This window comes from Adiantum capillus-veneris, chromosome 15, assembly GCF_014529385.1.
Source record: "Adiantum capillus-veneris isolate H3 chromosome 15, ASM1452938v2, whole genome shotgun sequence".
Taxonomy (NCBI): domain Eukaryota; kingdom Viridiplantae; phylum Streptophyta; class Polypodiopsida; order Polypodiales; family Pteridaceae; genus Adiantum; species Adiantum capillus-veneris.
This window is the reverse complement of record NC_140945.1, coordinates 110,963,960-111,036,048: the sequence shown is the minus strand read 5'-3', so window position 1 is coordinate 111,036,048 and position 72,089 is coordinate 110,963,960. Positions and strand designations below refer to the sequence as shown.

The 72,089-nt window shown below is 42.1% G+C and overlaps 1 protein-coding gene across 1 annotated transcript; it reads right to left on the bottom strand.

The window, feature by feature from the left end:
* Nucleotides 1–30,770: 30,770 nt before the first annotated feature.
* Nucleotides 30,771–58,255, bottom strand: LOC147441271 (delta(7)-sterol-C5(6)-desaturase-like). Its single transcript, XM_086482953.1, has 4 exons — nt 58,160–58,255; nt 57,678–58,026; nt 57,212–57,517; nt 30,771–31,245 (listed from the first exon to the last, which is right to left on the bottom strand). The coding sequence occupies exons 1-4, from the start codon at nt 58,253–58,255 to the stop codon at nt 30,950–30,952; spliced, it is 1,047 nt and encodes a 348-aa protein (XP_086339079.1). The 3' UTR covers nt 30,771–30,949.
* Between the last annotated feature and the right edge of the window lie 13,834 nt (nt 58,256–72,089).

The window sequence follows — 72,089 nt, the reverse complement described above, 5'->3', positions numbered from 1 at the left end:
AGTGCGAGAAGAAGAGCACGACGATATGGTGAACTCGCTCTACTGTAATGTGTAGAGCATAGTGAGTTCTTATTAAGTTTTTACAAAAGAATATGTGTACATACCTGGCGGCCCGCCCACTTACCTAGGCGACCACATTGGGCTTTATACCCCAACAACCTCCCACTTAAAGTCCAATGTGGTACTTTAAGTGTGAGAGAAGCTACTATACAAGCTAATATACAAGAGATGTAGAGAAGTGATGTACTACACTACACCTAACTGCTTGCGAAAATGTGCAAAGCTCTCTGAGGGAAGTCCTTTTGTAAGTAGATCAGCAGGATTTTCTGTGGTGTGAACTTTGACAAGCTGAAGTTGCTTATCCTCGAGCATTTCCCTGATGAAATGATACTTCACATCCACATGCTTTGTCTTTGAGTGATAAACTGGATTGCGAGCCAATTGTATAGCACTTTGACTATCACAATTTAACACAAGCATCTCTTCTTTGATTCCCAAATCTGTTACTAGTCGATTAAGCCAAATTGATTCTTTGCATGCCTCTGATCCTGCAACATATTCAGCCTTTGTAGTAGACTGAGTAACACAATCTTGTAATCTAGAACGCCATGATACTGCTCCACCAGCCAATGTAAAGACATACCCTGAGGTACACCTTCGGTTGTCTAAGTCACCTGCATAATTTGAGTCTGTAAAACCCTTTACACTTAGCTCCTAACTCCCATAGCATATACACATACTCTTTGTAGCTTTCAGGTATCTCAATATTCCTTTCACTGCCTCCCAATGTTTCTTGCCTGGGTTTGACATGTATCGACTTACTACTCCCACTGCAAATGCAATGTCTGGGCGAGTAGCAATCATTGCATACATCAAACTACCCACTGCAGACGCATATGGAATCTTATCCATTTCAGCCTGTTCTTCCTCAGACACAGGACAATCTTGTTTGCTAAGTTTCACATATGGTGGCAATGGAACACTCAGTGCCTTTCCCTTCTCCATATTGAAACGTTGCAAAACCTTGTCAATATACTCTGTTTGAGATAACCAAATCAACTTCTTTGATCTATCTCTCTCAATGCGCATACCAAGTATATGACTTGCCTCACCCATGTCTTTCATGTCAAACGATTTTGCCATCTTTGACTTCAAAGCTGAAATTTCTTCCAAGTGCTTGCCAGCAATCAACATGTCATCCACATACAAAATAAGGATCAGCCAACTACCATCCTTAGCCTTCTTTGTATATAGACAGTGATCGAACTCACTACGTTTGTAGCCTTGAGAAAGCATAAACTTGTGGAATTTATGGTACCATGCCCTCGGTGATTGTTTTAAGCCATAAAGACTCTTTAACAACTGGCATACCCAATCTTCCTTGCCTTTCTCAACAAACCCTTCTGGCTGCTGCATGTAAATTTCCACATCTAAATCACCATGCAAGAACGCTGTCTTGACATCCATTTGGTGCAACACCAAATCTAATATGGCAACCAATGCAAGAAAGCATCTCAATGTAGTCATCTTGACCACGGAGAGAAGACTTCATCAAAGTCAATGCCTTGTTCTTGCTTAAAGCCCTTGGCAACAAGCCTTGCTTTGTACTTTGGCTGACTATCATGAGCGGTGATCTTATACCTGTAAACCCATTTACAAGGTAGAGCCTTTTTGCCCTGTGGTAATTTAACTAGCTTCCATGTCTTGTTTTTATGCAGAGCTGTCATCTCTGACTGCATGGCCAATTGCCAATTCCCGGAGTCCTTCATTTTCACTGCCTCCTTGTAACATGAAGGCTCATTGCAATCAGTCAACATGACATAGTTCATAGATGGAACAAACCTATCAGGAGGTCGTGTGACACATCCAGATCTATGCACAATAGGTGGCTCAAGCTCAGTCACAACCTGTGGTTCCACTCTATCCTGTCCTTGCTCCTCTTGAGCCCTCACATTTTGTCTTGCACGTGCAGGTCCATCTTCTTGGAAGACAGCTCTTCTAATCTCCTCAACCCACTCAAGTTTAGAATGATATTTGGATTCATTAAAGTGAACATCATTGCTGCGGACAACCTTTCTGGATTCAGGATCCCAAAGTCTGTACCCCATCTCACCAGAATTACCATAGCCTAGAAAGATGCACTTTCTACTTTTTGGCTCAAGTTTGTTCCTAAATTCCTTTGGAACGTGAGTATATGCCTCATAGCCAAAGACTCTGAGATGCTTGTATGAGGGCATTTTGCCTGACCATACCATCTCTGGCACTGAATCCTTCTGCAAAACCTTGCTAGGAGATCTATTTACAAGATGAACAGTTGTTGATACAGCTTCAGCCCAAAACCCATTTGGCTGCTGTGCATTAGACAACATACTTCTGACCTTCTCTTGCATGGTCCTATTCATCCTCTCAGCAACACCATTTTGAGGAGGATTGTAAGGAGCAGTAAGTTCACGTTTTATACCTTTTGACTCACAAAAGTCCTGAAAGGCCTTTGAAACATACTCTCCACCATTGTCAGTGCGTAAGCATTTAAGCTTCTTGCCACTCTGATTCTCCACAAGTGTCACAAACGTTTTGAAAACACTAAACGCTTCATCCTTGTGCTTGAGAAAGTAAACCCATACTTTCCTCGAGTAATCATCTATAAATGTCATAAAGTAAGAAGCTCCCCCTAGAGATAGGTTAGGCATAGGTCCACACAAATCACTATGAACAAGTGCCAACTGTGTATCTCTTCTACTGCTTCTATGCTTATGTGGCTGCTGTGTTTGCTTACCATACAGACAATGTTCACAGAATTCAAAATCATTAAATGAAAAGCCAGGCAAATAACCAGAACGAGACAAGATTTCCATTCCCTTCTTGGACATATGTCCTAACCGGCTATGCCACAAAGAAACGTTCGGCTGCTCGGTTACATTGATTACATTTTTAGAGACATTTGATACATAAATCATGTAAAGTCCTCCAGACTTTACTCCATGTGCTACTGTCATAGAACCCTTGGATATCTTCCACATGTTCTGTCCAAAAGTGGTGACGTAGCCAGCATCATCAAGTAAACCTGTGCTGATCAAGCTCTTTGTAATTGCGGGAACATGTCTCACATTCTTCAGCGTGAAAGAAGAGCCATTCTGAAACTTCAATTGAACATCTCCAACACCTAAGATCTCACATGTCTGCCCATTGCCTAGCCGAACATGATCTTTAGTGGTCACATAAGAGGTAAACCACTCCTTGTTTGGAGACACATGAAGTGATGCCCCTGAGTCTATAATCCAGTCACTCAGTGCATTTCCATCAGATGCTGTAAGAAGAGCTGAGTCCATTGTATTCTTCAAGAAGTAGATGTCTCCTGACACTAGACTGTCATCCTCTGCAACAGTGTTTGTCACATTTATTTCTTGAATCTTCACTGAGGACTTGTTCTTCTCACCATGGTCTTCAGCTTTCTCTTTGCCTTTTTCTGCTTTCCATTCTCTGCAGTCTCTTTTCATGTGACCCTTCTTGCCACAATGGTAGCATTCTATGTCACTCTTGCCTTTAGCACTGCGGGACTTGCTACGAGACTGATTCCTCTTTCCACCTTTGTACTTTTCTTTGGTCCTTCCCCTGACAACTAAGGCTGTTCCTTTGCCTTTGTCCATTGTCTTTCTATTGGTTTCTTCAGTAAGCAGACTTCCTTCTACACCTGCTATGTTCAAACCATCTGGAGGTGCAGAATTACTCAAAGCTGTGCGAAAAGTGTCCCAACTTTTCGGCAATGTGATCAACAGGAACATAGCTCTAACAGGTTCATCAAACTTGACACCTTGAGCTGACAACTGGCTGTAGATTGTGTTGAATTCATTCAGATGATTGGACATAGGTGTCCCTTCTTTCATCTTCAAGTCAACAAGCTTCTTAAGCCAGTATACCTGTGAAGCTGCACTCTGCTTCTCATAAAGATCACTCGGCTTTAACCATGCTTGATAAGCCGATATCTCGTCTGCTACATTGAAGTAAACGCTTTCTGCCAAAGTCAGCATAATGGTAGAAAGTGCCAATTCATCCATTTTGCTCCATTCATCTTCGTCCATATCTTATGGTTTTATCCCCTTGAGCTTTATAGGTTTTATCTGCTTCTTTTGTACCAACACGTGCCAAATCTGCTGCTTCCACAATGGGAAATTGGTTCCATCCAGCTTCTTGATATTGTAAAGAGAAGTGTCCTATGATCCAGCCATAGCTACGCTTCACAGTAGTTTACTTTCCTGGGAAAAATTCGGCAGAGTTTCCCCCGTAAATTGACCTCTGAACCAATATCAACCTGTCAAATGAACCAAGAAAGCTTCAGATTCTGCATAAATTTTGGCAGAGTCTCCTTTGTAAAATGGCTCTGGTGTACTCAAAAAACAGACCAAAAAATAGCTCAAAAAAACACTGTCTCTCTTACACTGTAAGCTGCGGGTAAACCTGTCCTGCACCTGTATTGTCTCTCACTGTCCTGTCACTGTCCTGTAAGCATAGACTGCGACAATGCCTCAACAGCAGTAAAGCAAAGATGCAATCCCAACTGTCTAACTCACAGTCAATACATCCTAGCTGCCTATCTAAGGGTGCTCGAGGGATCGCTCCAAGACCTGTATCACCGAAAGGATCTCAACATTCGAGAATCCCCCAGCTCAATAAAACCTCACTCGACCCTCAACAAAGGCTACAGTAAATCTGACAATATATAGACTTCCCACAAAGTCATACATCCACAAATTTCCCATTGTATGCTCTAACCGCTGTGGCGGTTGTTTGCTGCGTGACTCACAGCCAGCAAACCCTCAACAGACATACATCATCTCCGACAATACATCCCATGTGGAAGTACCTGCAATGTCAGAAAGAAATCTGGAATATCAAGCAGCAAACACAAGCTACCTGATGAACTAGTGGATGTCGCCTACAGTCTGTGTGTAGATGCGCCCGTGTCGTATGTGACACGCCTCCAAGAACTGTGAGCCGTCCTTCGATGTGTAGACAACCACAAATCAGCACTCTGGGAGTGTCGATATCCTCAACACCTGCAGTCGTAGGCCGAAAACCCCAAATTTGCAGAGTCGGATATGCACCCGTCGAGACCACGTAGTCGAAAATGGCCTTCGCAGACCTTTGTCGAAGCTGAACGGTGACCGTGTCTTCGCCTGTCAAATTTCACTCCAATCTGAGCTGGTGACTCTAGCCTCCTGCAGTGCTGCCCCGAGCCTCGATCTGAGCTCTGATACCAGTTGAAGGAGTACGAGCGGAAGTGCGACACGAGAGAGAGTGCGAGAAGAAGAGCACGACGATATGGTGAACTCGCTCTACTGTAATGTGTAGAGCATAGTGAGTTCTTATTAGGTTTTTACAAAAGAATATGTGTACATACCTGGCGGCCCGCCCACTTACCTGGGCGACCACATTGGGCTTTATACCCCAACACTTGGAAGGATTCTTCTCCACACGTCGTAGAAGAGAGGAATGTGTGTGTGTGTGTGTGTGTGTGTGTGTGTGTGTGTGTGTGTGTGTGTGTGTGTGTGTGTGTGTGTGTGTGTGTGTGTGTGTGTGTGTGTGTGTGTGTGTGTGCGCACGCGCGCATGTGCCTGTGTGTGCATATATGTCTATATATATACAAATATATGTAAAAATGTTACATGTATATACATATGTGTAGGGAGATATATGTTTTATTGTTTTCATTTAGATATATGTTAATTGTAGATATATAACTATTTTTGTGCAAAATTCTCAAAATGTTCTTCGTTTTATATGTAAATTTTGAGAAAAATGTGATTTCATGCTTTCAAGAGTTTTTGTTTATTCCTAAAATTGAGCTTGTACATACTACTTAGTGCATTTATTGTGACACTTGCTAGGTCATGGTCCTTGGGTTCCTCATCTAGCTTGTTAAAATTTTCTACATATAAAATCTGTCCAGCCTTCTTAAGAAGCTACTCGAAGACTCAGAATGACAAACTCCCAAGGCATTCCTGCTTCTTGACCATACACCATCTTAAACAGTGTTCAATTAATAGCCACTTTATAAGCAGTACAATAAGCCCATAGAGCTGATGTAAGCTTCAAGTCTCAATCTATACAATGAGCCTCTATCATCTTAGTCAAGATAGAAATAGAGTCTTGTTGGTACTCTGAGCTTGGCCATTTGCTTGTGGACAATAAGGTGTAGACTTATGGTGGGACATCGTGAAATCTGATGTGAGTTCTTTTATCGCTTATAAAATGAGTACCATTGTCACTCACAATCTCAAAGGGACATCCAAAAAGTGCAATAATGTTTTCAAAGAGAAACTTAGTTGTTTTCCTTGCATTGACCTTGCGTGTAGCTTTAGCTTCATCCCATTTTTTCACATAGTCATTGGCAACAATGATATACTGAGATTGAGAATTACAAGTTGCCGTAAAAAATATTGGACCTACAAAGTCTAAGCCCCACTTTTCAAATGGTTGGATCACGTGAATAGGATGTGGAGGCATCTTGTCTTTTCTTTGTGATTTTGAATAACGTTGGCATTCATCTCATCCTTTTGTAAAGAGTGATGCATCTTTAAATAAAGTGGGCCACCACTAGACAAAATTGTGATACCTTTCTAGTAGTCAATTCTCTTAAAAAGTGACCACCAGCTACACCCATGTGTGCTTCTTGCAAAATGTACAAACTTCACCTTCATTTGGCACAAATTCTAGATACTGTGATTGGTTGCCCTTATAGATAATTTTGTAAATCAAGCAATAAGGTTCGCATTCCTTAATTAAATTTTGAGCTAAATCGTTTCGAAGCTTTTTGGGGAGAAAATCATTAGCTAAATGGTTGACAATATTTTCACTCCATTCGGACATTGTCTCGACTATGAATAGGCAAGTGTCGGGCAATTCATCATCAACTCTAGTGGGGCTTCACCACTAGGTATGCAAGATAAATGATCGCCCGATAACATGTTTTTTGCAAGGTCTTACAACAACAGTGAATAAAACTTGAGGCAAATTAATAACGATCACGTAATTCTTCCCATGGAACATGGTTTGTTTACTAGATACAACAATGCTTGATGATCAACATAAAACAAAAACTTGATAGCAAGAAATGCGGTGTTTATTAATCATTGGAATGTAGTAGGGGCATTTGTCAAGCCAAAGGCCATAACACAAAATGCAAACACTTGAACTATGTTATAAAAGTAGTTTTAGCTTGGTCCTCTAGTGCAATTGTGATTTGATTGTAACTAGATTACCCATCTAAAAAGCTATAAGCTTCCTTGCCTGCAACTCTTTCAAGCACTTGTTTTGGATATGGCAAGGGATAATGATCTCTCCTAGTGGGTGCATTAATCTTCTTGAGGTCCATGCATACTCTAAGTTTGCTATTCTTTTTTGGCACAATGACTATCGAAAAAACCCATTTTAAGTGCTCAATAGGTTACATGAATGTGGATAAGTTTTTTGATGTCCTCTTGAACAATATTTGCATACTTAGGATTCATTGGGTAGGGTCGCTGCTAGACTGGTTTAGCAATGCCAATCATGGGAATTGTATGTTACATCATAAAAGGTGGAATGCCCTTCATATCATGATATGTTAAAGAAAATATATCCTTGAATTCTTTGAGAATCTCTTTAAGTACAATCTCTTCAGTCTCAGTAAGGTCTTGAGCAATAAAAACTGGTTTAGACTCCTCACTTAGTTCTACTAATTCTATCTCTCTAACTATCATTGGAACATTGTAGACTTCAATACTTCCATCGGTAGGCATTCATTGGGCTCTGGCATACACAAATTTTTGCTCCCCTGTTATGTAAGATTTAAAATGTTCAAGTGCAGGATGTAAGTCTACGGGTTGTTCTTGTGCTAGGTCTTTACTTAAATTTTTGCTTCCTTTTGTTGTTGAGCTAATTCTTGGTTTTTATGTCTTCTTACGACTCATTTTTTGCCTCTCAATAAGCTCCAATAGTGCAAGGTCAAGGGGTCATGGACTGCACCACATGACACTCTAGAGATATTCACCCCAATCGTCTACCAACTTTCAATGAGCATCACATGCCCCCACATAACTTAGCCATTTTGTGGTGGATCTCTTTTCTTTTATCGTAGCACGTACATTCACTTGATATCATACCTCTAATATCTCTTACTTCTCTTATGTAGTTTTTTATTTGGGTTCCTTCTGGTGTAGAATCACTGGATTCGTCGTCATTTGTGTCCTCTTCACTCTAGGATACATATTTATAGAATGTGGCACTTGTCCTTGAGGGTTTTGTTTCCCAAATTGAGCTAATATGCAAGTCAGGTTTCCTTTCAAGCTCAGAATCAATTTTTGTCAGTGATTCAATCTCTAAGTCAGATTGGTCACAATCTTTCTAGGCACTAGTAGCTTGGATGTCATTCAGGTCTTCACCCTTTGTATTCTTAAAAGGTATATGCATTGCACTTAACATATTCATTGGTGCGACCTGCAGTATTGTGTCCCCCTCAGGTGTTACCCAAGTTGTTCCTCTATTGCCCCTAGTTTCTATGGTTGTTGTGAGGTGTACCCAATCAACTCTGTCCCACTCACCCATTCTACGTAGGACATCCATATAAGGAGAGTCTTCCCAAATATTTGTGTTCTTTTTACATGTGTAACAATACTTCAATGAAGTTGAGTGAATTGTGGTGTTTTTACATGTTCCCTAAAGTACGGGCTCGAATGCTTACAAGATCAACTCAAATGGTGGAGTCTTGCAACAATAAGTAGACATGGTTTCTAGACCATTCATGCACAATTTTTACTTCCCTCATGAAAGGTTACCCTAAAATCGTCTTAAATGACATAGGATGCTTGGAAAAATCCATAACAATGAAGGTATGCCTTACCTTATGTCCAAGGACCTTGATCTTGAGATCTTATAGCATTCCAATAGGCATAATGATAGATCCATTGGCCATTTATACCAATAAATTTGTGACTTCAAGTTGAGGCCTTTCCATAGATTCCCAACAGCTTTTTGTTACAATGCTAACTCATGCACCAGCGTCAAGGATTCCCTTCACATTTAATCCTAGTAGCGATTGGTGAGTGTGTTTTATTTGCGAGCTTTCGATTTCGAGCTTTGGCAATCAAAACCAATTTTGCGAGCTTTTTGATTTTAGATTCAAAGCCTTTTCTAATGACACAAAAAATTCATTCCAAAACAAAGACATCAAAATATTATACACAACAAAAAACATATATCATCTTGCAACAATTTGGTTAGTGATTTTGAGTCTCTTTTAACCTTACACACCAAAAACATGTACAAGTTTTCAAAAGCGCTAGTTTTGAGCTTGTACAATTGTCTAGATAGATACCACAAAGCATGCTTCTCTTACAAAAAGGAATTCAAATAAAGTATCATGTGTCTAGAAAAGCTAATCCACATCTAATACATAAGAGAAATCTCCTTCACTGCATACCTCTACATGACATTCTCCAAGATTTAGGTTCAGTACACCACAGGCTTTATCTTGCGGATTTGCACTAACAAATGCAAGGTCTGTGGGAGTTAGTGCAGGTTGATGAATGACCATGTGCTCTTTGGTTGAAGCCATAGAATATGCTTACATGCCAAAAATGCTTTATGTGTAGATTCTCTCTTTTGAAAATCGGGACAGGTGCAATTAGGCTCTACCTTAATGTGTACATCATAACAACTCTCTGTCAATACAATAAAAAACTATGTGTTGTTTTCTTTCTAGTTTCTCGTCCAAGAACGTTGCAACCATACTTGCAGCTCACTCCAATCTCTTTTGTGCTTATTTTGAAATACCATGTCTCCACTTATGCTTCATGCTATTGGAGCCTCCTTGTGTAAGAGCAGCATTTGTGTTGTTCATGCATCGTAGTGGTGTTTCAAATTTTGTACCAAGCCGTCACTCTCTTCCTTTGATAAGCTGGTTCCAATATCCACTTGCCAGAAAGTAGGAACTACAGGCAAGAATTTAACTAGCCTCTGTAATTTTTGTGTGTGGCCTATTTCATAATTGCATAACCATATCCACTGTGCAATTTTCTTGTCTTTAAAAAGTTTTCGCAGACCAAAAACAGGGAGCAACCATTCCCACTTGACGGGTCTGTAATTTGTTACCACAACTTTTCTTCCCTACCATTCCAAAACATTTCCTCATGCAATTGGATGGAATCCTTCGTAAAGCCCACTCTTTGCAGGCAGCTTTGACCTCTTGAATACACCTTACTGAATTCTCCTCAAGCTTCACTGGAATGTTCTCTCCTGCTTCACTGTCAATGACAACATATACTTCTTCATTATCCTCTCTATCAAAATGTATACTCTGTGGTCTTCCTCTGGTTTTGCATTGAATTCCATTACATATCTAGGTTTATGTGAGCTCCTACCGACTGCACTAGTTTTCTTCTTCCATTGTACTATCTCTTTGTCACATTTCATCACAAGCTCCTCATACAAAGGACTACCCGCAACCAAGTCTTTTAATGTACTCGCAAATTGAGTTGGATTTGGATATTCTCTACGTTTGGAGTTGGCCATCATTGCTTCTATGGAAGGTCCCGTTCCGATGTATATGCATGTGGTGTATCCCAATCTTTTTGCATATTGAATATATGCATTCAAAATTTCACTGACACACGCATCATAAAGTGATATTTTATGTTTACCACCTTTACCTGCCAACCAACTAGCATGGATGCTCTCTGACATGTTTATGCTCGAAATTTGAGCTTTTTCCCATGGACTCTTACTGACCTATAAATACAAAACGATTTAAACCATAAACATGTAAATCTCTATTTTTGTCTATTTAATAAGAACCAAAAACAAATTGATATACCATTGTCTCTGAGCTTCCCCAATGGGCAATCCGTTGCTCCCACCAATTAAACCATCTCTCTAAAGCCTTTTTATTATCCCCTGTCACATATTTCACCCACCATTCTTGTATTGTGGAAGCTATACTGGAGGCCTCATTTGTAGTCTTTGCTAAGTGCCATGCTTCACACATTTCATGTGATGCATTTGTTTATCTGTAGCGACATGTTTTTTTGTGTGTTTGTGTAGACTCTACTCCCAATGGAAAAGACACGAGCATTCCCTCCCCTCCATTACAATATGGGTTTTTTTTATTTGGCACGGTGACATCTTTTATGTTTTCCTTTTACAATTCATAATTGCCTCATAGCTTCCCATATGCATGCAATAATCTCTTTATACATATGCAAAGAAACAAGTTTTTTGGGTAAGTACAACAATCATTGTATACATACCTAAATCCACAAAAAACTAATTTCAAAATTTGAACACGTAGTCTTAATTCTGGATGGGTTCCTCGAATTGAATTGAGAGTCCATATCTCTAGCTTGTCAAGCCCAATGCATATGAGGCTCCAATGATTGTTTCTCTCGTATGGAAGAACGATTGTTGTTCCTTGGAGCATAGGACAGTGAGCAAACCATCTCTCTACTACACCTTGAAAGGTATTTTTCATTCGAAGAAGCAAATACATTTGTGGATCCAATATATATATTTTGGTCTAGCTTTGTTGAGGAATTTGGCCCTTTAGCAAACTACCAACAATCAATGGAAGGTATTCTCCAATTCAAAGCCAAAAGCTAAGTATGGTAAAGCAAGAAAATGAAACTTACTTCAGGCATATATACACAATAGAATCGATTATCCATTAAAATACTTCAGCAAAAAAATTTCAATTGCCTCTTGAAGGAACAAGAGGGAAACAGCCTTCCACTTCATTGTGCTTGTGCATGCCTCTTCATAGATTGACATGAACAGCCACTAAAATGGTAGCTTGGGTACACATAGCTCAATGCATTTCTAAGATTTTCTAATCTCCTTGAACAATCTCAAGATTCTTTGATCTTCCTTATTCTTGGCCCCTTCAAAAAATTCATTTCCTTTCCAGGCCTCTTCTTGTTGCTGATCGACTTGCTCCTTTCTTTGGCCACTAAACCTAGCCCTTTGTCTGCCTTCCTTTCAGTTTCCTTGGTTCTTGCCATTATCTTGAAGCATCAACCCATACTATCCATTTACTCTCTCTCTCTCTCTCTCTCTCTCTCTCTCTCTCTCTCTCTCTCTCTCTCTCTCATAGAGCATCCATGTCTACCAAATGTTGTTATTGAACTCAAGTGAAACCAAAAGTAATTGGAAATGTATGATATATTTAATGACTACTAGTTATCATTAGTTAGTTTACATGTGTAATGGCTTAATTTGATACTAGACCTTGCGTGATGCCAACATTCCAATGATTTATTATAGTTGTGTGTGTGTGTGTGTGTGTGTGTGTGTGTGTGTGTGTGTGTGTGTGTGTGTGTGTGTGTGTGTGTGTGTGTGTGTGTGTGAGAGAGAGAGAGAGAGAGAGAGAGAGAGAGAGAGAGAGAGATGAGAAGGTTTAATTTATGCTCATTAGTTACACACAAACACACACACACACACACAAAGAGAGAGAGAGAGAGAGAGGGGGGGGGGGGGGGGGGGGGGGGGGGGGGGGGAGGATAGAGTAGGCCTTGCTTCCATCATTGGAAGAAGTCACTTAGATCTCTTAGAGAGGTAGATTGTCACCCAGATCTCATAGAGAAGGGATCAGTAAACCATGTCAAGCCCAAGAAAAGGTACTATTCCATGAATTTTATTAGTCTTTTATGTTTAGTCGTTTTGTTAGTTTTTCTCCCAATAGCGTGCAAAGATGTGTTTTCTTTAGATGAATGTGTCTACACATGCTGTAAGATAAAACACAAAAAGTAAGAAACTAGATATATCATTTTCTCATATGGCATACGTGGACGCAGTAGCATTTGAAGGATTCTTCTCTACACATCCTAGGAGAAGAGGAATGTGTGTGTGTGTGTGTGTGTGTGTGTGTGTGTGTACACATATCTATATATATATATATATATATATATATATATATACACATACATATATATATATACATATATATGTAAAATTGTTACTTGTATATACATATGTGTAGGGAGATACATGTTTGGAAAGAGAGACTTGAGCTCAACTATGCACAAATTGACTTCCTCAAATGTCCCTTTCATATTCAAGGTACTTACAAAGACCAAGGAACAACTATAACTTATGATGAGTACAACAATATCTTCATGGACCTTACTATGTTGAAAACTAGAATGGTAGAGTTCTACAATGTTATATTTGACGAGGATAGCGGGGTGATACATTTTATCTTCAAGCTAGATGAGTGTGAGATTCTTAAAAAAAAGAAGCTAGAGTGATTCACAATCACATCAATGAATATGGCACTTTCAAATGTCCCATTGATGATCCTTTATACTTCAATGTTCAGTTAAAAAACAAATATATGGTGGCTTGGTGCTTTTGAGGTTATTCATTTTCTTCCAAATTTTTTTACTAAAATTCTACATTTCATTTCACATCACATAAGGATTAATCTTGCAGCTAAAGAAAGAGGACCATGACATTTTATTTTGGGTCTTTCATCAAATCACTATTCTTGATATAATTGACAAACAAATGAATCAAGGAGAGGTGCTCGTTGTGGATGGGAGGGGGAGACTTTCAAGTCCAATGGCATCTTGCAGATGACCTCAAAACACTAAAGTGTATGTATAGTTGTGGAAATGGTGTCATGGTAAGGTCTCCATGCTTGTTTTTCATGGAGTCTACAAAGATGATGGACCCAAAATGGTGGTGAAAGAATCCTACTCATCACAATGAAGACCCAAATTCTACCCAATTCTAGATATTACACTTTGTTTATGTCAATGTTTGCACAATGCATGCTCTTTGCAAAATTGTGGAGTGATCGGTTGGATAGAAAATTCTACATTAAACATTCATGATAGCTCTCGTACATGGTAATGAGCATGGGAGTTGTATAAGAACATGTATAGTTTTTCTTCACATGTTTCCTCCCTTTCATCGTCCGACTCTAAGACTATGTTCTTCATGTTTGAAAGAAACAGCAAGCCAAACTACTCTTATATATTGAGCGGTAATGGGTGTCAAAACCAAGCGAATAGGGAGCATGGAATATCCCCCAAGGTCCATATTCACTTGGTTCCGACCCATGTGTTGAGATCATTACAGGTCACATGATGGGGGTCAGAACCAAGAAAATACGGGACCTGCAAGGTCCCTATTTTCTTGGTTCTGATCCATGTATTAATGTCATTACAAGTCACAATGTACCCATGTCTTTGTGGCACATAGGGTGAGAACCAAGCAAATAAAGAGCCTCACGAATGACCCAAGGTCTCTATTTGCCTAGTTGTGACCCATGGCCACCAAACATTTTCCCTTACTTAGGCTGTGGTCACACAAGGCTTAGCTATCAATGATAGATAACTGAGCCCACTATGCTCAAACATAACATATAAATGAATAACCATACCCTTGCATGGTTACGCAAGAAGGATTTATTCAGTGAACCTCCCAACCATGCCTTGAACTCACAACTATTCTTGAAGAATCTCCCTATTTGTCTTATATGCAACCATGCAAGGCCATTTGTAACTATGCTGATTTTTGCATAGTAGCATCAGTAACATCTTCTCATAAATATGCATTGAGTGACCACAATATTACCCTATTACTCAAACCTCAGTCCTTCTAACCCTAACAACTACTTTCCCTTGGAGTGTTGTTCCCTTTATGCCCTAACCACGTGATGCAGAGGCTTTGGTGTGCACAAAGGTGAAAGCCACACAGAGAGAGAGAGAGAGAGACTGTTGAGGCAATATCCAATGGCGAGGTGTATGGCAACACAACAGGTAACAAACACAAAGCTTTGGAGGTCGTTGAGAGCAATATCACGAGAGGTGGCTGAGAGCAAGATTGTGAGATGGTGAAGGCAAGGGTGATTGGTTTTTCCTATTTAGAGGAGATGGAGACTGCAATGGCGATTGATTTTTAATGTTTCTCTCTCCTTTATAAGTCCAAGTGGCCACACCAAACGGTAACTCAAAAAAGGCACGTGGGTTGTACTCACAAGGACAACCAGTGTAAAATGCAATAAATGGACTCACATTCTCATGCATTACAGCCAATCATCCACCACCAACAGCCACCACCAAATTAGAAATGTGGCTCACTAAGAGGCACATGCTCCAAAGTTTAGTCTCTTTGATGCCTTGAGCCTTCAGATGTAACTACTCCCACCTATAGTGCTTGTGCTCCCAACCCTCTCTATGCACCCTCTTATGCCTCTCTTGTGCTCCCGTCCTTCTTTTTGCATCCTCTTTTGCCTTGCTTCGTGACAAACAACTACACACAATGTAGAGGTATGCTTTTATATTTTTGTGTAGTGCTGATTTTTGAGGCCGGTACGAAGTGTAGAAGGATGCGAGAACTGTGTTTGGAGCTCTTCTTAGCTTGGTATTGACCATCGTGCTTGCAGTTGTCGTGTTTGTCACTTGGAGCCCCCTTTTGTGATAGGGACATTCACTCCTAGAGTGTGGTGTGTTTTATACTGTTTGTAGAGGTGGCTTGTGAAAAGGCCAGGCTTAAAAGAGCGATAGGTAAGTCCTTTGATGCTCAAGCAAGAAGATGCCGATACGAGGGTCACGGATGCGTCCTACAAGAGCTGTGAAGGACCGAACGACACATACAACCGGCCATCCCGTGGCTTCCATTTCAATGAGTAGTGAGTAGTAAGGGAGAAATGTGAGAATTGGAGAGTGTTCATGCAATGGGCCAGCACTACTCTTCTCTGCCTGCAAGAGATTGGAGAAGGCTATCTCAATGAGTTCTTCAGTGATGGCTACATCTTGGCTGTCCATGCCCATCCTGTTATAATACCTCGAGATTTTAATACCCTTTAGAGTCTGTGATTCTGCTACGACGAGCTACTTCAGTTAGTGCCTATTCGAGACAGTCAAACCATGGATATTCTTACCCTCCCATCTCTCCATTCTCATGCCCAACAGACAGAGCTTTCACAGGGTTCTTGCAATAGGGACACCTGATCATGGGTCAAGAGGCACAGTCACTCCTCAGCCTAGACAAATGGGCAGGCACTTCTCAAGCGTGAGGGAGTCCCTGATCCAAGTACAACTCCCCCCCAACAGCCTGAGCGAGTCAAGAAATAGCTTGAGCTTTCCAACATAGAGCCAAAGATAGCCAAGGAAGAGCCAGAGCCAGTCAAGAAAGAGCAAGAGCCATCCAAGCAAGAGCCACAGATAGCCAGGGAAGAGCCAGATCCATCCAAGGAAGAGCAAGAGCTAGCCAACGTAGAGCTTGGTCCTCTGCTAGAAGACTGGCCTCTTTTCGAGAAAACCACACTGATAACGAAGAAGAACTGCAACTGTTGGAAAATTTAGCACCATTTTGTACAAAGCTTCACCTGTAGGGAAGATTAGAGACAGGTCGTGTTTTCAATCTTGATCGACAAGATGTCATTGGCATGCTTGATTTTTTCAATGTCCATGCAACGGATGTAGTTGTCAACCTTGCTATGTGGTATATTTTTAGTTCATTATAAGTCACACAATTGGGGTCAAAACCAAGTAAATAGGGATCCTGGAAAATTTTCCAAGGTCCTAATTTGCTTGTTTTTGACCCATGTCTTTGCAAAAATGGGGGTCAAACCAAACGAATAGGGACCCTGGGAAATTTTCTAAGGCCTCAATTTTCTTGGTTTTGACACATGTCTTTGCGGCATTGGGAGTCACCCAACCACGCAAATAGGGGTCCTGGAAATTTTCCAATGCCTTGATTTGCTTAGTTTTGACCCATGTCTTTGTGGCATTGGGGCTCACAAATAGGAGCCCTAAAAAAATTTCCAAGGCTCCGATTTTCTTGGTGTTGACCCATGTATTTGTGGAAATGGGGGTCAAAACCAAGCGAATAGGGACTCTGGGAAATTTTCCAAGGCCCCGATTTGCTTAGTTTTGACCCATGTCTTTGCAGCATTGGGATTTAGGATGAAACTTTTTAGCAAAAACAATGTTAGATTTAGGATCTTTTTTTCCGCATCTCAAATGGTTTTGGTGTTTTTTGTGTAGTGAACATTGGAATCTCTTGTTCTTCCATATTAAACAGAAGATTTTCTACTATGGAAACTTTGGGCAAAGAAGGGGGTTTCATGGGTGTGTAAAGACATAAGGCACATCTTTATGTGTTTGCTTGTAGTGTTTGTTTGTAATGTCTTACTCAAGAAAGTGCTTATGTATGGTAGCGCAGGGAGAAAGTTTGTATGTTGTAAAGAGCACATATTGTTAGAACCTAATCTAGCTGCTACCACTTAGCACCGACGGGTCAACATGCCCACACAGCTTGATAAGTACAGATGTGGTTGCCGAATGTGTCTCGATGCTCTTATCCTTGTTAGCCAAATTTTGGATGTGCCAAATGTAAGTATTGCGTGTTGTTTCAATTGTTACAATGTTTGTAATAAAAGAAGAAACTTCTTTCTTATTATCATGCTTCTACAGGACCTTCCATTAGATAACTACAACCCCTATGATGTGTGCAAATTTTCTATGATGCTCATCCAACATAGTATATTATTGGTCCAGAGATGGTCAAGAGAGGAAAGCGATCAAGCTGAGGAGTTCTAGAGGACCCGTGTCAAGGAAGCAATGCAACGGGCCTAGGATTGTCAAAACAAGATTTGGAACATGTAAGAGTCTCTTAATAAATATTATGTGGATGCCATAAAAGTGAAGGATTGGGTTGCACATCAGCAACAAGTTGAAGCACAAGAAAGGGAGCTAGATCAAAGGGAAGCTGCAAAGGTATCAAATGCATGGGAAGCCATGGAGGAAGACCATGCATTTGAATGATACAAAAGGGCATCTGAGACCAGCATCCCTTGCGGGAAAAGAAACAGCAATCGTGGGAGAGGGCAGGGGGACAGTGGTAGTAACTGGGGCAGGAGAACATTGGCAGTAACTAGGGGAGGGGATAGTGGAGCAATAGCAAGGGAAGGGAGTAGTAACCATCCTCACTTTTGTATGCATTTTGAAAGAAACAATACAATGTGTAAATTTCTGAAACAATACAATGTGTAATTTTTTGAAAACAATACAAAGTGTACATTTCTAAAATAATGATATTTTTAAGCGGCACAAAATGTCTCTGTATTCATCATTTCGGAGTGCATATATTGGATGGCATGGCATTACACCTCATTCCGTACATACATTGGGTTTTGTGAGGCACAATGTATGTGATTTAGCTTTCACAAGAACCAATCAAATGAAGTGTATTTGAGAGGGACTCCTTGCACAAGGTTCTTTTCTCCTTGTGGCTTGGAATTTGAGGAAAAAAAAGATGTTAGTATCTATATCTTAAGCCATAAAGACAAATGAAATTTCTTCATTTAGTAAGTACCTTTCTATTGTTGAGGCTGAATGCATACACTTCTGGTAGAACTGGAAGGTCTTCATATGTAAGATCTACCCTGAGCTGCGCAAGAGATGAACTTGACATTGTCTCCATCACAGTAAGTAGGCTCTCTTGAAAGTAGATATCCATTGCTAAAGGTTTGTTCTCAGAGTTAAACTCTATATCTTGGTCGAACGGGATAAGTTGTCCACTAAGAACGTGATATCTACAATACTAAAATGACACTATGAAATTTTGAGAGCTTATAATGTACTTTCAAATTATGGACTTATCTTGTAAAATACAGATTGTGCCCTTTGATTGTTTCCTATCCCAAATATCAACTAAAAAGTCCAAATAGCTCTCAGATTTTCAAATGAACATTCTTGTGATAGTTCTTATTTGCTCATCAAAAGAAAAACTATAAACACTTCAACAGGCATAAATAGAGTAAGCCTAACAATCTTTGTAGCCTACCAAAATAATCATGCACTAAAGGATATATATGCTCAAAATAACTTACATTTGGATCAATGCCATGAAAAACTAGGAGGAGACATTTGCAACCTTAAGTTTGCATGTTGGAAATCGTGTTGGGTCGATGCCATGGAAAACTAGGAGGAGACGTTTGCAACCTTAAGTTTGCATGTTGGAAATCGTCTTGTATTAGAACCTCTTTCACCCGCTTGCTTTGTGCACGCACTTTAAACTCTTTGACTTGTCCCTTAAAAGCCTCCACAAAAGCATTGCATTTCCTCCTCTTCCTCCTCCTTGTCTGCAATAATACCCAACTTTTGATAATTATTCTAAATGGTATCCATGCTTCATCATCTATAATAAAAATGTTAAAAATGCAACAGAGTAAATGGTAGTGCCAGGCCTTCGAGAGGTACTCATGGTGTGCACTAGAACACACACTAGAGTAAGTGCAAATATGAAAAGGGGATGACAAATTTTTTCAAAGAAAAATAGAGTTATCCAAAGCAAGATTTGGGTGGGAACATAGAGACCGAAGTCTTCAATGCAAGTTCTGAGAAATTCCTCGGTACAAAGTTAGTCTGACATATGCCATTTATGATTTGGAAGTATGACATTGTATAATTTGTGGAACAAAATTATCATTTTTTCTACTTTTTCTCAACACAATCCATCTTCTCTCCCATGTGTGAGATGTTGGAATTAGGGTTGCAGGAAAACACACACAGCTTGGAGAAGATGAAGGAAGCTCAAGGCACACAACAGAGAGTGTATTACTTAGTGTGCAATAGAAAAGACAGATAGATCTAGAATAATAGGCGTATATACAATCTACGGGGGGGGAAAAATCTCCTAGTGTGGGAAAGGCCTCCTAGTGAGGAAAAAAATACCCTGACGGTCCTAAGTGTGTTCACACACATCACTACCACATGTATATGGTAACAAATCCCCCCTGGGAGTGATGTAGTGAACGAGAGCTGGCACATAGAGTAAAGGGAAGTACCATGCTCTGAGGACATGATCAATCCACAAAGGGGAGTAAGCCCAAAGCTTTGCGGAAAGCTTTGAACTTCTCATGAGTCAATGCCTTTCTGAAAATATCTGCAAGATTGTCTTGTATTGGCACATAAGCCAAGCTAATCTCTCCTGTTGAGAGCCTCTCCCTGACATAGTGGTAATGCACCTCAATGTGCTTTGTGCGAGCATGAAAAAATGGGTTCCTCGCAACTGTCAATGCGCTCTGACTATAGGTGTAGATAGTGTTGGAAGTGTCCTGTCCTACACCCAAATCAAAAATTAGGCATCTAAGCCATACGCACTCAATCATAGCTGTGAAGACTTTCCTGTACTCAGCCTCACAACTAGAAGTAGCCACAGTGGGTTGCTTATTGCTCAACCATGATATACATGACCTGCCAAGCATGAAACAAAAACCACTTGTGGACACTCACGTGTCAAAACAACCAGCCCAATTTGAGTCCGAAAAAGCATGTAATTCTAGCAGCAATGATCCCCCCTTGGGATAAAAAAAACCAAGATGTAAAGTGCCACTCAAGTAGCAGAAAATCCTCTTGACAGCCTTCCAATGCTTAAACCTAGGCTATGCATAAATCTGTTGACCTATGAGACTGCAAACTGAATATCTGGCCTCGTGTTGCATACATAAATGAGGCATCCAACAGTATTTTGGTAAAGAAAGAGATCTGAAAAATCACCAACATCATGAAGACTCAATTTCAAACCTGTTTCCGTGGGATTGGCAATAGGTTTGCAATTGTCAAGTCCAAACTTACATAGCAATGTCTCTATGTAACTTTTTTGACACAAGGCAATACCACCATCACACTGCTTAAACTGCATACCCAAGCAATGATGCAACAGCCCCAAATCTTTCATCATAAAAGTAGCATTCAAATCAGCCTTAAATTTAGCAATATGTCTTTCATTTGGTCCATGATCATCAAATCATCCACATAAAGAACCACAATGAGAAGTACATCACCCTCACGCTTTACATACAATGTACTTTTTGTTGGACTGTTACAAAAGCCTCCCAAATAAGTGTCAGCTTTATTATACCAAGCACGAGGAGATTGCTTCAACCCATACAAAGCTTTCTTACATATGCCCACTTTATCCTCTTTTCCTTCCTTGAAAAAACTGCGAGGCTGGGTTACATAAACTTCCTCAAATATGTCACCATTCAAGAAAGCAGTAACAATGTCTGATTGATATACATGCTAGCCAAAATGAGCTACCAATGCACATAGAAAACGCATATAGTCATACAACAAGTGGAGCAAAAGTCTCTTCATAATCTATGCCTTTCTGATGTGCATAACCCTTTGCAAGAATTCGAGCCTTATAGCGATCGATCTCACCATCCTGCTTGCGTTTCAACTTCTAAACCCACTTCGTGCCAATGGCCATTTTTCCAGGAGGCAAATCACATAAACTCCATGTCTCATTTTCTAGAAGTGCATCATAGCCATCCAATTTTTTGAATTATGTGATTCGTCAAAAGACAGAGGTTCCTCAACATCATGTAAGCTAGACATAGCCAAAGCATAAAAATTTGATACATAAGATACATGGCGAGAACCTAAATGAGTACCGGTAGACAAAGGTGCGTCCAATTTACTGTCACACAAAGTATACAATAACCATTTAGGCATACCTCTAGCCTGCTCATTCTCAGCCCTTTCCTCATCAAGTACATCATGTACATCTGCATCAGTAATAGGCTGATATGTAACATTTTCAAAAACCCCCATAGGCTTTACATTTGCCTCATTGGAATTTACATTCGAACTTCGACCATTGAAAAGAGGCAACAAAGTGTCATACATGTTTTGTGAGCTTACATTAATTTCTGAAGTACATGACAGCAATGGCTGAATAGAATCTTCCACAAACACAACATCCCATGAGACGAAAATACGCTTTGTTTACGGATGATATAACCTGTAACCTTTGCTTTCAGCACTATAACCAACAAAAATACATTTGACATCCTTATCATCTAATTTCTTGAGCTGCATTTGTGGCACCAAAGCATATGCCAAACAGCCAAAAACACGCATGTGCTCAATAGAAGGCTTCAACTATCATGCCATGCTTCATATGGAGTCATAAACTACAAAGCTTTTGTAGGACACATGTTTAGTACATAAGTGGCACACATGATGGCCTCAAGCTAAAATGAATGCTGTAAAGCTTCCCAAACATATACGCGTAGTAACTTATAAGAGTTAATGCCCCTATTTATTAAAAAAAGGAAGAATAAGATGGCCTACTACATAAGAGGATGAGAAAGAGTGTCTCTAACCCAATGCTCAATGTCCTCTTCATATAAATAGGAAAGCAAATGCCAACTATGTATAAATAAGACAATGATCAATAAAAGCCTGATGTTTTCCATTATTAGCTTGTCATGTGGCACTAACCCACAAGCATTATCCAACGGTCCACGATTTCTCCCAAGAATTATATGGTTCACTAAGGCCTTATGTAGGGCAAAAAAACCTCATGAAATGTTATTGCTTTTAAAGCGTTATAAATATTTCCTTGCTACGTCAAATTGTCAAAATCTTGGCTGTCACATGACTCATCATGATTCCAATGGCCATAACCGGGTGCTAATTATTGCCTACTAACTTCTCAATACTATCTAATGCACCTTCGATGCCTTTGCCATGTGGCAAAAGGAGAGGGATTGGAGGGGGAGTGGAGGCAAACGCAAAGAAATAAAAAGAGGGAGACCCTAGCATGGGGAGTCCATAGCAAGAAAAGGAGCTCTCTCTCTCTCTCTCTCTCTCTCTCTCTCAAATTTCAATTAAGGCTTGTGTTTAGCAAACCTTGCTTCACTTTCTCTTCATGTAGCTTGATGCTACTAAAGCAATAAATCTAGATACATCCAAGAAAAGCCTAGATCCACATTGAAACGTTGGTTTATAGAGTCGTGGTCATCCTATTAGATACACATGCATTGTAATGACAATATACATTACCGATATCATCACTTTGTGTGGAGAGAGCCCGGTCTTAAGTCTCTCTCTCTCTCTCTCTCTCTCTCTCTCTCTCTCTCTCTCTCTCTCTCTCTCTCTCTCTCTCTCTCTCTCTCTCTCTCTCAGATGTGTGTGCCATGGTTCTAGAGAGGAGCCACGATGAAGATTAGCAATAAATAAGGCACAAAAAGTCATCTATCAAAAAGCTAGTTGCTAAGTATGACAAACATAAATCATGTCGGTGCTTTGTTGCCCTTTGGAGGAGCTTGCTGACATATGCCGCTAGTTGCAAAGAGTATGCAACAATTCAATCCAAAATGTGAGGTCTCCACCGAGTTACCATATCCATTTGGCAATAGGAGGGTACCTAGCTGGTCGTTAGGCCCTAATCGCTTGAGAAACATAGTCAAGAAGGAATTGATTTCCAATGGACGGTCTCTCGTCACCAAGTAACTTGAGTTCGAACCATTGGAGAGGGTTCATAGCCATGTCTCTCACGGAAAGAATGAACTAATACAAGAATTTTATATGTCCCTAATTCTCACCTTCCGAAAAAGAGAAAATCCAAATAGCTTTTTCCTCATAGCTTCCAGGGGCACGTATATTTGGGACTTCTTGACTCTTGGCACAATGAGTCTCTAATTTCGCTAATCTTAATAAGAAGGAGTGGAGGGTTTCTCGACTAATTGAAACCACCCATCCAGGTTTCCAGTCCCCCACTTTCCACCCCACACTCACACATTTAAGCTTGTTTTCTAATTACTACCACATGATAGTTCATACACAGAGTTCCTTTTTACGATTCCCATCACAAGTTTGTTAAAACAGCCCTTTAAACATGATCAAAGCGGCACCAAAACAATCTTATCTAGAAGAGAAACAACATACGATCCTTCTTCATTAAAATACCCCACCCAAGAGTTCACTCCTCTCTCATTTATAGTTCCCGGTGTCTTTAGTTGCCCATACAACTAAATTGTCCTTCAATTTGGGCACAAACCCGCAGTGCAACTTGGGCACAAACCCACAAGTAATATCTTACATTCTGGGTACAAACCCGCAAGATGTGTGCACCCATATGCACTGCTTTAGCATTTACTCCGCTAAGCCCTCCTCCCTGGATATCAAAGGGAGTTTTGACTATATCGGTACAGGATTTTGGAATGAAGAAGGTTTGAGATTTTTCCTACCATGCAACATTTCTTTCCTACTTCAGAGAGTATATCCTCAAACAATCCTTCCATATTTAAACAACGTAAAGAAAATTAACAAGTTCCAGCAGTTTCAAATTGGGACTGAAACAATGTTTAGGTAGTTTTCTCCTTCCTAATTACTCATGACACATTAAACAAAAAAGAAGTTTTCTACCTGTTCATGAGCAATAACATCACTTCATGGGATAATTGGCACATTCTCATTCATCGGGGCCTTTCCTTTGCCTTTACAATCACTGGTTTCAGTTTCGTGATAGTGTGATCCACCATAGCAAGTTCTCTTGGATGCCATTCTCACTACTAGATACTTATCTTAAAAAGTTGTAAGCCGAAGTATAAGAATCCAATGGAAGTAGGGTAAATGATTAAAAGTGTTTTAATTCCAAAACATATATGGTTATTCCACACATCAAACCAAAAATATATGCTTGCTTAATCTTGCCATAATCTTATGATAAACATGCGTTATAACCCATACACTAATAACATGATTAATCACTTAGATCTACTTGCAAGAACAATCCATCATTTTAGTCGGACAAAATTCTTGAATATGATTAGCTAATTCACGCAAGCATCTAGATTACATTGATGAAGAATTATGCATGCAATCAACACAATTGATTATGTAATCGAGCAGTGAGACCTTCATTACTTTGTAATGTAGAGAAATTACCATAAAATAGGTATAATGATTGTTGATTTCCAATTGAGGATAGGTAAATAAGAGAATAGCATTTGATAATAGAGTAGCAATTGGAAAGGATTCCAATTAAATAATAATATGGTAGTAATTAGAAAGGATTCCAATTGAATAATAATACAATAGCAATTGGAAGGGATTCCAATGGAGAGAAGAGATTGATAATGACTTGATTAAATAATAGATTTACATCACCCAAATGTGCTTTGGAGTTATTAATCTCTCAAAGCTTCGATGCGGTAGTCACCAAGTTGTTTGCCACAGCAGTAGAGCTCCCTTCTCCCAAGTGTGTTCAAGTGAGTGGGAATGTTCTTTATATAGATTTTGGAGGTTCCTTGTTGCCCAAATCAGCCCCATACCTCCCCTACTCACCCCCTCTTGGTAAATGCATGTGTAGAGGTGTCACAAGCTCCCACTTAGTCATGAGAGGTGTCTCTCTTTACTCTTTTGGGTGATACACCTCTTGTACTTACCCATGCTTTTAGTCAACCATACCATAAGAGATGGGTCCATGGCTATGGGTCATTTATAGACATCCATGGACATACATACACATGTGCATACATGTCCGTGCACATGCATACACATCCATACCTTAGACTTTATGAGTTAATTTATTAACACTAGGATGAAAATTAATTGTCTAGAGTGAGCTTAGCTTATCAAAACTAATTCTGAAAGTTGCTTTTAAAAGACAAGCTTGAGGATGACAAGCTAAGGTGTCAGATGCATACACCTTCTATATTTAGCAGTTTTCAAAGGAGACAGCTATTTTTATGGAAATTCAAGAGAGAGAAGATTTAGACAAGACGGTCGCGTCTAGGTGGGTGCAAGTATCCCAAAACTTACTATATTTGGACGAAGCTAATTAAAAAATTAAAAAATTATTTTTGAAAATATTACATCAATATATTCATCATAGTACATCAAAGGTGAAAAAACTGTCAAAAATAGAAACTTTCTATTTATGACCAAAATGGCATGATATTAATCCTTTACATGGGAATCCCCTCTGCACGGGTGCTAGAGACCTTACATTCTCTCCAACTTGAAGAATTGAGATGTCCTCATCTCAAAGATAAGTCCAAATAATCTTTAAGGAGAGATGTCTCGTCTTCTCACATTGCATCTTCTTCAGGAAAATCTTTCCATTTGACGAGTGTTCAATGATGCTTCTATTCCTAAGCTTCCTTTCTCAAGTTTCAAGGGTACAAAGTTACTCTTTTATTAGCTAGGTCTACGAATGTTGGCTCGTCCATAATAATGGCATGATTTTGAGCAACAAATCCTCTTCAACGGCCTCTTCTTGCATTCCTTTCTGAGTAGTAGCTTTTATATACATCTTTGCGGGGTTCATAGAATACAAGACTCTTATTTTGAGAAAAGATGTCGGGGAAAGAAATGGGTTTGATCCTATAAGTAGGGATCACTTTGACCACTTGATTGAAAACCCATTCATTTAAGGTCATGTCAATGCCATCTTCAGACATAATAGTCATTCCTAACGGTACGAAGAAAGTAGTAAAGCTGGATAACTCGTAGCTCTTCCCCCCACCAAAGCTTCTTTAAATCAGAAGAGAGACATTCGAGCTTCTTCACATTGATATAAAAGATGCCACCGTCACATCCCCATGCAAGTTCCATCCCCTTTAGATTCTTATTGATAGAGGAGAGAAATCCTTCATCAAAATCTTCATCATGTTGCATCGAAAAGCAAAGAGTGACAAGCCTCAAAATACATTATCTCAAAGGTCTTGAACTTGAGATACTCAGCTTCGGCATCTTCCTGAAACATTGATGTTCATAAGTTCTCGAACTCTCGAACTTAAGTCTCCAATTTATTTTTCCAAATTTTCAAACAATAACGAGTCTTGTAGTTTCCTAACCTAACTTTGATACCACGTGTGAGGTCCCCACCCCGTTACCATATCCATTTGGAAATAGGAGGGTACCTGACAGGTTGCTAGACCCTAATCGCTTGATAGAACATAGTCAAGAAGGAATTGATTTCCAATGGATGGTCTCTCAAAACCAAGTAACTTGAGTCCGACCATTGAAGAGCGTTCATACTTATGTCTCGCAGGGAAAGAATGAACTAATACAAGAATTTTATATGTCCCTAATTCTCACATTCCAAAAGAGAGAAAATCCAAATGCCTTTTTTCCCATAGCTTTCAGGGGCACGTATATTTGGGACTTCTCGACTCTTGGCACAATGAGACTCTAATTTCGCTACTCTTAAAAAGAGGGAGTGGAGAGTTTCTCGACTAATCGAGACCATCCATCCTTGACTGACAACCTGATCCAGCCTCCACTTTTCATCTCACACTCACACTTTTTAATTTGTTTTCTAATTACTACCACATGATTATTCATACACATCATTCCTTTTTAAGATTCTCATCACAAGTTTATTAAAATCGCCTTTAAACATGATCAAAGCGGCAAAACAATCGTTTCTAAAAGAAAAACAACATACGACTCTTCTTCATTAAAATATCCCAACCCAAGACTTCACTCCTCTTGGCGAGAGTTTATAGCTCCCGGTGTCTTTAGTTTCCATACAACTAAATTGTCCTTCAATCTAAGCACAAACCCGCAGTGACTAACTTGCAACCTGAAGCAAAACCCGCAAGTATTATCTTACATTCTGGGCACAAACCCACAAGATGTATGCACTTCTTTAGCGTTCACTCAGCTTAGCCCTCCTCCCTGGATATCAAAGGGAGTTTTGACTATATCGATATAGGATTTTTGAATGAAGAAGATTCGGAATTTTACTACTAGGAAAACATTTCTTTCCTACTTTAGATAGTATATCCTCAAACAATCGTTCCACATTAATACAACTTAAAGAAAATTAACAAGTTTGATTGATGTAGTTTCATTGGGACTGAGCCAATGTTTAAGTAGTTTTCTCCTTCCTAATTACTCACGATGCATTGAACAAAAAAGAAGTTTCATACCTGTTCATGAGCAATAATATCTCTTCGTGGTATAATTGACACGTCCTCATTCATCGGGGCCTTTCCTTTGCCTTTACCATCACTAGTTTTGGCTTCATGATCCTTGGATCCACCATAGCGAATTCTCTTGGATGCCATTCCCACTATTAGATACTTAAAAAGTTGTAAGCTAAAGTATAAGAATCTAATGGAAGTAGGATAAATAATTATTAGTGTTTTAATTCCAAAACTTATATGGTTATTCCACACATCAAACCAAAAATATATGTTTGCTTAATCTTGCCCTAATCTTATGATAAACATGTGTTATAACCCATACACTAATAACATGGTTAATCACTTATATCTACTTGCAAAAATAATCCATCATTTTAGTCGGACAAAATTCTTGAATATGGTTAGTTAATTCACGCAAGCATCTAGATTACATTGATGAAGAATTGTGCATGCAATCAACACAATTGATTATGTAATCGAGCAGTAAAACCTTCATTACTTTATAATGTAGAGAAATTACCATAAAATAGATATAATGATTGTTAATTTCCAATTGAGGATAGGTAAATAAGAGAATAGCATTTGATAATAGAGTAGCAATTGGAAAGGATTCCAATTGAATGATAATACGGTAGTAATTGGAAAAGATTAAATAATAATACGATAGCAATTGGAAGGGATTTCAATTGAGAGAAGAGATTGATAATAACTTGATTAAATAATAGATTTACATCACCCAAATGTGTTTTAGAATTGTTGATCTCTCAAAGCTTCAATGCGGTAGTCACCAAGTTGTTTGCCAGAGCAGTAGAGCTCCCTTCTCCAAGTGTGTTCAAGTGTGTCTGAAACTAAGTGGGAATATTCTTTATATAGATTTTGGAGGTTCCTTGTTGCCCAAATCAACCCCATACCTTCCTTACTCGCCCCTTGCTGCTAAATGCATGTGTAGAGGTGTCACAAGCTCCCACTCAGTCATGAGAGGTGTCTCTTTTTACCCTTTTGGTTAATACACCTCATGTACTTACCCATGCTTATAGTAAACCATACCATAAGAGATGGGTCTAGCCTTTAGCCTAGGTTGTGGTCCGTCAGGGCCGACATCATTGGCTCTGCCCTCAGAGGCAGAGCAACATCATCTCATAGTGAGCAGAGTTGCGCAAGCCATTAAGGCAATGCACTCACTAAGGCTCTCCCTTTGCGACAAACGTCATGTGCAAGAACAAGAGGGAGAGGTGGAGATGCACCGACAGTTTGCACGCGTGTGTGCACACACACAAAGAGAAGAAGAAGAAGAGAATTTTAATGCCGTAGGAAACTATCCCAAGAGACCTTAAAGATCTACCCGATGAGGAGAGTTGAACTCAAGACTTGATATTCAAGAGGTAAATGGCATAACCTTTCTATCCCCCTTGGGATAGTTTCCTATGGCGTTAAAATTCTCTTCTTCTCGGGTGTGTATGTGTGCTTATACGAGTAAGAGAGAGAGAGAGAGAGAGAGAGAGAGTATAGTAAGTTTTAAGGTGCTTGCACCCACCTAGACGCGTTCATCTCGTCTAAATCTATCATATCTTGAATTTCTATAAAAATAACCGTCTCCTCTAAAAACTGCTAAATATAGGTGTATGCATCTGACACCTTAGCTTGTTATCCGCAAGCTTGTTTTTTAATAGCAACTTTCAAAATTATATTTTGATAAGCTAAGCTCACTCTAAACAATTAATTTTCATCGTAGTGTTAATAAATTAATTCATAAAGTTTAAAGTATGGATGTGTATGTATGTGCATATGTATGTATGTCTTGGCACATCTCTCTCTCTCTCTCTCTCTCTCTCTCTCTCTCTCTCTCTCTCCTCGCCTAACCCAGGTAGTAGTTTCAACTCGTGTTGTATTTTAGAATGTTTACATGTGTTCTGCTTTCTCTCGTATACTACTAAAGAATATGTTGGTTTCATGGAGTGAGGAATGGTCCCTTGCTGACCGTTCGCCAGGAATCCACACTTCCCCCGTATGGATTCTTGGCAAACGGTCAGCAAGGGAGCAAGGGACCATTCCTGGCCTTCAAATGTCCCGTAGGTGTGCCAAGCATCTGTAACTACATGGTGCAAGGTACACGTGCACAGGGCAGATTATCTTCTAGATGCTGATTAAGCATCATGTAAATGGAGACAGCAATCACACGCTCCCTCCATTCCCAATGCTGAGGCGTCAGCACCTCAGCACCTTCCAGCTTTTGACTTGTAGTCCATCCATTGGAAGCTGTCGGAGGCCTTTCCACCTAGTGATGTGTCATTCATGAGAGGCAGTTGGCAATAGATTCTCAAGAGTCATGGAGACTAGATAGACAGTGGGGATTAGCAGCCCACCGACCTCCAACCTTGAAGGTGTAGGGAATGGGTGCTAGGAGGCCTCTGCCCTTGTCGAGCACTGTATGACCGTTCGAATGGCCAACCAACTTACGCTATTGACTAGCTGTGGAGTTTTGGGCATGGCTCTTATCCAAGTTCCAATACAATAAACAATGACTACGAAAGTGTAAAAACGACATTCATGGCAATAAAGGTTCTCTTCATCATCTAATCGATCCTTTAGTCTTCTTATCAACAAATTTAGAAAATTGGGTACGTAAGTCACAAATCGGTTAAAGCCAATGACTTGAAACTTTTGGGCTACAGATTTGCTAGAGCTAAGCATTCAATTGTATTAGTAATAGGGTTCCTCCAAAGCTACTTTGGCTCTGCATCTGATCTGATCCTTTGACTCACAAACTAAAACATGAGCAAGCCAATTATTGCAACTTGTACACATCCGCAACTGCCAGAAAAAAGAAACCAATGAAAGGGAAAAAAGGCGCTCTCTCTCTCTCTCTCTCTCTCTCTCTCTCTCTCTCTCTCTCACACACACACACACACACACACACACACACGTCAGATGACTGTTCAGATAGATCTTTTGACACCTCTTGAGATTGTTCCTGCAACATTAAAAGTCATCTCTCTCTCTCTCTCTCTCTCTCTCTCTCTCTCTCTAGTTGGACGTTGACTTGTAGCACAGATGCACGTTGGAGGGGAAAAGAGATGGCAGTAAATTATGGCATGCAGACATGTTCACAATCATATAAGAAACATTTTTCTGCAAGCAACATGTGCATGGATGGGCAAAATATGAGCTCATGGGCGGACATGAGCCCAGATAAATTTCCAAGCAGAATCTGTCCACAAAGTGTTGCTGAGGTTCCACCTATGAGGACTTGGCTTTCACACTTTGAGCAGGGTCTCGCAGGGTTCCAAACATCCAATCCATCCATATCGTGTAGTGTCCATAGTTATGCCGATAGGTGGTATGGTGGATAGTATGGTAACCAGCACCCATGATTGGCCAAACCTTTCCATGAATGCAGTCATGTATATTAGCTGTCCACACGCTCTCCACAAACAGCGAAAGCTCATGAGTAAAAAAATGTGTAGGTACGAGGAATATGAAGATAACATGAGGAGAAGCTTGCAATATTCCATCCAGTGGGTTGAATGCCAAACCTGCATTCACGCATAATATAGTTAGCCCGCATTTAAATATCCCAGGCCTCTCTCTCTCTCTCTCTCTCTCTCTCTCTCTCTCCAACAAATGTCAGGTGCAACGTAAGAGTAAGGATTTGCTCGGATCTAGTACTCCGCACACAAACACAAGGGACACTTTACTTCACTTGAAAGAACTAAACTGAACTGAACTGAAAGAGAGAGAGAGAGAGAGAGAGAGAGAGAAAAGAGACAACACAGGGATGTCGGGTCCCAACCCTCAAGGGGCTCCCCTCTCTATGGCGGGAGAGGTCTATGCTATAGATTGCACAAATTTGGTACAATGGTCTAGATGTGGTGGTATTGGATGATGACTTTGTCGACGACGACGATGGAGACTGACAATGACAACGATGGTGTCGTCGTCAAGTCGCGACGAAGGTGTTGTCTTCAAGATAGGGATTTGCCATGACGAAGACGAAGGTGTCCTCGTCAAGATAGGGACTGTGACGACGAAGTCAACAACAACGGCGTCATGGATGAAAACTAAAAACGCTAGATGCTCTACTAGGGATCTGCTGCTGTGGCGGTACTGCGGCCTGAATCTACAACTGCTTCGCCGGATTAGGGCTGAAATGCAAAAACGCTGGCTGATCTGGCTGAAATCTGAAAACGCTGGCTGATTTGCTGAATTTTGAAAATGCTAGGCTGATCTGGTACTAGATGGGGAATCTGGCGAGGATCTGCAATCAGAGGATGCAGGTTATCGCGAGGCTAAGGCTAAAGCTAAAAACTGGCTGGTGGTAGTGGCTGAAAACACTGATCTTCTTCTTCTTGAGAAAATGCTAGGGCTCCTGCTGAGGTGCTGCTTGATTGTTGGGTGCCTGCCTCCTTGTGTCTTTGCTTCTTCTGCTTCTACTGAGTGTCCAATGGTTTTCTTTTAGAGTTCTTTAGCAAATTGACCTACTTACTTTTCCAACAAAGTCACTTATTAATAAATAAGTGAAAAATGTGTACTTTGGAAAAAAGGGTTCTATGCTTTGGAAAATGCTCATGCTGAAATGACTGTACTGTGCAAGAGAGGGTATGCAACTATGACCGGCCTGGGCATGCACGTCCTGCTTGAGGTTCACAAAGTGCAAGGCTCAATCCTAAGCTAGGCTATGACTAATGCTAGACTATGGCAAAAGCATGTCCACGTGGCACAAGTGAAGTGCGCACGTGACAACAAAGGACGCTGATTTCTATTTCTTGAAAAGTTCCTCTGAGCACCCAAATGATACTAAGTCTGAGGCAAGTACACCACTGATTACAAGGCCGGCTTTCAGTTTTTACAACTGCCATGTGGCTAGTTATTTCCAATTTTGCCTGTTTCCAGCTTATTGCTTTCGGGCCAAAACCTCTTCTAAAAAGAGTATAAAGTGCACTCACAAGCTAAGTGGAGAGAGGATGCGCAGGCTCTGAAAAATAGTGCCAAGAGCAAGCTCCTCTAATGCAAATCAAAAAGCGGAACCATCATAAGCCACCAACGGTGAAGAGGACAAGGAACATCTCCAATGGCAAGAGCTCGAACGTCGAACATTACCTACAAACTGGTAGTACAAACTTGTAGAACTTGATAGCAGTAGGCAATGGAAAGACGGAAGAGAGTTGTCGATGACGAAGATAAGGGAGAAGAGGCAACTGACATCACCAAGAAACTGCAAGAGGATGCCACAAGTTGCATAACAGAGAACTTCACTGGAGATAGCAAGGAGTTATTAGCCAAGGTAGAAACCAGCCAATCCACTTGCTGAAGGTGGCTCCTGAAGCCAAAGTTGTACAAGAAGAGAGTGAAGGGGGCTTGACGGACTTGCTTTGGAAACTTGATGTCGAAAGCTGATAGAGTAAGTCCAGAGCAAAGCAATAAGCCAACTAAAGTAAACCCAAATGAACCCAATGCGAAGAACACAAGGAAACAAAGAAGGCAAGAACACAAGGGAAGATAACAGTGAATAAGAAACCGAGAAATCAAACGAAAGAAAGATACTCTAAAAGCAAACTTTGCTCACATATAGGCTATCACAAAGTGATGAGTGGCGTGCCCAACTGGAAAGAAATGGCCGAGAGCACAAGAGAAACCGAACCCTGAAGATTTAGGCGAGAGGCCTAAAGGGGGGGTTAGGAACTAAAAACCAAACCCCTACCAACTTATAGAACTTATGAGCACCGGCCGAAGGGCCTAACCCAAAAATATAAGAAGCTTGACATCTGGGACTCAGTGCCGTAAGTTGCTGACTACTGACATGGCAAGGCTGCAAGGATTTTCATAATTATAGTATTGTAGTGCTGACGTGGTAGGGTGTATGGATTTCCGTGATTTGCGCTAGCAGCTTTTTGGCAGTTTTCGCATGAAGCTTTTGGATCAAGTGCTTTGGGGGCTTTGCTTTTGAGCAACCCTTGTACGTTTATAAGTGCACGGAGAACCACTCTTCCAAAGAGCATCTAGACGCAAGGTCTCAGAGAGAGTTGGACCCTTGAAAGTTGTAATTTGCAAAGAGCAATAATAAAGAAATACGAAAAGGGACGCCAGTCTTTGGGGCTAGTGTGTCTTGGCTCAGAACTCCGCCATGCCTTGTTGACTCTCCTCTCTCTCTATTCAAGTTTAGTTCAGTTAATTGCAATTTTTGCTTAGAGTGTTGTTATTGATTTCGTGCTTGGAGTGTCCAAGCCTATAACATAGACACCCACCTAAACGCACGCATCCATACACACTCACTCACCCCAAAGTCGGTCAATAAGAATATGAAGAAAACAAAGCAAGCAAAACCAACTCTACACACACACCCAACAAACACATACTCACACACACACACATATAGCAAAGCAAGAATTGCAAGCTGAAAGAAAACAAAACAAGCAAAACAAAACAAAAGGCAAACAATGCCATAGGACGAGAAACTCTCTCTCTCTCTCTCTCTCTCTCTCTCTCTCTCTCTCTCTCTCTCTCTCTCTCTCTCTCTCTCTCTCTCTCAAACCGGCCCGTGGGGCGGTAGGCTTTGGCTTTCACCCGAAATTCTTTACTTTAGACACACACAGAGTACTTTGCAAAGGTAACCTGTAACGAGGATTAACACCTAAGTACACACACGGCTCGGAAGCTAGAATGCTCCGAGCAGACGCCGACAACCTGTAGGCCCCAAAATTGGCACCCCTTTCGGTATTTCTTTATTCTTTAGCAGAAGGAATAAAACCTGTGATCTCCTACAAGCTGCCCCGCACAATCTAGGCTAAGAAACACTTGTTCTGGCCCGATTTCGGCACCATAACTATACTAGGACGCTTCACAGTCAGTATCCCCACGCAATAGGTGACTTTCCGGATGCATACGGACTTTGCAAAACCTGGCGAGAATCTGCAGCACGCTGAATTCTCTGTTTTCTGCCCAGAAAATGCGCCAGTTCACCTGTACAGCGGTCCCCTCGCGTCCCCGAACCTCTTGGGGGTATTAGGGTCCGTTTAGGGCCAAAACCCTAAACCTGCAAAAATACACAGCAGGCTGTAATTCCCTGTTTTGGGCTCCGTTTCACGTGCCGGTCGCATCTGTAGCAAGACCTCGAGCTCCCGCCCCTGTAGGGCTACTTGCCCTTTGAATTGGACGAGATTTCTGGCATGAAACCTCTCCGAATTCACCTGTGCTTGCGGGGGGATTAGCCGCTAGCTAATCCAATACCTGTGCAAGAGGCTCTTGCCTCGGCAATCGCGCATGAACCCACATAGTTGTACATTGGTCAAATGAAAAGCCCACTAGTGGGGCATAACATACTGCTCGTAGGGGGGAGAGACAGCAGTGCGTAGCGTGCAAGGCATCACTCCTAGCACCGCACTGTACATAAGGGGGAAAGGAAGCACTCCATAGCTCTTAACCTGTGGGTGGCAGATGCAAAATGAGGCTCCTCTCAGCTTATTCAGCGCCAACTTTTCCTTTGTGTGGCAAGTGCACAAAAATGTGCCACTTGGCGCATTTACAAGCATTTTCCCGTTTCGGGTTCGCCGCTTAAAAATCTCCCAACTGGTCGCCCAGTTGACTTCGGGCAGAGTTGTAAAATGTTCCCCTAGTCATACTGGAGGTAATGACGCGAACACATTTCACGGCCCAAAATAGCAGTTCCCTAAATTTTAGGAGATGATTCCGTTGGGCTCCCTGGTCATCTGACCATCTATCCTCATTGGGACCGCATCCAAAAGTGCAATGTGGCCCAACTGTCGGATACTTTCTGTTGGTAGTCACACCTTGACTTTAGGCCTTTATTGAGTTCACTTCCTAGTATCCACCAACTTGCTAAGTGCGACGGGGGAACCTATATGATCTTGCTCTGAGCCTAGACATCCTCTTACCATACAAATTCCAGTGCCGACCAATACCCATCTACGGGTGAAACTACCGTTCACATTGGCCATGCAATGTCCGACCGTTTGCTACTTCAAGAAGAGGGTCTCAAAAATAAAACAAAACCCCTTGGAAAGAAACCAACAACTAAAGTTAGCAGTTGCCACGTCCTCGTGACATAGTTAACAATTGCCACGTCCCCGTGACTCTCTCTCTCTCTCTCTCTCTCTCTCTCTCTCTCTCTCTCTCTCTCTCTCTCTCAAAAGCATACTATTACTTTCCCCCTCTTGGAGGGCCCAAAATGGTGCCTACACAAAGGGGAAGACGTCCGCAAGCAATTACAAGGCCAATGGCCAAAGCATAAAAATTGAAAAGACGTCGGAGCAAACAAACCTTTCTACTGTAGGAGGAAAGAGGAAGAGGAAGAGTATATCCATCAAAGGCTCACAAAATACGCACCTCCAAGCTACTGAAAAGTGGAAAACCATCAGGAAAGGTATGGAGCATAACTAAGAAGCCCAAGACAGCACGAAAGATGCACTGAGAACGTGATGGCTGCACAGGATGTCAAGTGCACATCAAACCCTATGTGCATGTGGACAAGCTAGCTCCTACTTCTAGGATTTAAGATAGCCTAATAAGTGTTTTGGCACCTTTGTGAGCATGTACGCAGGACGTGCATGTCCAGGCACTTCTTACTCCAGGCACTTTTTATAATAAGTTATTGACTTATTATCAAGTGACATTTTAGTCAGTATTATCAAAGTCGTGGGACATCCACTAGTATGCTGCTCGACTCAAATGTTCTGCAATATAAAGGTGATCCAAGAGGTCACCATTCCAACAAGTACAGTGCCCAACACCAGTACCATCCACCATTACCCTTAGCGTTTCCATCATCAGCAACTTTCGGCGTTTTCAGCCATCAGCAATCGCCAACATTAGCAGTACTTTCAGCCCAACATTTTCACCATCATCATCGGCAGCACCCCTTACATGCAAATCCCCATCGCCAACATCAATATCAAATCTCAGCCCTAGCATTTTTACCCCATAACGTCATTTCCCTTGAGAGAGATCAGAGTATAAGGTTAAGCATAAGAAGGAGGGCATCACCCTCCATCCGCCTATGCAGAGCACTCAAGTATCAAGGCATCGCCTCAACGAGGAACTTCGCCACAGGGACATGCCCTGCAGTTCCATTTCTCGAGTGCAGATCACGCCGTACACAAAAGGGTATCCGCTTCCAACAAGCCTCCCCAACAAGGAGGACAACGGTCATCTCGTTAGGGTCCAACGACGGGTCGATTTCGTTGAAGGTGGAGTTAAATTGGTTTAGCCATCGCCTCCTAGTGACACAAATTGATGACGTGGTATGACCACCTGTCACAAACTGTTGACGTGTCAAAGCCCTGAAGAAGGGAGCCAACTTGCAGATGTCGGCCGAGGGGCCTAAACTCTAAAAAGAACAAGTAATTGAAGAAGGAAGTCCTACCAACATATGGGGATCCAGTCCCATGGGGCCCCAGTGACATCAAGAAACTAAAATAAAGCAGGAGCTACACGCAAAAATTGCTGACGTGGCAGATTTCCAAAAATTACGCTGGTATGATGTCATGGCAGGCTATACGGATTTCCGCGTTTTGTGCTAGCTGATGACGTGGCAACCGTACAGATTTCCGTAAATTACGCTAGCAGCTTTTTGGCTTTGCTTTTGGACCAGAAGCTTTTGAGTTTGAAGGCTTTTTACTGTAAACTGCTTCTGGGGCCTAGGGCCTTAAAATATGAGGTTAGGGCTCATTCTCTGGCATGCTTCCTGGAGAAGGTGTAGAGTCTCGAGTACCGGCTTGTACTGTGTTGATGCAATATAAAGAAATACCGAAAGGGGTGCCAAGGTTTGAGGCCAATACTCTCTGGGGTGGAATTCCGCCGCTCTGTGTCACGTGTCGTCTCTCTTTCAATTCAGTTGTTATTGAAGTGCTAAAAGTCTATTCAGTCTATTCTTTTCTATTGGCACGTGGTGCCCGTCTTGTGACACCATCCGCAGGCAGTACGACTGTTGACGTGGCACATTGTACAGACAGGCTGACGTGACACAGCGTATAGATTTTCGCTTTCTACGGTGACATGCTGACATGACTTGGCGTACGGATTTCCGAACTTTACGATGGCTGCTTTTTGGCAGATTTGAGAGCCAATTGCTTTTAGGACTCAATTGTTTTTTAGTTTTACTGCTTTTGGGGGCTCTGCTTTTGGCATCCCTTTGTAAGAATAAAAGAAGCCCAAGGACCTCACTTCTCATAGCATCTCGACACAAAGTCTGAGAGCTGAGGACCCACGGGAGTTGTATTGGGCGCCAATCTTTGAGGCCAATCTCTCTTGGTACAGAACTAAGCTCGGCCGTGTCAACTCAATTAAATTGTGAAGTGTTTTAAGTGAATCTCTTTTGTGTCGTGATAGAGTCTAGACTTGAGGTGCCCAAGTTTGTTACAATGGTATCAGAGCAAAGCCAATTTCTCTTCTACGGGGAAATCCGATCCTTCTCGGGGCACATATGGATTCTAAAAAGAAACAGCCGACTCCATCTACCACCTCTGAAGCGAGAGGCAATACGAAAAATTCAAGCTGATTAGCGGAGAATGGGTGCGGGCCACCTCGGCCCTCGCAGTATGAACTCATGGAGATGCAACGTCAACAGCAGGTTGATGAGTGCACAAAGCAGATGCTTCGGTTTGCCAAGGATCCCCAATATGCCAAATTTTTGACCCGGCACCAGATGGATGAACAGCATACTCATTGGCAGAAAGCTCATCAGATTCTTATGCTTTGGTTGTGTCTAGCTTACATGGTGTACTTGTCTTTTGATGAAGCACAAAATTCAAAAAATTGGATGGCTACCATGCAATCAAAATATGATGCTCTACTAGAAATTGACACATGGACTTTATGTGATTTGCGTCCTGGAAAAAGGCCATCGGTACGAAGTGGGTTTACAAGTTGTAATGCAAGCCGGATGGTGAGATTGATCGCTATAAGGCTCGACTTGTTGCAAAAGGTTATGTACAACAAAACGGCATAGATTATAATGAGAATTTTACTCCCACTTGTCGTATGACTATTGTGCGTTTTCTATGTGCATTGGCAGCTCATTTTGGTTGGGATGTACTTAATCAGACATTGTTACTGCTTCCTTGAATGGTTGATATATGTGAGGAAGTTTATGTTACGCAACCTCGCAATTTGTCAAGAAAGAACAAGACAATAAAGTGTGCAGATGTAAAGAAGCTTTGTATGGGTTGAAGCAATCTCCTTGTGCTTGGTATGAGAAGTTGACATTCACTTTGTCAAACGAGACTTTCGCAACAGTCCAACAAAAAGCACATTGTATGTAAAGCGTGAGGGTGATGTGGTTCTCTATGTGGATGATTTGTTGATCACTAGACCAAATAAGACTGATTTTAATGCCACTTTCAAGATGAAAGATTTGGGGTTGTTGCATCATTACTTGGGTATACAGTTTAAGTAGTGTGATGGTGGTTTTGCCTTGTCTCTAAAAAGTTTTATAGAGACATGGCTATGTAAGTTTGGACTTGAGGATTTCAAACCTATTGCCACTCCCATGGAAACAGGTTTGAAGTTGAGTCTTCATGATGCTGGTGATCCTGCCGATGTCACTCTTTACCAAATTGCTATTGGCTGCCTCATTTATGTATGCAACACGAGACCGGATATTCGCTTTGCACTCTCACAAGTCAGCAGATTCATGCATAGCCCAGGGTCTAAGCATTGGCAAGCTGTGAAGAGGATTTTTCGCTACTTGAGTGACACTTTACATCTTGGCTTATTTTATCCCAAGGGGGGATCATTGCCGCCAAATTTACATGCTTTTTCGGACTCAGATTGGGTTGGTTGTTTTGGCACACGAGTGTCCAAAAGTGGTTTTTGTTTCATGCTTGGTAGCTCATGCATATCATGGTTGACCAAGAAGCAACCTACTGTGGCCACTTCCAGTTGTGAGGCTGAGTACAAGGCAGTCTTCACAGCTACGATTCAGTGTGTATGGCTCAGACGCCTTATGGTTGATTTTTATGTTGAGCACGTTTCATTCATGGATGAGCACGAATGTATGCGGATTTTTCATGAAAAGCTGAAAATTATGCATTCACGGAAGTCACGTTCCATGTCTCTTCCTTGGCATGACACAGTTGTAGAAAGAGCACATGAGAGTATGAGCACCAAGCATGGGCATTTCCGTTGTGAATTGCCACATTTGATTGCTTTAGATCATAAGAGAAAGATTCGATCTCATTGTTTGCGTGTGTGTGGTGAACGGTTTGGCACTCCGTCTCTTTGTTCATCTACATTGCATGCACAGTCTTTGAGGAAGACAAGATTTTTTCCATTCACTTTACATGGAATGGGTATGTTCATGTTTTTGTGTTGGAAGTAGTTTCAAGAATTTTCAGCCATGGAGATTCTTGAAGAGAAAAGAAGCATGACTCTAGACGAAGTTGAAGCATCGAAGGAGCCACAGGAGACTTTGTGTCGCTTTCGACGCGGCCCAAAGAAGCAAGCGTTGCAGACCTTTATGAAGTTCAAGTACTGCACGACCCACACATCAGAGTGGGCCAGCGAAGAGTCCCTTCCAGGATTCCGGATGCTATTGGCGATCTCCCTCAACGCCATACACTTCGGTACGAGTACCTCACTTTGGAAAGGAGGGGATGTCACGTGACACATCCAACTCTGTGTCCGTGGACAAGCTACAGCAAGACAAGGATTCAATCCGTCCAGTCAATCTAGATTTAGAAGTGATCTGGCACTTTTGTGAGTCTGTTCGCAGACCGTGCATGCCCAGTCACTTAAGTGTAGATGCATATCCTATGGTTGCACACAGCATGATCATAAGCATTCCCATTAGAATCCTTCAGGGGAATTTTCCAGTGCATTTAGCCTATTTTTGACATTTTTCACTTATTATTTTTAAGTGACTTTTGTTGGAAAGTAGGTAGGGCAACTTGAGCAAGTTTGTATATAAGCAAACCTAAACTAGCACTAAATGGCAGAAGAGGCAGCAAGAGCTCCACCGCTCAATCGGCAACTTCTCAAGCAAGAACCCCTTGGAGGCGATTTCCCTCAAGCAGACTCCCTAGCGTTTTTCATCAAGCACCCTCGCACGGCAAACTCAGCCCTAGCATTTCTCCTCCTAGCATCATCGCCATACAGTCCTAGCCTCTGGCGTTTTTCCTCGCCCTGCAGCCTGGCGTTTTTCCCAAGCCTAGCATTTCTAGATCTGCAGCATTTAGCCATGGCGATTTTCAGCAAATGAAGACCTGCAGTTTCAGCCCTAAAAGACCATCAGTTTCAGTCCTAAAGAACATCAGTTTCCAGCCCTAAAGACCTGCTCTTTTCAGCCCTCATAGCAGCAGATTTTCAGCAGCAATGATCAGCAAAATCAGCGTTTTCCATAGCGTTTTCAGCCGCAGCAGAAATCAGCCATTAGCGTTTTTGGACAGCAGTAGAAGGACAGCAGATTTCAGCCATAGCGTCGGTCTCGCCATCCCCGTTGTCGACACCGACATAGCCTAGACTTGCATCAATCACATGCATTCCCATTGTACCAGTTTGTGCAATCAATAGTAGACCACTCTCGCCGACAAGAGTGGGGCCTTCGGAGGAGGGTTTTACAACGTCTCTGGTGTCGTATTCTCTTCTCTCTCTATCTCTCACTCTCATACACTTTCACGCACAGTGTCCATTCACTTTGTTTGTGTCCATTGTACTCTCTCATTAAGAACGGAAGGCTCTCCCTTCCATAAGAACACAAGGAACCTTGAGCACAGTTCGGAGCACTCATCTTCAACAACGTTCAAACATTCATTCCGCTGCACCTAATAGGTAGGTACTTTTCCCATTGAGTCTTCTGATCCGAGATATAAGACTTCAATAAATCTAAAACCACTGAAATGGCAATCTCAGATTGCCTGTTAGTCTGTGGGTGGAATGATGACGAGAACTGCAACCGCGTGCCAATGTTCCCCCAAATTGCCTTCCAAAACAAACTCGTAAATCTGGGGTCCATGTCGAAGACAATCGTTTCAGGCATGCCATGTAATCTGAAGATCTGGGCCACAAACAGTCTCGCTAAGTGATCCGGCTTGACTGTTTTCTTCATTGGAATGAAATGAGCCTGCTTGCTAAATCTGTCAATAATAGTCCAGATACCATCGCGACCACTCTGTGTTCTCGGGAGATCAAAAATGAAATCCATTGCAATACTTTCCCAGGGGCGGGTGGGTATGGGTAAAGGCTATAACAATCCCTGTGCTTTATGCCTATCAAACTTGACCTTCTAGCATACCAAGCAACTGCGCACAAACTCTTCCACATCCTTCTTGAGTCTCGGCCAAAAGAAGTATCTCTCTACCCCTTTCATGGTGGTAGCAATGCGGCGGTGACCCGTAAAAGGTGGACAGTGGCATTCATTCATAACCTTTTCCCTCAACGGCTGTGTAACGCACAACATGATTTTTCTCATCAAGTAGCCATCCCGAATGGAATATCCCGCTACTGTCTCCCCATCTCGTATCCGTGTGAAAACGTCTGCAAAATCTATATATGTGGAATACTAGTCGATTATATCCTCGAAGTTCCTGTGATGTATCGCAAAAATAGCCAGAACCACCGGCTTCCGAGACAAAGCATTTGCCACCACATTCTTCTGTCCCTGAACATGGATAATCTGGAAGTGAAATTGTGACAAGATGTTCACCCACCGCATCTGCTTTTTCGATAGTTGCTTCTGTAACAAGAAGTAGCGCAAACTCTGATGGTATATAAAGACAGTAAAATCCGCTCCGAGCAGGTAGTGCCGCCACTGAGCAAGAGCGTGGATAACCGCCAAAAGCTCTTTCTCATAGATCCGTGTTGTCATTTCCGGCCTTGAGAACAATCGGCTCTCGTAAGCAATGACATGGCCCTCTTGCATTAAGACCGCACCCAGACGACGACCATAAGCATCGCAATACACTTCGAATAACTTCTACAAGTCCGGCAAAGTCAAAACTGATTCCATAATCAATTTCTCTTTCAATGTCTGAAAGGCAATCACCTCTGTGGGTCCCACGAGAAAGAGACTCCTTTCTGTGTCAAGATATGCAAAGGGGAAGCAACCTCTGGAAACTTTTGTATGAACCACCTATAATACGAACACAATCCCAAGAAGCTTCTAACTTCATGGACATTCCTCAAATCGGGCCAATCACGCATAGTCTCTATCTTGGCCGGATCCATTTGCACTCCCGTTGCTGAGGCATGTGTTCCAAAAAGTGTATCTCTGATAGGAAAAATTTACTTTTCTTTGCATTCATCACTAACTTGTGATCTCGTAATGCTTGAAAGACCTGAAGCAGATAATCTATGTGTTCTGCATCATTCTTGGAGAAAACAATGATATCGCCAAAGAAAGTGCCAACAAATAGCCTGTACTCTCGAAAAATCATGTCCATCATCCGGTTAAATGTCACAGGAGCATTGGTTAAGCCAAAAGGCATCACCAAAAACTCAAATAACCCAAAAGTCGTCCGAAAAGTTGTCTTGTAGACGTCGATTCTGATCTGATGATATCCACTCTTCAAATCAATACTGCTAAAGCACGAGGATCCATGTAATCTGTCGAGTATATCATCCATCCTAGGAATCGGAAATCTGTTCTTGATGGTGATTTTGTTGAGAGCTCTATAATCGATGCACATTCTCCAAGATCCGTCTTTCTTCAAAACCAACAACACTGGAGGGCAATACGGTGGAGTACTAGGTTGGACAAGACCCTTTTCCAAGAGGTCTTTCACTTGGTTCATAATCTCTTCATTCTATGCTCGGCTCACACGGTAAGGTGGCCGGTTTGGTGGTGTGCTTCCAGGTATCATGTCACAAAAATACGGAAGCGTAAATTGACGTTTAATTGCACTTCAAATACTCAAGAGAATTAGAGAGAGAGAGAGAGAGAAAGCTTGACACTTCATTGGGGACCAGAAGATCGGCTGGTCCCCCCCCCATAAAGAGAATATCTTTATTACTACGGGAGAATCTTTACAAGCATAGGAACGGGGCGAAAGCCCGTCCTCTATTCTTTCTTGGCATTTTTCTGCTTCTGACTGAGAGAGTAGAAGAACTGCTCTCTGACTACTGAGAGGATCTATCCTCTTCTACGAGATTTTGGGAAGCTCTCGTAGGGGAGAGTCTACCTTCCACAAAACTCATCGGAAGCTCTCACGAATGAGGGTCTATCTTCCGCTAATTGTGCCACTTTGGACGTAATCATTCTTGCAATTAACCAACCACAAAAACATGCAAAACACACACACACGCTTGCTGTAATTTTCTGCACATAACCAGAAATTGTTACCTGAGCGTGTTCCAATGCCAAATTGGAGGTCCTTTTCGCGATGGAAAATACTCCAAACTTGGTGTATGTGTAGAGTAGGTAGTGGGGAATGAGATTTTATTAAGACTTTGTTGAAATTCACCCTAATACAAGTGATTAGGGGCTGAAAACAGGGAATTTGCAGCAGCTAGACAAGGGAGAAAGAGAGTTTTCTACTACTTTACGCGATGAAACTTCTCCCAAAGCTGCAAGCAACCGAGAGAGGCCTTGTTCTAGGTGATGGGTGCTCGGAGGCTCCACATACACCACAAGGTGTTGCTCTCAAGCTTCAATGGAGAGCTTCACTGCATAGAGGATGGTCAACTTGGGGGGGGGTAGTGCACTGCCAACCTGGCAAGAGGGGGAGGGGCTGCTCTCTTATAGCCTGCCAGAAGAGGGGGCCCTAGCATGAAGAGAGGGAGTGAGAGAGAGAGAGAGAGAGAGAGAGAGATTGCATGGGAAAGTGTGCCAAGTGGCACACTTACTTTAAAATTTAAAAACCATTCAACTTTTGACTTAAAAATCATAATGAAATGTGCAATTAAGTGCACAACTGCACACATAGATGCAACAAATGAAATCGTTAGCTGCTCCGTAGCGCATTGCCGTGCCAACAATGCTCTGGCATTACCTGTTCGCACTTGTCCGGCCATTTGGTCCAGCGCAAATCATTTAAGAATACTTTTAAGTAACTTATCCTAAGGCCGTAAAATAATCAGGCCTTAGGGTTAATAGTCTAAGGACCTCATCTCATTCCTGTGCTTGCACTAGCGCGCGTAATTTTTTGAGCCTGAAATCTGAGGCTACTATCTACCCCTTCATTGAAGACCCGATTTCCCAATCGCTAGGGCTTCACGGTATTTTCTGCTAGGGTCTCCTTGAGATGCACTGGCCCAAACTTGGGCGCACCTGAGGCCCCAGAACTGCTAAATCTATTCTGATGTGCACACAACTAATTAGATAATTCTTTTCTCGTAAATAAATTAATTATTTACAAAGTCTGACTTAGTTACATATCAGATCAATGGTATGATCTTCAGGACAAGCAGGTGGTAACTCGCTTGGTAGGCCCTTTGAGAAGCAATCGGCGTGAGAGTGGAGAAAATCTTGGCGTTCTTTATCAAGTTTAGACATATTTGTCCTTTCCTCATCACTCAATTCTTTCATAAAGATCGAGTAAACAAACAGACTAGATTTCATTAATTTAGAAATGGCCAAAGCCGATACAATAGGGACAGACTCGCCCTTCAATTTAATGTCAAGTACAATGGTTATGCCCTTCTCTGTAGTCAATGTCGCTTCCCTCGCCCGATAATCGACCACGGCGTTGTTCTTGTGGTACAAGGGAATTCCCAAGAGAACATCACAACCTTCCAAAGGCATTATGTAAAAGTCCTCATGCCCCAAATACCCCTGACAATGCAACCGAAGTTTGCCAATGACAAGTGTAATGGCTATGTCCTTGCCGGGTGCCGCCAGAACAATCTCCGCAAGTGGTCCCATCCGATCGGGAGTGATCTCGAGCCGGGCCGCCAATTCCGGTGAAATGAAGTTGGCCTTGGCTCCTCCATCAAAGAAGATCAGGGCCTCTTGGTCTTTCACTTTGCCCCAAGCTCGGCAAAGTTCTATAGTCTTGTCCATGGCGTTGGGATCGATACCCACACAATCTGGAACCATTCCTATTTCATTTTGCCTTTTCTTCCACGTCCCTCAACTGTTCTCGAACTCTCAGGCCTTTCGTCGTCCTTGTCATTCTATTCTTTATGTGCCTTTTTAGGGCACTTCACGGAGATATGTCCAAATTCCCCGCATCCAAATCACTTCCCCTCCCTGATGAAGCGAGCTCTCTCCTGAGGAGTAAGCTTGGGTCGTGCATCCTTCTTTTCTGGGTTGCTCTTTCTCTTTCTACATTCATTCGTTGAAGTCTGTTCGGCTCGTTGTGTCATGACCTCATCGGTGGGGTAGATCAGACTGCTAGAGTGAATGGCAAAACCCCGTTTTGCATGACTCATCAACTCCTGAATAGAAGCTGACTTATGTTCCAAGCAATGATCTCGGATCTCTGTGGGTAGACCCAAGGTAAATATGTTCTCTAAACGAAATCTTCTTGAATGAAGAGGCGGGTAGAAAAGAGCTCCAGAATCTCTCGCAATAAGCATCCACTGTATCTCGCTTGGTCATCCGAACATTGTTCCAAGCAGCTCATATATCGTGTTCATACTCTTGAGTTAGCCAAGAAGAAATAAAAAGCTTCTTAAATTTCAGCCATTTAACTGGTGCAATGTTGTTTAAAAGAAGCGTGGACCACCAAGTTCGAGCATTCCCCTTAAAATAAGAGGCAGCTCTCCGAATCTTGGAGTGCTCTGAGTAGCGTCCTCCAGCAAAAGCGATGTCAAACTGCTGTATAAAAGACAAAGCCTTCGAAGCATCTTTATATCTCGAAAACATGTCAAATTTAATTGACTGTCCACCTTCCTTAAACTCTCGGATTTAGACTGGGCGAGCTTTAGACTTCTTTGCCTTTTTCTTGCCCTTTCCGAAGCGTTGTTTCTTGCTTCTCTTTTTGCCTTTTCTGTCTTCTTCGCTCAAGTCAGAAGAGCTAGAAGAGCTGTCAGAAGAAGAAGAAGCAGAAGAAGAAGAAGAAGAACTGGGTACTCCTTCAAATTGAGCACGTTTCTTCTGTTTCTTTGCCTTATCAAATGTCGACTGACGACCCAAATATCCCGGGAAGTCAGAGCCTTTCTTCTGCTTTTTGCCGTGCTTTTTAGCTTTGTTTTGCGTGTCAAAAAGCTGAGCAATACGTGCATCAACCGCCTCTTCTAATTCCTTCTTTGAATATTTCTTGTGAGCAAAAGGTTTCTTGAGAGGGGGTTTTGGGGGTGGTGTTGTGGTTTTCTGCCAACTGCTCGTGCACTTCTTTAAAAGAAGTCTCGCTCATATATTTTGCAAATTTTGGGTCCTTCGCAAAATTGAGCATCATCTTTGCTGCATCGCCGATCAATTGACAACTCTCCATCTCTCGTCGCTCCGCCTGAGGAGGCCGAGGCGGGCCATACTCTCTGCCGGAATCTTCGTTGTGATCCCTTCCCGCATCTCCGGATATAGAGGGAGTCGAGTGATCCTTGCATGAAGCCATAGGTGCCGCGGAAAAAAAAAATTTTGGGATCGAATTTCCCGTAGAAGAGAAATCGGTTGTGCTCTGATACCACTGTAACAGACTTGGACACTCCAAGTCAAGAATCTACCACTACAGCACCAAATATCCACTTCAAAACAGTTCACAATTCACAATAGATTTGCACTGGCCCGACGGAGTTTCGTGCCTAGAGATATTGGCTCCAAAAACTGGCGCCCCCTCTTGGTATTTCTTTTTGTATTAATCAAAGTTCAAAGTACAAGAGTGGTTGGGTCTCACTCTAAGACTCTTCGTCCAGATGCTCTAGAGAGTGGGAGCCCAATCCACGTATTTATCTGTTTACAAGGGATGCCAAAAGCAGAGCCCCAAAAACTTAAAATAAAGCAAAGGTTCTTTTCTCACACAAGCTCTCTCTTGAGCTTCCAAAATAAAGCAATTCTCAAATTTTAATAAAATAAAGTAGTCCGAGCGTAGCAATAAGCTGCCGTAAGAGAAATCTCACGCAAAAGCAATTGTACGGCAATTCCGCAATATGCGCCGCAAATTCCAGGATTCTACCGTACGGTGCCACGTCATCATGTCTGCGCATTTTCCGAGATCTCCTTGCTGCCTTTAGGGCTAGGATTAGGTTTTCTGCAATTTTAGGGTTTATGGCAGCAAAATTAGGGTTTGCAAGTTTTAGGGTAAGGGTTTCCAGAATTAGGGTTTGCAGGTTTTTAGGGTTTTTGCAGACGAGCATTCATGTCATCCAAACTCTAGCAATCGGGCAGCCACGTCATCACTTTGTGACACTCGATCAGTCAAATGCCTGATGCCAATGTTGAAAGTCAATCATTGGATGAGATCTCTGAGAGTGTGAAGCTTCTGCTAAGCAAGGCTCAGGAATCTTATTCACGACAGGCTAATAAGCATCGTTAGGATGTTTCGATCAAAAAAGGGGATTGGGTGTATTTAAGAATCATGAAGCAACGTCTTAAGCAAGTTGGAAAGAAGTGTCCCAACTTGTCTTTTCGGATGTATGGTCCATTTCCAGTCATTAAAAAGATAAATGAGGTTTCAATGAAATTGCAATTGCCTAACTCATGGTCAATGCACAACGTTTTCCATGTTTCGTGGTTGAAAGTGTTTCAAGAAACACCTCCATAGGACATCTCGGAAGAAGAAGAAGAACCAGATATCATCGATGAAGCTGAAGTCATGGAGCCGGAGCAAGTGTTGTTGCATCGGTTTCGACATGGTTCGAAGAAGCAAGTGAGACAATACTTTTTTGAAGTTCAAGGATCGAGGGACCCACGAAGCGGTGTGGGTCGACGAAGAGTTCTTCAAAGATTACCCAGAGTTGCTGGTAGACTACAAGGAAGCCATGCAGCTCGGTACCAGTACCTCACTTTAAAAAGGAGGGGATGTCACGTAACACATCCAACCCTATGTGTCCGTGGACAAGCTACAGCATGACAAGGGTTGAGTCAGTCCAGTCACTCTAGCTTAGGAAGTGTTCTGGCACTTTTGTGAGTCTGTTCGCAGACCGTGCATGCCCAGGCACTTAGAGTAGATGCATATCCTCTGGTTGCACACAGCATGATCATAAGCATTACCATCAGAATCCAACAGAATCCATCGGGGACATTTTCCAATGCATTAAACCTATTTTCCCTATTTTTGACAATTTTTACTTATTATTTTAAGTGACTTTTATTGGAAACTAAGTAGGGCAAATTAGGTAAGATAATATATAAGGAAACCAAGGCTAGCACCATTTTGCAGAAGAGCAAGGAGAACATTGGTGTCACGTGACACATCCAACCCTATGTGTCTGTGGACAAGCTACAGCATGATCAAGGTTCAGTCAGTCCGATCAGTCTAGATTTAGAAGTGATCTAGCACTTTTGTGAGTCTATTCGTAGACCGTGCATGCCCAATCACTTAGTGTAGATGCATATCCTCTAGTTGCACACAACATGATCATCAGTGTTCCCATCAGAATCCATTAGAATCAGTTAGGGGATTTTTCCATTGATTTTAGCCTATTTTTCCTATTTTTCCTATTTTTGACATTTTTCACTTATTAATTTCAGTGACATCCCAACAAAAGTAGGTAGGGCTATTTTGCTAAGTTTGTATATAAGCAAACTAGAGCTAGCACTATTTGGCAGAAGAGGCAGCAGGAGCACCTTGCTCAACAGGCAACTTCTCAGCAGAACCTTGGTGGATTCTCTCCAAGCAAGATCCCAAAGCTTTGGTGTTTTCTCCAAGCAGTAGATTCATATCCCTAGCGTTTTCAACAGCCCTCATCACCGGCAAGCCAAGCCCTTGGCGTTTTTGCATTAGATCGTCGCCGGAAAGACCATCACATGCCTGGCGTTTTTGGTCAACCTCAGCTTGCTAGTGTTTTTGGTTCTCAGCACACCTAGCGTTTTTGGATTTCAGCCCCGGCTTTGCAGGGTTTCCATTACCATCAGACGGCTGTAATTTCAGCAGCGTTTTCAGCAACAGAAGACTTGCAGATTCAGCCCACAAGAAGTAGCGGATTCAGCCGGTAAAGACATCAGTTTTCAGCATTTAGGACCTCAGTTTTCAGCCCTAAACCTGCAGATTTTCAACGTCAAAGACCCACAGAAAACAGCCCCCAAATCAGCGTTTTTGGCTCAATCGCAGATTTCAACCATAGCGTTTTTGGATAGCGGTAGAAAGATTGCAGATTTCAGCCCTTAGGTCGACTTCGTCATCACCGTCGTCATCGTCGACATAGCCTAGACTTGCATCAATCTCATGCATCACCATTGGGCCAGATTGTGCAATCATAAGTAGACCACTCTCGCTGACAAGAGTGGGGCCTTCGGAGGAGGGTTTTACGTCTCTGGTGTCGTATCTCTCTTCTCTCTCTATCTCTCAGTCTCATACACTTGCACGCACAGTGTCCATTCACTTTGTTTGTGATCATAGCATTTTCTCATTAAGAACGGAAGGCTCTACCTTCCATAAGAAGAAAAGGAACCTTGAGCACAGTTCAGAGCACTCATCTTGAGCAACGCGCAAACAATCATTCTGCTACACATAACATTGGTATCAGAGCTTTGGCAGTGTTCTGTATCACTCAAGGAAAGAACCACAAGAATCACAAGAATTTTTTTTGCTTGTTGCGATCGCACGAACCCAAGTTCACTTGGGCATGTCGATTCCTAATCGTGTTTTTGAAGAGTGACAAGAATCGAGGAAAGAAGGGCTTGTCCAGCCTCCCCTTGTGTCTCTTTTCACTCATTGAGAGCGGACCGTGCACTTAGCGGCCGGCCACTCGACGTGAGGTGGGAAAAAGCAACCTTGGTGTGAGCGCAAGGCCGCCAAGGGGTGCGCCCGCAAAAAGGAGTAGAACTCGGGTGAAGAGAAGATCCTTCTCAAACGCGGTTTGCAAGCGAAAGAAAACCTCAAGAACCTCAAGAACCAAGACCCGCAAGAAACCAAGTTCCTCGTGAACTTAAGAACCAAGACTCCCAAGAACCCAAGTTCCTCGTGAACTTAAGAACCCACAAGAACCCACGATTGCAGAATGGTCATCACTCGAAGCGGAATGGATACTTCGCTTGGAGGTGATGAGCATGAGAGAGGCGAAGAAGAATTTTCCCCACTAGGAGGTTTTTCCGGCCCTCCTCCTTCTCCATCTCCGTCAAGGATTGCACTAACTCCTATGGAGCAGTTGGAGCAGTTGTTTAAGGAAAGAAAGTTAGAACGCCAAGAAAGAAAAGCAGAAAGAGAAGCAGAAAGAAAGGCCAACGAAGAACAAAGGGCAGCCATAGATCGTGAATACAAAGAAGGAATGGCAGCCATAGAGCGTGAGCACGAGCAAGCACGCTTGGAAGACAAAGAAAGTGAAGCCAAATTTGATCGCGAGAACAAAGTAACACAAGCAGAATTTGATCGCCAAAACAAAGCCACCAAAGAAAAGAGCGACCAACACATGAAAGAGTTTTTGCGACTCTTTTCTCAAGTTCAGGCACAGATGCAAGAGATTCGGGAAAAGGGGACTCTCTCAGTCTCTTCTTCTCCAAAGCATGACACACAGGATTTGCATGATTGTGAGAAGCATGATAAATTGAATGATAATGATAAGCATGATGATTTGGATGATAATGATGAGCATGATGATTTGGATGATAAGGACAAGCATGATGATTTGCATGATCAAGATGTGATTTCTCCCAAGCATGATGAGTTGCATGAAAATGATGTGATTGTTCACAAGGATGATGTGTTAGTGGATACTTTTTCTAGTGAACCTAACCTCGTTGTAGATTCGATCAATCACGAAGAACCGATCTTAGCTTTCGAGTCAAGGTCCAAAGAACCCCCACACTACGATTCGATCATTCAGGAAGAAGCAATGTTGGCTCTTGAGCCTAGGTCCAAAGAACCCCCACAGGAAGTATTATGTGTTCGCATGATTGATACGCACGCATTGTCCGAATGTTTCATTTGTGATCGTTTCCTGTATTTTAGTCGGCGTCTTTATGTGATCCCTTTTCCTAGGCATGACATATTGTACGTTGAGCACGTTTCACTCATGAATGAGCACGAATGTATACGGATGTTTCATGAAAAGCTGAAAAGTATGCATTCAAGGAAGTCACATTGCCCATCTCTTCCTTAGCATGACACAGTTGTAGAACGAGCACGTGAAAGTATGAGCACCAAGCATGGGTATTTCCATTGTGAATTGCCACAGTCGATTGCTTTAGATCAGAAAAGAAAGATTCGATCTCATTGTTTGCATGTTTTTGATGAACGATTTGGCACTCCGTCTCTTTGTTCATCTACATTGCATGCACAGTCTTTGAGGAACACAAGATTTTTTCCATTCACTTTACATGGAATGGGTATGTTCATGGTTTTGTGTTGGAAATGGTTTTAGGAATTTTCAGCCATGGAGATTCTTGAAGAAAGAAGCAGGACTCTAGACGAAGTTAAAGCATTGAAGGAGCCACAGAAGACTTTTGTCGCTTTCGGCGCGGCCCAAAGAAGCAAGCGTTGCAGACCTTTATGAAGTTCAAGTACCGCACGACCCACACATCAGAGTGGGCCGGCGAAGAGTCTCTTCCAGGATTCCGGATGCTGTTGGCGATCTCCCTCGACGCCATACAGTTCGGTACCAGTACCTCACTTTGAAAAGGAGGGGATGTCACGTGACAGATCCAACCCTATGTGTCCATGGACAAGCTACAGCATGATCAGGGTTCAGTCAATCCAGTCAGTCTAGATTTAGAAGTGATCTAGCACTTTTGTGAGTCTAGTCGTAGACCGTGCATGCCCAGTCACTTAGTGTAGATGCATATCCTCTGGTTGCACACAACATGATCATCAATGTTCCCATCAGAATCCATTAGAATCAGTTAGGGGATTTTTCCATTGATTTTAGCCTATTTTTCCTATTTTCGATATTTTTCACTTATTAATTTAAGTGACTTCCCAACAAAAGTAGGTAGGGCAATTTTGCAAAGTTTGTATATAAGCAAACTAGAGCTAGCACTATTTGGCAAAAGAGGCAGCAGGAGCACCTTGCTCAACAGGCAACTTCTCAGCAGAACCTTGGTGGATTCCCTCCAAGCAAGATCCCAAGCCTTGGCATTTTCTCTAAGCAGCAGATTCATATCCCTAGCGTTTTCAGCAGCCCTCATCACCGGCAAGCCAAGCCCTTGGCGTTTTTGCATCAGATCATCGCCGGAAAGACCATCACATGCCTGGCGTTTTTGGTCAACCTCAGCTTGCTAGCGTTTTTGGTTCTCAGTACACCTAGCGTTTTTGGATTTCAGCCCCAGCTTTGCAGGATTTCCATTACCATCAGAAGGCTGCAATTTCAGCAACGTTTTCAGCAATAGAAGACTTGCAGATTCAGCCCACAAGAAGTAGCAGATTCGGCCGGTAAAGACATCAGTTTTCAGCATTTAGGAACCTCAGTTTTCAGCCCTAAACCTTTTTATTTTCAGCGTCAAAGACCCACAGAAAACAGCCCCCAAATCAGCGTTTTTGGCTCAATCGCAGATTTCAGCCATAGCGTTTTTGGACAGCGGTAGAAAGATTGCAGATTTCAGCCCTTAGGTCGACTTCGTCGTCATCGTCGACATAGCCTAGACTTGCATCAGTCTCGTGCATCACCATTGTACCAGATTGTGCAATCATTAGACCACTCTCGTCGACGAGTGGGGCCTTCAAAGGAGGGTTTCACGTCGTCTCTAGTGTCGTATCTCTCTTCTCTCTCTATCTCTCAGTGTTTGTGATCATAGCATTTTCTCATTAAGAACGGAAGGCTCTACCTTCCATAAGAAGAAAAGGAACCTTGAGCACAGTTCGGAGCACTCATCTTGAGCAAAGCGCAAACAATCATTCCGCTGCACATAACAATAGGCACAAGTGCAACAAGTTCCCCCCCTCTCTCTCAAGCAAGACCTCCCCACCAAAGCTGGCGTTTCTCTCCAACAGCATCAGCGTTTTCAGCCCCTTGCACTGGCATTTTTCAGCAGCCTATTCATCGATTTGAAGGCAACAGAATTCAGCAACAAAAGGCCTCTTCAGATAGCCTTTGATCCCTTGCTGTCTAGCATTTTTCAGCGAGCCCTTTCAGCGTTTTACAACAGCCATCCAGTGTTTTCAGCAAGGGAGTTTACTGCAAGCAAGTGCACAGTATAGAAGTGTTTTCAAGCAGCCTCAACAGCGCTTACAAACAGCCAACCCAGCGTTTTGTTTCAGCCATAGTTAGCATTTTTATAACAGGGATTTTCAGTAGCATTTAGAGGATCACCAGATAGCGTTTTTGAAGCCACAGAAGTCGGTCAGATCAGCGTTTTCTTTCAACATCATTTGCAGCAGAATATAGAGTCAAGTCGTCGCCGTCGACCTCATCCTAGGTGCACATTGCATCATAGTCTTCAAGTGCATCAGAGTCTTGTACCGGTTGTGCAATCAATAGTAGACCACTCTCGCCATCGAGAGTGGGGCCTTCGGAGGAGGGTTTTACGTCCCGGTGTCGTATTCTCTTCTCTCTCTATCTCTCAGTCTCATGCACCTTCACGCATAGTGTCCATTCACTTTGTTTGGGATCACTTGCACTCTCTCATAAAGAACGGAAGGCTTCCCCTTCCTTAAGAAAAAGGAACCTTGAGCACAGTTCGGAGCACTCGTCTTGAGCAAAGTTCATCATTCATTCTGCTCCACCTTACAGAAATACCAAAAGGGGCGCCACAGTTTGGGGCCGGTGCTTTCTTGGGGTGAAACTCCACCACTCCGTGTCTTGTGCGCAATGTGCAATCTCTTTCAGTTCAGTTAATAAAGTTTGTTCAGTCTGTTCTTTTCCGTCCTCGTTACAGCATTTCCATTGCAAATTTCAGCCCAGATCAACCAGTGTTTTTCTGTTTTCAGTTTTCAGTTTTAAGCCATCCTCACCATCTACAATCGGCACCCTTGATATCGGCATTAGCAGATCAGCCCTAGCCTAGTCACAGTCGCAAATCGGAGTCAGATACACTAGCGCTTTCTATTTTCAGCCCTCAGCCTCACAGATCCAAGCACCTACATCAAGATCCTATCAAAATCTCAGCATCTAGGACCATTGTATAAGCATTTGTGCAATCTAAAGCAAATACCTCTCTAGCAATAGAGAGAGGGGGTTTGGCCCTTGAAACTCCATCCGGTGTTGTTGTTCCTCTCTCTCTCTCTCTCTCTCTCTCTCTCTCTCTCAACCTTCAATCACAATATCATTCTGTCTTCTCTCTCTAGTCTAATGCACATCTCTCTCATGAAGTAAAAGGAATTCTCTCATGAAATAAAAGAAACCTTGAGTATGCACTAAGCACTCATCTAGAGTTATCACCATAAATCACTGTACATTACAGGGGCCCTTGGAGCACGGGCTTGGGACCCCATCCGGTGTTAGTCTTCTCTCTCTATCACTGATGATATCTCTCTTCTCTCTCTAGTCTGCTCAAGGAACCTTGAGTACGCACTAAGCACTTATCTTGAGTTATCACCATAAATCACTTCCTCTACACATTAAATTTTAATTTGTACGAGTAGAAAAGTACATGGTTTGCAAGAACTTTTTAAACAAGGTACGGACAAATTTATTGGATGCTCAAAGATCCTTGCTCAAGCCTCAAAGCATTAGTCCCAAGGCACAAGTTAAAAACCAATCGTTGAGAACATTCTATATACAAAAGCAACAGGAGCAAGTCATTCAAGTAATGGGCTACTTAACTTGACAAGTTCAGAGAGGGATCTTCTCCGGTTCTATTTGACGAGAGCTAGTGCAGTTTCTAAAAGTTTGAACCGGAAAGGGATGGCTTGGCAGATAGTCCTCGGTGGAAACAATCCTTTCTTCGATGCCTTAGATTAGAGCTCAACCCAGGTATTCAATCGTTGTGTCTAGGGTATTCATTCGTTGTGTCTAGTGCAGTGTCTGCTGCATAAGGAACGCCACTACACTCTCTTTATCACATCAACGAGATTGTGATTGGAAATCTTACGGTTACATCGTTTTCTTACAATCACGAGACTAAGGCCGCCAACATTCTACCTAAGGACTTCCATGAGAAGAATGATTGCAGCATTCTATCGTGAGAGAGTTCACCGGCGCAGTGATTCTACGTCATCATAGGCATCCATATAGAGGTCAGTCCGCCTTGATGTGATGACTAGAGAAATAGATCCAATGCAGGTCTAACATGGCATTTGAAGTCTAGCCCGAGCCAAGATGAGAGTGGGAATGTGAAATGTCATTTGAAATCCTTTGTGGATTAAGATGTGAATGTTCACTACGAATTATGCAATTTTGTTGAATCTTGATTGTTTATCCAAAATCCTGCGGGAATTATAGGATATGTCCTAGAGGGTACCGCATGAGAATACTATCTTGCGTGGATGGTCATTGGCATGTTTGCATGGAGTCAGTGTCTCCTGAATATTGGTTTTATGTTTTTGCAGTGTAATCAACGGCAATTACTCTTCTTTTACCTTGGGGGGTATGTAACAAAAGGCGCGTCACAACCGTACTTGATACCCATCGAGCCCGATCTAAACGCTGCCTGCAAATCGTGTCACAATTCATAAGCCACACGTTGCAATGTACAAACTGATGACGTGGCACAGCGTACAGACAAGTCTAATGTGGCACTTTTTGTGCTAGAGGTTACTTTTGAACCCTAAATTGAGAAAGCAAATGACTTGTGCTTTTGAGCACCATTATTGGCAACATATCATTTTATGTGTTTTTAGCACGATTGTAAAAATAACAAGAGATTTTTAGTTGCTTTTGGGGCTTTTGGGCCAAGAAAAGAGAGGCCAGGGTACCATTAGCACTTAGATTGCAACTCTGAGTATACCAAATCTTGTGAGTGTGATCAATCAAAAGAGTTGAACGTGACAGTTCATCAAGAAAAGAAAAAGACACTACCAGGGGCGCACCTAGTTGAGGGACCAATACTTCTAAGAGTGTCAGTATCTCTCTTGTCTATAGTGTATTTTAGTTCAGTTCAATTTTGTTGCATTGTTTTTACTGCCTTGTCAGATGACTCGCCGGTTTCACACAAGACATAACTTGATTCAACTAGTCATCACATCCGGGTCTGACGTTTTACGTCAAACTCATCTGAATGTTTTTGGTCCACTACTTCAAGAAAGATAGAATGCTGCAGACACTCATCCTATAACAAACCCTTGAGTTTGATAGGAGTTGTCCTCATAAACATCCAACCATTGGAACAGATTTTACACATACATAGACACCCAGAGCACATCAATCCAATTTGCCAAGAACGTGCCCAAAAGTGTTGGTTTATGGCTATGGAGTGGTAAATCCAATCCATGTTGTCTGTATGCTCGGATAAAGCATGCATATAATACAAGCCCGAACTTTATGCCTAAGCTAACTTAAGTCGCACAGGTGGCTAAAATTGCAAAACTCAACCACAAAATTGTCATTATCAATCAACCAAAACGAACCTGAAAGAATGATAAACACGGATTATAGAAATTCTTCACACCAAAATACCTTGAACAAGCTTCTTTATTGACATACCTGCAAATGGGGACAATGTGTTCTCCTTGTTATAAATGTGGTGAGTTGCATGTAGCCACTTGTAAAGTGGTTTCACATCATGTAAACCACGATGCATCCAATAGATTCCACATTCAACAAGTGCAAGGTACAGAAACGTCAACATTATGTAACCGGGAATTCCAACTTCACTTATGCTGAGATAGCATCTTGTCCAGCCCCTCTCAATCATGTACTCTGAGAGGGTAGGTAAGGACACATAAATGGGCATGCCTTTCATGCTGACCCAGATCTGTAACAAAATTGGCTCTTTGGAAGGTACACCACCTACAATATACAAATATATGTTCAATTAAAAATTAATCTACTCGGATGTCCCATGAATCAACCAGACTACAAATTTCATAAGAATCAAGGGGTGCTGCTTGCAACTTAACCATCAATACCAACACATGGGCATCAACAACAACAATAATGATGGACATACCTTTAGAAAAGTAGACATGTCTCTTCCAATAGTAAATGTAGAAACACCACAGGCCACCAGTGATGAAGTAAATCAAGATGCCAGCAGTATAGTTGCGAAGCCAGGTCTGCGCTGTATGAGGAATCTTTGACCTCAAATGTGGAGGGATAAGAGGACCAAGCACTAGATCATTGTACCAGGATGTCTCCTCCACGAAGCCCTGTAAGTAGGGGCGTACTGTGGGCAAAGGAGAGGTGTAATCTTCAGTAACGTTTGACTTGGACCCCGCCACAAGAGGGTCGTTGAAGGCCAATGCAGAGGAAGCTGCGAGAAAGAATAGACAAGGCAGAAAGAGCAGGTTCGCCATAGCCTGCATCAGAGAATAATCGCCCGCAGTAAAAACAGAGAAATCCAACTCGGCTCTGAGGGTGCCCGCATGCGCGTGCGCGCGCGCGGGTAGGAGACAGCGCGATATCCAACACAGTACACACGAACCGTGATACCTTTGCAACAGGGTGTAGGTACATATGCCACCCTTTTGAGGTTGAGGATAGCTGCTTTAAGAGGCCAGCTGCATACCAACTATATCCTACCACCATCTCACATGAGATTATCAGATGAATCAAAAGCATTACATCGGCTAACAGGGAGCCACCCTCAGGAAAAGAAAAGAATAACAGAGATAATAGCAAGCCGATAGGGCGGGGCCCAAAGTCCCCATCACCAATAGGAGCCCCGAGGTGCCACCGTAGCGGAGCCGCTGCCACCAGCAAATCGCACGCCCATCGGGACCGCCATGTCGAGCTGACATAAGTAGAACTCCGCAGAACGCATCCAAATGAAGCAAACCTTTGAAGCCAAATCAAAACCAAAAGCCCATTGATCCACCTTCACAGGCTCTTGAGGGGAGCCAAACCATTCAGTGAAAAAACCTTCCATGCCACACATGACCATCCGAAAAAAACCAGAACAGGGCAACGCAGCAAAGTCCTCCGATCCACCACATCCAATCCAAGCCAAACAAACGTAACAACACCCCCATTCTAGATTTTAAAAGCCCTCTAAATGAGTAGTCATCTAAGTCAGCTAAACCTTTCCACCTACAATCTGGGTTGATGTCGGTAGTGGTTCAAGCCTCTTCAAGGTCCCTTGAGAAGGTGCTTGGCTCACCTTGAGAGCCTATGGTTGGTAGTCCTGAAGTTCGATCAGGGTGGCAACAACTACAATATCTCGATGGTGGTGATGGAGCATCAAGGCTCCCCCCATATGTAATGATAAGATCTGCAAGTCCTGTTTTGAGTGGGTGGCTCCCAGTTAAGCCTAGTCTTTGTCTGGTTTTGGGTCTATTCTTGATGGTGTGCGGCTTTAGTGTCGGTATATTTGTATCTACTCTTCTGGAAATGTTCCTGCTTGGGAGGGGTTTATCTAGTGGGAGCGGGTCTATTCCTTGTGGCACTCATGCAGGGTCTTGATGGGTGGCTCCATGAGATGTCATGGCTCGGTCCGAGCAGGGCTCATCTATGTAATGTTTTAGTTATGTCAATATATGTATATCATACTCACCATGTGAGTTCTGCTAGGTTGAAGGGGCACATTGTACATTATCATTTGAAAACAAAATAAAATGAAAAGGAAATAAAATAAAAAGACACGCTGAAAAACTAAAACAAAAGAATATTTTAATGTCTTCATAAAAAAGATAGATTTAATAAGCAAGGTGACTCACGATGGCCTGTTGAAGGTAAGGGGGGAAGAAAGATTTATCGAAAGCAGGTCTTAATCAGTGTTGCAGTTGTATTGTTTTAATATAAAATTGTATTGTCCATATACACACACAATTACAAACCAGCAGTTCCAGAACAGCTTATTGGTTGATTTGACCCCCACCATTCTCTTTAATGACGGATTATGCTAAAAACTCCCTACCTAATGTCTTGTTATTTAAGGACTTCTTTTTTAATGCCTTCATAACAAGGTGAAAATTCACTATGGCTTACACAAGGCTATTGACAAAAAATTCCTAATAAAAAGATTCTCTGAAAAAATAGAAAGTGAAACTTCACATGGGCATTCTAAAAGAATTAGGAATGGAAAGTCAAGCCACGGTAATGCTATGAGATGAATGACAAGAGAATTTTATAATTGTTTGTACAAAAGGTAGATCCAATCACTATAAGAAAACAATAAACTTGCATAATGTCCATGAAAAGGTGATGTAAGAAAACAATTGAAGGGACAACAAAGTTATTTTACAAAGACCCTTGCCATGTGGCGCTCATCCGGCCAAAGAATCCAACGGCCTTGGCGTTGCAACAACCTTGCACAATGAACCCTATGGCCTTCCTCAGGCCAATAAACTTGCATAATGTCCATGAAAAGGTGATGTAAGGAAACAATTGAAGGGACAACAAAGTTATTTCACAAAGACCCTTTCCATGTGGTGCTCGTCCGGCCAAAGAATCCAACGGCCTCGGCGTTGCAACAACCTTGCACAATGAACCCTATTGCATCCAAGTTCCCAAGGAAAATTTCAATGATGGTAGCATCACCATCAGGCTAGGTTGGAAGTGCGGCGCTTTTCCACAGCAGGGGTTGCGAAGCAGGAGGCATGGCATGCTTGCCGCGCGGGGCAGCGAGGAGAGCCAGCCATGAGGCTCTTCGCCATAGCTGCAAGGTATGCGCAGAAGGCATGGTGGGGTTTGGTACAGGGCAGCCAGGGTCGCCTACTGCGATGATACCATGTGTGAGAGAGAGAGTGAGAGAGAGAGAGAGAGAGAACACATGCAGAGGTGTGAGCTAGATACAATGCGTTAGCCAAGGCAATGTGTTATTATTGATTACGAGGTGTGCAGTTATATACACGTGAGGAGGCACTTACAGGTTCATGGGAATGCGGGCTGTTGTGCCTACTAGGATGACAGTTGTGTGGTGATGTGGATTAATTATTCCCACATTGTTGATGAGAAAAAAGCATGGAACATGCGTTTATGAGTGTTGTCAGTATAGACACAGAGATCTTGATCGACTATAGATGCACTTTGAGTATGAAACACAATTACTCTTGCAAACTTGATGAGCAAGGGTTGAAACGCTTGGGATGTACTCTCTATGTTAGAGTTTTAATGGCATATCTTTTTGCAAAAAGGTGAGGTGAAGAAGGATGAAGAGTACTATGAACGGGCAATTTTGGCGGATCCAAGTGACAGTGAGGTTCTTTCAAAGTATGCAAAGTTGCAGTGGGATGTAAATACAGATCAAGAGCAGGCTGAAGCTTACTATGGTCAAGCTGTGCAGGCGGCACCAAACGACTGATTAGTTTCTTAGTCCAACTAAATGCAACATATTTTTACAGTCTCATCTATATGCATGATGTGATCATGAGCAGGGGCTGACTGCAAATTTGCAATGTTGCATGCAAGCAACTATGGAATGATGCATGTGTGCCATGTATGGTGTTCTTGTGTGTGTGTGTGTGTGTGTGTAGAAAATAAAAGGAAATCTATTCTTTCCAGTTTTTGCTTGCAGGCATACATGTGTACAATTATGAGTTTTCTTTATGTGCAGTTATGTCATGGCATCCTATGCTTCCTTTCTGTGGGATGTGGAAGACAATGAGGAGACGACCCCTGTGGCTCCTCCACCACCTGCCTATGGCCCTACATCACCGGCTTCATCACCTTTACTAGCTTCTGCGTAATGTGTCGGGCGAGCGATCTGGAGTTTCTCTTTCCTTTGTGACGGGTTGCTATAGAGTGATGGATGTTTGTTCTCAAATTTGCATAGCGGGGTATTTGTTCCATGTATAGGTGTTCTCTTGATCGGGTTTCCTTGAATGTGGGACTCTCTTTGGTAGCTCATGAGGGTCAAGTAGAGCAGGACGGAGCCCTCATTATGAACAACCTCTGCTGCTGGGTTTTCAGATCTTTGCTGCAGAGAGTGGCAAGGTCCCATGTGGTCCAAGCGAAGCATTTAAATGCAATTGTGACCTTGTGTCGATGTGTAAGTTACATAACCGCTTATTAGCAGAGTAACCAATTTTGTGTTTTTCTAATGCTGTCGATACAAATAATCATTTGTAAGAGCACACTCAGGAAGATTAGTAGTGTAATCAATATTTCATTGTAGCCAAGTGTTGACTTTACAAATTTAGCTTTATGTTGGCTTTGGAGGACTATGTGATAGCTCTCTCTCTCTCTCTCTCTCTCTCTCTCTCTCTCTCTCTCTCTCTCTCTCTCTCTCTCTCTCTCTCTCTCTCTCTCTCTCTCTCTCTCTCTCTCAAACATACATCTATGCTTGTGCATTGCGCCTTGGCGATGGATGTATAATTCTGTGAGTCGTCCGCCGATATCCATGATGACCAGACTAAGTTTCTATGTTATGGTCGTGCATCTATACCAGTTAGTGTGGTGTAGATTGATGGGATTGGTTGTGTGCACAATATGTGTTTAACACTATGGACATTTTGTGCACCTGAATCATATGGCTTCCGTTTAGATAAATTTAGCCTTTTGTGGCGTGTTAAAGTTTTTCTTTCTGCAAGCTGGATTGGAATTTGATGCAAGTATTTAAAAAAACAGCAGTAAAGTGATGTATTAAGAGAGAACAAAAAACTACAACCATATCTACCCAGAGGCAAGGCGGTGAGTACATATACATGTGAGAGTGGGAGTTCAAAATATCTAGTGCTGGGAGACTTCAACAATTACAGTTTGTAACTTATCCGAAAAACGACGGAAGAGCTGGACGCCTGGTGCTAACTCTCGTTATGAACGATGAAGCCCAAGAAGACCATTCTTTGTGCCGCATCCTCTTTTTGTTCTTGTTTAAGGTTGTGAATTGTAATTTGTCTACCCCAAATGTAGAAGTACAGGGAGAGGAGTTTGCAAATGATATAGTATTGTTTTGAGCATAGTCAAGAGGGCACAATGGTTTTTGTCAACTCCCTCATAGTATGATGATTCTTCTGTTGGCTATCAAGCAGCACTCACTCGCTCACTCGATCTTTGCATCAGTACTAGGACAATGGCCCTACATACTTGAGCATACAAGATCCCCTTATCAAACAACTCAAGGGGCTAAGGCAATAGCCTCTCTGTCGATGAACTATAGCCTATGATGGGAGGTGGACTGGTTGCTAGTGTTGCCAACAAATTGAGCCACCCTTTGTCAAGGAGGATATACAAGCTCACCCAAGTAGTATTGATGACAGATTGGCATTGTTGCTACATGCTTGCCTCGTAGGTGATCATGTACTAGTAGTCATGTGGAATCTGGAGCAGTTTGCATCTTGAAGTCTCAAATTGTACCAATTGAATACAACAAGCACCCTTCTTAAGTGTACCTTACATCTAGCCCTCCATATAAACAATGTAGGTAGGCTAAATGAATGAGCTCTCATAGCTAAATCTAGGGTAAAGGTCCCAAGTTAAGGATAGTAAAGTGTTTTGCTTGACATCTCCCCTTCACTAGAGGGTTACAAAGAGAGAGAGAGAGAGAGAGAGAGAGAGAGAGAGAGAGAGAGAGAGAGAGAGAGAGAGAGCTACAACTTGAAATTACAACTCACACCCGACTCTGCGAGGTGAGCATCCTAGCCGGATAAGGTTGGCCAAACCATCACATAGACTTGGGGAATAGCCCCTAAGGGCCACATGTCATCGAGTTGTCAAGGGGGGTTAAACCCAAGACCTTGGACACAAGAGGCTCTTGCTCTATCCATTGAGCTAGCACTCGCTCCGAAGGGAATTTTTTACCAACTGCTGGCTCATCAACTTCACCTCATCAAGTGGATGCCGACGAAGATGGGCGTCGATTGGCATGAAGTTATGCACAAAGGACAATGCACAGATACAACCTTTGCATGTAACAAAAAAGTCCTTGTAAATTATTATTTAGGGGGCATTTAAAAAGCTCTATGAAGGCTTAAACCAATGCTACGACTGTTCTTATGGCTTCACATCAAGCAAGCTAACTATTCTGCCTCGAGGGAACTCAATGTGTGAATGCCTAATTTTAATCGATTAGCTAAGAGCTAACATCATCACAATCACAATCGTGCACAATAAAAAAAAGAAGAAGAGGAGAATTTTCAAAGTCACTGGAACAATCCCAAAAGACCTATCTAGTGAGTCTTCAAGACCTGTTGCTCAAGAGCTCCATGTAAACCCACTTGGGACACTCTCTGGGTCACAAGGTTGCCCCTAAAAGGAGAGAGAGAGAGAGAGAGAGAGAGAGAGAGAGAGAGAGAGAGAGAGCTAAGGCCATTGTTGTAGCACTATCAGTAATTGGTAGTCAAATTTCAAGGAGCAACTACTTTGGGCATAGCTTCACTTCAAGGCTGTATCTAAAAGAACCCATAATACTTGAAATCAATCTTCCTTTGATTCTCTTCTTGAGCCCATTGGACAAGGTGGAGAAAACTTTCCAACTATACAAGAGGCTGTGAATAGCCTTTAGTTTGGCATAGCCACAAGAAGTTTTGGACAGATTCTCACATTATGACTTACCTCAATATCATGAGCTTCTGTGAGGGAGGCACGGCATACCTAGCTAGGTACGATTAGGGCCGATTAAAATGACAAATGAGCAATTTTCTAGCTACTGCTAATAAAAAATTAGTGCATGTAGTAGTTAAGCGTATTATTCAACACAGCTTTGAATTTACATGCTCATCTCGATGAGCCCACTAATATACACCTTCACAAATCCTTCCATTGGTGGCAGGCCCTCGTGATTCCTCACCTTGTTCAACATGCAACAAGGTGAAATATAGTATGACCTACATAAGGCTATTAAGAAAAGTTTCGTAATAAAGGCTTATTTGTGAGAGGAAAGAATAGGAAGTGACAATAGTATTTGAAAACATGTGGTATCACAATAAAAGATTACGTTTTTTTTATTAAAAAAGTCACAACAATCAACTATTTAGTTTACAATATATTACAAAAGCATAGAAAATAATGTTTGACACAATACTCAATGCCCCTTTTTAAAGAGAGGTACACAAATGTCAACACTCTCTCATGAGTGCTTAAAAGAAATAATTTAAAATAAAGTTTATTATCATTAACTTGCCATGTGGCATTAATCGGCAAGCTTTTTTCAATGGTCGAGATTTGCACCCAAAAATCCACCATTTACTAAGGACTACTTATGTAGTCCAAAAAAAAATGAATGCAACTTAGGAAAATAGCATTTGAAAGTACATGATTTCATTCTCTTCAAGACTTTTAAGGCTCTCTCAAGAGACACGTGTCCAACAATTAGAATTGAACGACCTTCACCCATATGGGTACTAAGGGCTTTAGCATGCCAAAAAGAAACAATTGTGATGCTTCCCCTAGTGAAACAACAAGTGAAAGGGTCACCGTGGCTTTCTAGAAAAATAAAAAAGTGATAAAATCATTAGGTTGAGTTTAACTGGAATCGGTGTTCAGGAAAGGATTGTCTCAACTTAGCCTTGAGCTAGTTGAAAATTGAGACTAGCCGGTTGCAAACCATGGTAAAGGAAAGTAAAATGGTGAAATATGTGAGAAAATAGTTCAAAAATCTTGCAAATTTATGCTAGTATTTCTAGTTTGCTTCTTTCTAATGAGGAGGAAATTCGGCCAACGATCGCTTAATAAAAGAGACTTTCTCGAATGTTGATTATTATTAATTTATAGAATGCAAGAAAAGTCATGCCATGTGAGGTTATAAGATGAAATATGAAATAAAAAGAACTAATCAATGTGTGTGTGTGCTCAAGGGGTGCACCTTTAAGAAACTATTTATATAACGTGCGTTCAAAGGGTATTAAAAAACCCCCTTTACTTACATGCTTAAAGTAATAAAATGACCCCTTTTTTATTAAAAAAACTTACGGGATTTTCTCTAAAATCGATTTAAGAAAACCTTTCTATTAATATAATCGTGTTAAATCCTAAAAAATTTGGCAATTAAAAAACCCATTCATTTGAACTCACGTGGTAACTTACATGTTTAAGAGGTGAACCCCCCAATGTGTGTGTGTGCGTGTGTGTGTGTGTGTGTGTGTGTATAGAAATTAGTAGAATTATGCAGGGTGAAGCTTCACTTTAACATTCAAAAAATTTAGAATGCAAGAAAAGTCAAGCATGTCATGATGTGAAATGAAGGGTGAAATAAAAGGATCCATTTACTATTTTAAAACTGAAATAACATTTAAGGCAAGTCTCAATCATCACTCAAAACATTGAAAGTATGCCTAACCCAACACTCCTCTAAGGCTTCTTTTAGAAAGAAAAAAACTAAAAGCTTTGAAAATTCTATAATACTAAAAAGTATTCTTTGCACTTCTTGTTATGCTTCTTTTTGGCCTCCCCAAGGGCTAAGGCCATAGTGATGTGTTCCCTTTTTGTTAGTGAAAAAGGGAGAATAATTTATTTTTTTAAATGCATAATTTTGTATTGGTTGGAAGAGATGGCAGATACTCATAACAAAGACACAAGTGGTATATGTTCACATCAGTTCCAAATCATGCAAAAGAGTGCTAAATTGTAGGCATTATAGTGCACAAAAAGAAATGAGAGGGCTGGCATACGTTCCCTTGAAGACCCCTCGCCCTTGTTTTATTTCTATTCGTGGAATAAAAGCAATGTAATCTCATGATGAGGTTGTGTTTATTACTTTTAGTAAGGGTATGGTGAGTCGTGACTCTGAGGGTTTATTTCTCAAACTTTGTGCTTCAGATATCACACGGGTCTGTTCCTTTTGCTTTCATCGAGCTTTGTGCCGCATCGCATGCACATTGCACTCGTATTGGAAATGACGATGCCATTGTTGCCCCCCTTGTCTTCCCCTTGGACTTTGGAGCTTTTGTATGCCTCTGCATCTCCTCTCAACACTACTTTTTGCACACAAGCTCTTTGTCGAGCTCTTGTTATCATTGATATCCACACTCCTATAGACAAAGGCCACCTTGGCTTTTATCCATTTCCCGCACTCCTCAAATGGGAGATCCTGGGAATGCCAGAAGCACTATGGGAAGCACTTCATTCAACCCGCCATCTCCCTTGTTGCACACCATGAACATGGATAAATCTGTTGGCAACAACCCAAAGATGGCTAGTTGATTGTCCCGCACTAAAGATGCGTTCAACCCAGTGAACTTAGGTGACCTTAGCCCTTCGGTGTCTAGTAGAAGCACATAGTCGTGCTCTTGTTGCTTTGATGATACCAGTTGTATGTACATGTTGTGTGTACACCGCCCTGTATTGGTTTTTAGGTGACTCCCGAACATGAGGTTCAACAATATTGTACTTGTGTTGCTTCTCTGCATCCCCTTCACACTCCACACAAGAATGTAAGATGACCTATTGGTTTCGCCTTAGTCATGGAGTCTAGCTCCACTAGCACAATCTCTACCCAAAGCTTGCAATACATACCCGCATCACCATCAAGAATCTTGAGGGGAAATCATCTAAGAAGAGGTGTTGCATTGCTAGTTGCCTTTGATTCTTAGTATCGCCCTCAAAGATATGACACATTTCCCTCTTGTCCACATAGTCTTACTTTGCCTCATAGTATTGCTTTTTGGCTCACTCATTCTTGCGGTCTTTCTTGAAGGCTTCAAATATTCAATCAATGCTCAGGGAAGCGTCCTCATGGTGGACATCTTCTTAGAGAGTGCTCTTTCTAGCCACATTATTCCAAACCTTCATGGCACAATGACACCTTGCTTGAGCACATGGTAAAAGAAAAGAGCTTCATCGGAGGGATGCTCAAGACTTGCTTGGCCAAACCCAAGCACTTATCCCTCTCCTCTTTACATGCCTTGTGCTTATCATGCTTCTTAGATCGATCATGTTGCAAGTGGAGACCCGCAAAATAGGTGTCTGCCTCCATTGTGAGGCTTCTAAGTTCTTTTTAGGCTAAAATTTCCTAATGCCCTGGAAATCACATTGCAAGGGCAATCTTTGCAAAGCCTCCTCCAAGCTATGCTACAACTGCTCACATCCTAGAGGAAAATGTATATTGCATACATCTGCAATGCTTGTTCGATCCTGGATCTCACTCGCCTTAATCATCTGCTCCTGTAGAAAGTTCCTAATTCATTTAACTAGAAAGGTTTATTGTCCCATAATGCCTTATTTGTCTTATCAAATCTTGGTTTTGTTGTTGTTTCTTGCCATCGCAAGATTTTAGTGGAGGACTGCATTGGAAGTCTCAATCGCTGCCCTTTTGTGCCACCCGACCCCTCCAGCTCCATAATGATCACATCTACAATGTCACCTACAAAGCTTATCACTCTCTTGTTATCCGCGATGATTTGAATGCAAGCATAGGCCACATGATCAGACTTTTTTTGGTTGGCCTCCAAATTTGGTTGGCATGCTGTTTTTGGAGAAGAAACAAAGCCAAACCCCACCTCCATCACAATCATCGCATGTTTCAATTGATTCATCTTCTTGTGGAGATGTTGGCTCATGAAGTCACAACTGATCAAGACATGGCTTTGACAACTCTGAGCCTTGCATAATCGGGATGAGGATCTCTAAAGGAGAAACCTCAGTATGAATATTGGCCTGGTCGAGCTCGTCATGGGTGAGGAGTCTTACCATACATCAAGCGAACTTTATCGAGCGAACTACAAAACCGAGCGAGACTTACTTACAAATATGAGTGTTAACCCTCACGCACATTCCTATCACCTACGACAAACACCGTATTATTTATTTGGTAGATTTAGGTACCGGGCTTGTCGGTCCAATAGAAAAAGTGTAAGAGTGATCGCAGATGAGAGGCGCACTCTAACTAGAACCTTCAAGGGTTAGTTGGCTAAGCATGGGCGCCCAAGTGTGAATGGGCGAGCTCATATAAAAGTCACCTAAACCTAAAAAACACTCATTCTCTCATTTGTGCAATTGAAGAGTGCTCTTGCTCATCTCCATCTTCTTCTTCTTCATCATCTCCTTGTGTGTGTGTGTGTATGCGTGAGAGAGAGAGAGAGAGGGAGAGAGAGTGCACTCGAGCAATGTGACAACGACACGATGGCTGCAAGGCGGTTGAGCGCAGCATGGCGGTAGCTTCTTCTTCTTTGCGGCAAGGAATTCTCCATGAAGGCGAGCGTAGGGCGGTGAGTGACACACCCTTGCTCTCTTGAGATTGCTAGATTAGTCTGGTTGTGTGCTTGCAACCATTTGTGGCTCGCACACAGTGTACAACAAGTCCCTTGCATTGACACGTGCAATAGACGCATACATTTTTGGCGCCGTTGCCGGGGAAATGCCTTGCATTAAACTCGAGTAGCACTCTATGTTGCTTTGTGGTGCATTATTGAATGTAGGAAAGGTAGAGAAGCAAGGTGTGTGTGTTGAGAAGGAGTTTGTTTTGCTGCAGTGTATTGATTTGTTAATAAGGTGTTGAAAGATATTGTGTTTGCTTTGTAATAAGGTGTTAGAATTAAGGTAGTAGATCCATAATGTTAGTGTGTAAAGTACAGTAAGTAGATTTGTTAGCTAATGAGTTATTGTAGTACTGTGTTAGCGTGTAACAGTAGCTCTATTAGTTGTAAGTAGGTAGGTTAGGTGTGTGTGTGTTTGCGTGCAGCACACACACACCTAAGTAGGTAGGTTAGGTGTGTGTGTGCTCGTTGTTGCCGTGCTCGCGTGCAACACGACAACAACGACCTTATCCCCCACAAAAAATAAACTAAAAATTAAAGGTAGGATCGAGATCGAGAATATTCCCCAGGCCCAAGCCCAAGCCCATGCTCAGGCCCAGGTCTCATTCACCCTTTAGAATTACTTCGTTTAGCCTCACGCCTAAGTAAAAATCGATCTTTTTGAGGACCATCGGAGCTTCGAGTAACCGAACGTTGTGTTGTAAAGCACACCACGACCCCCTAAGTGATAAGCTCATTTTGAGTTATCACATGCTTTAATCCAAAAATAGATCATAAAAAAATATTTAAAAACATAAAAAACAAGTGAAAACGGGGTGCAAAACGCCCAAAAAATCAGGCGGTTAACCTTCGAGGGTATTCGCCGACGCTTGTAGGGTGCCAAAGGCACATGCATCTGCACTCTAGTCGTGTGCTAGAGACCGAGCAACTAGCGAGCATTTTGACTTACGCGAGTTCTCAATACCCACCTACTTTAGGTTCCGGCCCCTCGATGGGAACCCAAGGTAGTACCACTCAGGACCCGCATATAGCATCTAGTGACTTTTCCTCTTACTACGACGTCATGGAGGGTTACCCAATGCCTAATCCTGATAGCTCAAGCCAAGACATGCATGCCATGGGCCCACGGTATGGGCCGAGCGTGCTTAGCCGCTTGAAGGAAACCTTTAGTAGAGCCACTCGCTCGAACATGGAGCTAACGATGTAAATGAAGGGGGTGGGAAAGTAAATTTACCATTCATGACCAACGTAGACCCTATGTTCTTAGAGAGTGTGCACGTGAATACTCCATTCACTGAACCCCCTGACTCTTCAGAGCTATTCCCTTCCAAGGTTATATTACCTGATGGTAGAAGCCTTGCCGTAGTACAAAAAGTGGAGAGGTATATCATCACGGCTAGTGAAAAGGAAATTGAGAGCTTACGCAAGGCGGAGCAACAAAGAGAGTTAAAAGCGAAAGCTCCTATGTCAATATCCTTGCTAGGAGAGCAATCGAGTGCTCCTAAATTAGCAACCACTAAGGGTCAACCCATAGAGAGCCACATTGCATCTAGTTCAAAAGACACCCCTAGCACCTCAATTCTAGAAGGAGCGTTCTTAAATGAGAACTGGGAGTACGAACTACAAATGAAAACTCTAACCGACCTATACGCAGGTCACACCTATCACGTGGGTTGGTTAGATGTCTTGCAATCCACAACGGGTGCTATTAGTGTGGAGGATCAACAACAAAGAGTTTGTGAGGTCATCCATAGGGTTATTGTGCTAGAGAGACAGAACAAGGGGATCCACATGCCTTCAACGAGTCTCATGAGATTCTTGGATACAGGGAAGGCTAAACAACCAACCTTATCACAAATGGAGACTCCCTCGGTAAGTTTGATGGATCCTCTATATGTTGTTTTGCCAGGGGTCTCAGTACAATCTGAGCCCACAAGTGATAGCTTTACTTTTCCAAGTCTAGCTCATATTTCCCTTGATGACACCACAGCTACCATGCCTACCCCAATGATGAGCATGCCAAGAAACACGCCATGGACCTCATTTGTTAGTAAAGAACCACTACATGGTAGCTCGATGCCGACAACAGTACCTACAAGTGTGTACCAATCATATACACCTATAGGTCCTCGTACTCATGTAGCACCTACCCCTCCCATTGTTTTGACAACCTATGATCCACAGCCACAACACCCAAGATCTTATTTACATGGGACCATACCGGCTATCATTAGCATGTCACATCCGACGTCTGCTATGCTTAGGGCCACACATATGAACTTTGGGCCACCGCATGGCACAACACCATACCAAACGTGGAGCCCAAGGGATTCCTATGCGCCAAGCCCAATGCCAATACCTACTCCACATGTAGTCTCTGGAGCGCCTTCACCCACAATGCTTGCTCACTTAGGTGACTTGGCAACATTAGCTCAAGCTATCGGTCGATCTATTGTTGAGAATATGCGTAACACGCCTGATAGAGAACCTAGAAGTAAGGCAATACAAATAGCCAAGCTCATACAAAAATTTAGTGGAGACGGGGATGTGAGAAAGCATATCAAAGTGTTTGAACAAATATGCGATTCTCTAGGAGAACACAATGACCTGCATAAGAGTAATGCTTTAAGCCTAACCTTAAGTGGGAAGGCTGGGGATTGGTATAGAACCCTAAGGGTGGAAGAAAAACGATTTACCCTACTCTTAGGAGATTGTTCTTGAAAGAATACATATGAGAGGGAGTGCTTTGGGGTGTAGCCTCTCAACTCTAGAAAGCCCAACGAGAGGAAGGAGAGTCGGTGAGAGACTTTCTTAGTCGCTTGAAGCATTTGAATTCTCATTGTAATCCAAATGAGCGCTTCAATAATAATCAATTGCTTGATAGATTCATTAGGGGATAACGACATGAGGAAATCTACAATGGCCTAGTCATTAGAGGTATCACCACTTGGGAAGCGGTCACCACCAATGCGATCCATTTGGAGGATAATTTAATGATTCACGGAGAAAGAGTGTCTGATGAGCCTAAATCTACTACCTCGCTAGCATCGGGACATCAACCAATGACCCTAAAGCCTATTGCTAAGGAGCCAAAGATATCTGAGATGACTTTAGCAGATCTCACCAAAGCCATTCAAGAGAGTCTTAGAGACAATCATGCTCCACAAAACAATCATATGTATCCAAGAAGGGAGCAACAATGGTGCTCAGTATGCTATGGACCGCATAGTACCAGTGAATGCCCTACTTTTAGAGTAAAATTCAATGGGAATTGCAATGCCTGTGGGAGGTAT

Bases quoted from the DNA above. Each gene is read 5' to 3' on its own strand.
- LOC147441271 (XM_086482953.1), bottom strand. From the start codon at position 58,255: ATGGTGGTAGGATATAGTTGGTATGCAGCTGGCCTCTTAAAGCAGCTA. The intron at 58,027-58,159 runs GTATCACGGTTC...TCTCTGATGCAG, and splicing joins ACCTACACCCTGTTGCAAAG to GCTATGGCGAACCTGCTCTT. The intron at 57,518-57,677 runs GTATGTCCATCA...TGTATATTGTAG, and splicing joins ACATGTCTACTTTTCTAAAG to GTGGTGTACCTTCCAAAGAG.